Source organism: Vicia villosa, linkage group LG1, assembly GCF_029867415.1.
Source record: "Vicia villosa cultivar HV-30 ecotype Madison, WI linkage group LG1, Vvil1.0, whole genome shotgun sequence".
NCBI classification, from domain to species: Eukaryota; Viridiplantae; Streptophyta; class Magnoliopsida; order Fabales; family Fabaceae; genus Vicia; species Vicia villosa.
Window position 1 is genome coordinate 125,854,398 of NC_081180.1, and position 72,089 is coordinate 125,926,486.

Sequence of the window (72,089 nt, forward strand, 5' to 3'; positions counted from 1 at the left end):
CTTAACCAAAAAAGTATTCTCCAATCAGCCGATACGCCTTTGGCATGTGTTCTCCACTCTACATATGTTCGTGGTAAAGGACACCCACGTTTTAAGTAAACTTGTACAAAATATCTCATTTTTTAAATTCATCAAATACATATATTTTGGTTAGCTATATTATTTGGTGGACCACTTTGGAGCAGAAAAAAATCTAAAATACCATGCTTTGTTAACTCAACAAAAAATCTATCATACATACTTGCTATAAGATATCTCATTTCACAAAAACGCAGCCACTTTTCACTTGGTGTTAAAATACCAGTTCTACCAAGAATCATAGCTTTTAATGTATTGTTGTATCATTTTGGTTTCTTGTATGTCACCTCCTATAATCTTTATTATGAGAAGCTAACTCTTTGATAAGATGTTGACAGACAAATGTAAGATTATCCTTTTCCAAACATGTTAGGGCTAAAACAACGTGAAATTTGTAGCTACCATCACCCTTAACATATTAATCTTGTTAATGTATTTGTGCAAGAAAACATGCATATCCTTAATATTTTGGTTCTATGTGCTTACTTTCCAACGCTAAAGACTGCTAAAGTTGATGGTAATTACTTTCCAACTCTCTGATGATAGTAACAAAACTTTGAGACTTTTCAAGCCTCGTGTACTAGAAGACTCAAGATTCCATTGCAGTGCTTCTATGATCGATGTATCTAACAAAAAATCTTGAAAGCATCAGAGTTGTGAAAGAGATGAAGTGTGAAAGCTTGTCCCTTCGTGTTTGAGTGACTAGAGTTTTGTGAAAGTATGAAAGTAAATCCTAAGATACTAAAGCAACTAACACACACAGACACACACTCACACTTAAAACCTCTTTTCTAACTATCAAATGTATTAAAATGTGTTCAAGGCCGAGCCAAGTGATTAAGGAAATGCTAGCTTCCTTTTAAAAGCATTTTTGAACTACCTAATCAATTGGGACCTTAAGTCAATTGATTGGAAAAACTTTTTTGAACTACTAAATCAATAGAGACCTTAATCCAGACGATTGAAAGAATCCTGAACGATTATACAATTGATTATGACAGTGACTTAATGACTGCCAACGACTCTCAATCCAATCTTTCCAAAATGGGCCAGAACAAATGATTATTTTTCCTATCCAATTGTATGAGCTTATGATACAATTGATTAGACCATTAAAAATGCCCATGGATGTTTTCCTTTTTTGGATTTTACTTCTCCTATATAAAGGAGAGCCTTCTCTTCCTTATTTCACACCATTTTCTGAAACTCTCTATTTTCTATGAAATTTATCTCTCTCTCTCTAAAAATAGTTTCTCCCACTGAAAATTTCTTTAGTTCCTTTTAGTGAAAAGCTACTAGTGAGGAATTATATTGGTCTCGTGTTGTTGTTATAACTCTCAAGAGTGTGATACTCTTTAGAAATCAAGTTCATGAGAAAACCAATCATAAAAATCTTTGTTTTGGTTTTTATAACTTTTTTAGAAAAAATAGATAAGCCTGGGAAGTCTCTAATTGGTTCATTAGCTTAGTCTGGGTAAAAGCTTTCATTTTGGTTAGGAATAAGCCTTTATAAAATCTCAAAATCAACTTGTATCAAGGTTCGTGGGCATAACATGTAAAAGCTTAAAGATTAAATTCAAAATCTCAAGAAGATCTCTTAGGGACAGGAGTAGGCCAACGTTCAGTGGAACCTGGATAAACCATTGGTGTCATCTCGCTAAAACCTTATCTTTTACTTTTGATTTACTTTACTATTTTTACATTTCTGCTGGTAATTGTTCTCAGATCTCAAAAGATACTAGCATAATTAATTTACTAAGTAACAAAACGGTAAAATTAATCTCGAATCTTGAATACCACAAGTCAACCCCCACCCCCTTTCTTGTGTTTAGATTCACTTGTCCAACAAGTAACATCATATCCTAACTTCTGTTAAAGACTAATTGTCCCAGGAAGAAAAATGACTTCCAGTTATTCATTAAACAAACTCACATTCTTTAATGGAGAAGGATATAATTTATGAAAAAAGAAAATGAAAATTTTCATTGAAGTGATGGATCATGGTATTTGGAAGGCTGTGAAGAAAGGTCCATTTGTTCATACACAAAATAAAGGGTGTTGTAGTGAGCAAACCGGAAAAGTATTGGACTAAAGATGATAAAGAAAATGAGCATCAAAGTTTGAAGGCAAAAGTTGTCATCACTATCACTCTTGGTCTTGATTAATTTTTACGAGTTTCTCACTGCGAAACTGCAAAAGAAATGTGAGACATCTTCCATATTATCCATGAAGGCACCACTAAGGTAACGAGGGAAAGGTTTGTTACATTAAACCATGAGTATGAAACACAAGAAATGGGGGTTTGAATTGAGTTTCAAGGTTTGAAAACAATTTCTTCCCAAATCAAAAAGGCAAGAACATAATAACAAAAATAAATGACACAATTATTTTTATCCTGATTCATTGTTAACGAAGTTACTCCAGTCCACCCATCAAGGTGGTCTCGCCTCATCAACAAGGACTTAATACACTATAACCAAATTGATTAAAGAACCACAATAAAGACTACTTGTCAATATTGCAAACCACAACAAAGACTAATTGTGACTTGTTGCAAACCACAAAGACTAACGGTCAATGTCTTCTTGAGAATTCTGACTAAAGCCCTAGTCTCTCAAGGAACTATCAACTTCACTCGTTGAATACAAGGGTTTTATGTTTTCAGAGTTGCTTCTTGAAATCAGATTACACAAATTTGAAATACAATTAAATAACACAAAAGTGTTAAGCACGTATCGAACAAAAGCTCACTTGCTGCAAGTTACTGAACAAAAGTTCTATTGCTTACAAAACTATACAAAAAATGATCAGAGTGATTTTAGAAGCGTTTCATCAAAGAAATGATCTCGTCCTTTGAATTCTTCTTCTAAGTTTTCTTTTTATAGCTAAAGAAGAGAAGTCTGTTGAAGGGTATAATTGAAATATGCAATTCTAGTTATATAGTTCCAACAGTCAGTGAAGGAGTGGTAGACAGTATGATATAATAGTACTAACCTAACGCCACCCTATTCGAGTAGTGGAAGAATATAAACCACATACTGTTTCCTCACGTGAATCCAAATTTGATCTTTTATCTTCTAATCTTCAAAGGCTTCATATAGTACATGTTGAAGTATGTTTAGAAGGACCAAAACATTGAGTCATCAAAATCTAAGTCTTTAGAGTCTTCGGAACTTGTTCACTCAGAACCTTGTCTTCAGAGTCTTCAAGACTTTGTCTTCAAATCTTCAGAGCTTAAGTCTTCAGAACTTGTTCAAACAGAACATTGTCTTTAGAGTCTTCAGCTCTTGGTCTTCAGAAGATTTGTCTTCAGAATCTTCAGAAGTTGCTCATATAAAAACTTGTCTTTAGAATCTTTGGAATTTGGAAAACAGAATCTCAGAGCTAGAGGAGGTCCCAAAAGCTCTTTAATGAAAGTCTCGATCGGAAGCTCTATTACTAATGTTCATCAGAACCGTTGTTATAGAAGCATTCTCGAACTTCATTGAATTTGTAAAGACGGTGATTTTTTCCAGAGTTGAAGTGTGTTGTGTTCAGAATCCGATGACGTCACACGCCTTTTCTTTAGAGTTAGAACCTGTTAGACATAAAATATTATAGTACTAAATTGTTCTTTAAGATATCATGTAATGTTATCATCAAAACCTAAGGGCATATGCAGAACCAAATTTTGTTCTTACACGTGCCCTGTCACAAAATAGGATTTGTGAGTTCCATGTTAGCCTCTAACTACTATAAATAAGCTCACTTGGCATATTGTTTCATACCAAAAACCAAAGTGAACATCATTTGTCTTGTTAGAAATGTTCGCTTTACCGGCAATACACAATCAAGAGAATTTAAGATCACCGAGTACACCCCTCTTGAAGATCTGCAATACACCCTGCAGGACCTTCTACCATATGGTGACAATCACAAAATTGTGAAGATCGAGTACCGCTCACCATCCTTTGACAAAGAAGGGGAGCTTGAATTCAACAACCATGAGCTAAAGATTGTCGCTAATTTGCGGGCTATATGGACAACCTTCTTCCGTTTAGAATCAAAAGTTCTAATTGAGTTGGATGTGCTGTTTCAATATCAGTCGATGATATTATCAACATGTTACAACGTCCACCTGAATATTAAAGTGCAACGTTTGATCTATGTTAAAATCTCTTATGTATTGTTGATTTTATGATATCAAAAGTATTTTGATTTTTGTCAAATTGGTGTTTTTCATTTATGTTTTTTTGCCTTCTGCTGCGCAAAATTCCAGAAATAGTTATCCGACAATATTTCGGATATGCATCTCTAAAAAAATTGTTGTTTTAGTAAATGTTTGGTGCGCTCAAAAATACATCTCCCAAATCTATGAACATTTTAGTATTTCCACAGTGCACTAGAAAGACATGAGATGTATTACGAAATTCCAAGAAAAATAACTCAAATAGAGGGTGACTGATTCTTTAAGAAAATGAAAATAATAGCGCTTGCAATTAATAATAGCCAATTTTTTTATTAAAAAAGAAACAGAGCAGAGACAAATATGAAGGAAAATACATCTATAGAACATAATTTCTATGTTTAGGTATTCAACATACGGATCAAATGTACAATTATTTTGTTTCCATCCCTAAATTTACTACCTACTTCCTGGAAAACACGCATTTGATGACCCCTACTAATACTCCCTGGAGCCAATTAGAAAACCTTCTTTATCATGCAGACACAAAATTGACGAGTCCTGGTCATGACGACTGAAAATATGTTCGAGCTAGATGTAATTCAAAAAGAATTAGTCACAAATTTCAATATAGTAAAATCTATTTGAGCAGGTTTGAATAGTGCCACTAAATTTGGTTATCAATGTGAGTTTAGAACAAACAAATCTCTTACAATGGTACTCATCAAAGTAGGCACCCCATTAAGAATCATTGCCCTGAAGTGTTAACGCAATCACGAGAAAACCTGCAAGTGCTAATAATAATTAAGTCTGCGAACCTTGCTTAAACATCAATTGAAGAAAAATTAAGGATAACAAGGAGAGGGTATTTATATGCATTCTATCCTAATTCTTCCAAAGGGTGATGCCAATTATCATCATTCAAGCATTGGCAAAACTTGCAGAAATACTTTCCTATAAATTGAGAGAAAGTTATAATGATAAAATTTGGGTATCATAATCTCACTATTTCTCAGCAGCCAAGCAACAGGGAAATGGCTTAAAGCCTTCTCAATTTTGAGAGCAATATAGGCATCAATAAAAGAAAGACTGCCAAGTAGCATTTTACTAACGTCTTCCTTCGTCATTCTAGTTGGTAAACAAGAGGGAAAAAAATGCCAGAACATATGCCACCAAAGCATTATATTCGTACCTAAGCAAAGTTCAAGATGCTATATCACCATCGACGAAAGCACAATTTGCAATCACCTCCCTTGAATTACTCTGTAATTTAGGGCAAGGTCTTCTGGTTTCTTCCATATATAAGCTCGCACTGTGGCTAAGCTCATTTCTGGAGGCAATACCTGGAAATAATTTTACAAAAAAATATATACATCAAGATCTGTTCATCTCATCATACAAGTGAACATATCCTAGAAGATGCTTAAAGTTTCTGCAAAGTATTATTCCTGTTGAATAAGAGAACTTTTTCTACCTGATCATTTTAACGTATCATGGTGTAAGGTATTTAAACTGGTTTTCACGATAATTAGACCAAAATATTTTCAAAGCTGTTAACAAAGACTTCTTTGAGTAAATTATGCGCCGAGGATAAAAGAAACTGATTAAAGTTGTAGCTTTAAAACATAAAAGTACATCGGACGGAATTGTCTTTAAATTTTTACTAGCAGGAAGCAACAAAATGAGTAACCAAAAATGTCGATAAGGAAAGTGAACGGATTCTAAAAGGCATAAAGAAAAATTGAAGAGAAGGCCAACTAAACAAATAAAGCATGAAATGCTCAATTTTGGCATCTAAAAAACTAAATATATGACTACCTTGATAAGAATATATAACTTGCCTGATTGTTGCACAATATTTCAATAGAAGGTCTAAGTTTTTGCCAAGGTTTAATCCCAGATCGGAAAGAACCATCCCCAACTGTTTGATGCTGTAAATTCGATCCAGCAACTCCAGGGGGAAAACTACCTTGAACATTGACACTATCCAAAGGTTTGTCAAGCACCACCTTTTCTATCACATAATTAATAACCTAGACAAAAAAGAGTTAATCATTAATAAATGCATATTGAGCAGGAGAAAAATTTCTTATAAAAATTTATCCAAAAACAAAGCAATGAATCCTTGTGGAAACTAAACTGTATTATTCCTTTTTCTGTCACTTTTTTTATTTCTTCCAAAACATGTATATCATTTCCACCTATTTGCAATCACTCTTTTTATGCTTATTTAATATACTGTTTCATTTTCTTTCAGTGACCAACATGCAATCCACCATGCAAGTTGAAGCTTCCCAGCATATGCAATTGAGAACTCTGCCTCCTTTCCCATATTTCATTTTCTATCTGGGATGGACAAATTAAACAAAGTTGTTGAGATCCACGCCAACTTAGAGATATGGATAAGGGAGTTCTAGTAAGGTTTGGAGTCATCACCTTACAAATTGGTTTTGTGAGGTTGAGTTAGACTCAGCCTATAGATTCTATGATGGTATCAAAACACCGACACCTCTAAAAAAAGGTGTCCATGTCTGTGTCGGACACCTGCACCGACACATGTGATTACGCATAATTGATTCATCTTTTCAAATTATTACCGGTGTCACCGTGTCAGTGTCGGGATCGTGTTCAGGGTGTCCGTGCTTCATAGATCAAAACCTAACCTAAATATGTTTATGTATGTCCAAGGAACTTACTTTCCGACCCTCAAAGTTACATCGGAAGTTTGCTTCTGCAAAAAACACTGTTTATATGCTGTCCGGACGAATGCTTCATAACAAGAGCATTGTTTTTCCATCCGAAAGTAACTTCCGAACAAATGTGTGTTTTTTTAGAAATTTGGGGTTGGGAAAGGAGTTCACTTTGTTCTCGCTTTCGATGTCTAGTCCTAGTTGTGTATGTGGTGTTATTGGTCCACCTGTATTTGTCCTCCATGCTCCAAATGTCCACATGAGAGTACTAGACGTGACGTGAGGAGGTGTGTTGAGATCTCAGATCTCACACCTACCAAATATATGGCCACGATAGTCATTACGAGGCTTGGATAATACTCATCTTATAAACCGATAATGTAAGGTTGAGTTAAGCTCAACCCAAAAGTCAACTTCAATGAAGATGAAATGCATTGTCCTAAATTTGATGTTAAAAGCAATTGATAGATTCAAGGATATGGGTACAGCACATCGTTTTCTTGCTTCAGCACATTATCTTTTCATATTGAAATGAAGAAAAACTTCAAAGGAAAACAGAAAAAGCACACAAAACTATTATTTCCCATTTGTCAATAAGAAATATTAAAACTTACCTTGTGAATTTTTAATATACGTGGAGCACTTAGCTTCCCTTGAGTGAGGATCTGGACATTAGAGCTTTCACAGGGATATAAATAGAAACTGCATCTGCAAAGGTTATGATAAAAATATGATTATTAAAGAGAACGGTATAAAACTGGCCCATGAATAATAATCATAGGGGTTTCCAGAATTATAAAATTACAATTGTGATCAGAAACTGAAACCATAAATACTCTTCCAATTTTTCTAAATGCAGAAAAGTAATGCATCATTTTAGGAGAGCGAAAAATGCTTAAAGATGCTGTAAGAACTGCATAAAACCAAGCGACAACTTGACTAGTAGGAAGCACAAAAGTACAACTCAATAAAATCAGAAGTTGATTTCCATCATAGTTACTATAATAAAGTACAGCCATATTTTTTGGAGGTGTATAGAGTACAACCATTATATATAACTATCCAGAGTCAACCTAGGTCTTACACAGAAGACAAGGAAAATATGACCTTAAAAACACCAGAACATGCCAAAGATGTTGCTTTGAGCCTTAATAATAATGAAAATAATAGATTAAGGAAATAGTTAGATCATGCTATGACAATAAATGCAAATTACCATGACCCACAAGCAATCTTTCACTCTTGCTACTACAAGAATGGGTTACATGCAACAATTTAGAGAATAAATAATTAAACAGGAAGAAAAAAATTACTTGGTATTTTCTCTAGGAGGTAATATATTATTCAATACACAGTCCAGACACCACCAGGGGATGTCTTTATCATCTTCAGCTCCATCTAAATCTGTAATCTTTTTTCTCCATGGACCTCCAAGTGTTCCCTCAGTAATAATGGAAGGAGGGGAAACAATTGAGAATTCAAAAGGTGGATAAACCACAGCCTCATTCACAGAACTTCCATCAACCTCAACTCTTGAATGTGAAAGACTTTTAGTACCATTTTCATTTTCAGATAATAATTCCCCATTGGCAGAAACAGGAGTTCCCATCCTTTGCTTTCGTTTTCTCAACCAATGAGCCAAGAGCCCTTTCAGTGTTTCTCGGGCCAAGTTAATCTGTAGGGTAAAAGGAAGAGTCATTAGCTGCTTCCATATTTCATGTGTGTGTGTGTGTCTTTCTGCGTGCATGCTTGCATGAATGTATGAATGTATAAATAAGCATTGATTTTGGTGTGTAAGAATTATGAGAATGCTGCCTCCTACGTATTGAAAATGTAGAAGCATATAATAAATACTATGATATTAGTGATAATAGTAACATGGTGAGCATTATTCAGATTGAACAAGAACAAATTAAAATTGAAAACTCATTATGCTTCACTGATGGTAAAAGATCCCCAAAATGAATGGCGTAAACAATTAAATAAACTGGAAATCATTAGTTCATTTGTTACAGCCGAAATGATAACTAGTGTCGTCAATGGCGGAAAGCTAATCCTCCATATAAACCACTCATTGGGGCCTATGGCACAGCCAGGATGGGCATTGGTTGACAAATTTCCTATGGCGGTTGTCCAAAAATCTGTTATGCCTGTTAAGAAATGTGGTTGGGCCTAACTCATCCCTACAAAACCGGCTAGTAGGGTGAGGATTGCCCCCACTTATAAAGCACATGTTCAGGCCATATATTGTCCGATGTGGGACTCTTAACACACCCCCTCACGCCCAGGACTAGACAACTGGAGCGTGGAAATAAATGATGGGTGGCCCGATAGCGGAAACCATAATAGGTGGCCCGCCGGATCTTAAACGAGGCTCTTGATACCATGTTAAGAAATCTGGTTGGGCCTAACTCATCCCTACAAAACCGGCTAGTAGGGTGGAAATTACCCCCACTTATAAGCACATGTTCAGGTCATATATTGTACGATGTGGGACTCTTAACAATGCCATGGCTGGCATATAACAACACTGATGATAATAACATACCAACAACTTGAAATTAGGGAAAATACCAATAGATAAGAAATTCAAGAAAAAGGAAAACAAATTGCTTATGAAAATATGTTCACTTACCTTATCATCTTCGGGTTTGTCTACAATGTTAAGCTCTTGTGAATACAACTCTGCAGAAAAGCACTGGGGAGTGTCCAAATGTACAGACAAACATCCAAGTCTGGTATCCACTGTGAACCATGCTGGAATACTAACCTGAAATAGTAGGGAAAGAAAATATAAACCATCCAGAACAAAAACAATAATATATTTATAACAAGTGTCATTTCAAAAAGCAAAAGAATTGCTGATGACAAATACATGCAATCATACCATCTCAAATAGCTCTTCCTTTTTCTCGTCAAATGGTACCTATATAGTTCACATGTAAAGCATGAGCTATTTTGAATTACAAATGAGACCTGCCAGCTACAGTTGAACTTTGAAAACATTAATTGGTACAACTAAGGTTTTTCCCTATCAGACAACACATCCATTTAGATTAGTAAATGAAAGTAAAACAAACTCTCACCCTTCCATAATCTTCAATTGCAACACCTTTAGTGATTTCCCATAACTTCACTGAACCAGAAGTATCCTATAAAGGATCCGTTTATCAGCTCAGAAGATAACTATACAATGGAACATGTGACAGTATTAACATACTATGCATAATAACACAAAACACAGCACCGTGAATACCTTTGTCAGTACATGCCTCTTATTATTTAAAACTTCATGTTGTACTATTGCAGGGATGCCGGGAATAGTCAATGTAGGCTGTTTATATTCAGGAACCTATTTATATTTGAATGTCAATAAAAAGAAAAATTATTAGTGGCCCTGTGCCGAAACAGGTAATCTGTTGCAAAGAAAAAGATTCAGGAAGATTATGGCGTAAATATTGTATAAATAATAAGCTGGCAGTCCTTATAATAAAGGGTTTAAATCAGGGAGGTTTGTTTGAGTTGTTATCATGTTTAGATATATTCCAAAATTAGACTATTATTTTTGAGAAATAAATATAAACACAACATACAGGGGTAGATCCTTCTAGAGACACCCTCGCTCTTGAAAATGACAAATTTCCAGCTAAAAAGGAATTGCCTCTTTGGAAAATCTTTTGAGGGTTGCATACTTCAGCAGGCCATCTGTGAACTGACGAGTCCGTTGATGCAACCCATATGCTATCATCATGCAAAGCCATTTGAAGAATTGGTTGTTCCCCAGTGCTAAGCAAAATGCTCTCTCTAGTATGCAAATCTGTCAAGTATAACTGGACAAATCAAATAATAGGTCAGAAGATGACCTTCTCAAGTTGAACAGAACGAGACGTCGCAAAAATTCAAGTCACAATAATTAAAATATTCATTTTATTTTTATAAAAAATTGCACTCACAGAAGAGTCTCTACCACCACTATAAACATGACTAAATGTTGAATTGCTAGCAAGAGCCCAAACAGAATCTGTATGAACGGCATAAGAATGCACACACCGTTGCTGACCGAGATCCCAAAGCCTACAAAGAAACATGTGACATTTGTTAATAAACAATATAAATTACTATTACACATACACACACATCATCTTATTGTCAACAAAAAAATGTACACCACCTTAACATAGAGTCTGAAGATCCTGATAAACAAAACCTACAATGATAAATGTTAGAATCATCTCAGCTGCTGTAGGAAGAAAAGTATTAATTCGAGCTAACATAATTATGCAGTTAAAATAACTATATGCAACAGAAAAGAAAATCAGAGAGCATTCTGTTCAGTATACTGTTGCCAATCAAATAGCAGCCCATTGTAAGATTGTCAATTAAAATATTAATTGTTAGTAATCATCATTTTCATCCTCCAAGTCTAAAGATACAAGCATCGTCAATTCCATAATTCATTCCTCGCAAATTCAGTATATTAACTAATTCATTTTGTTCCGGAAAAAAGTTCAGTATACTATTACCCATTAAATAGCTACTTGTTGGAACATGGCCTAAGAAATATTAGGTCTTAGTAATCGTCATTTTTATCCTCTATGTCCATATAATATTAGGTCTCTAAAACCATCATTAATTCAGTGATTCAGTCCTCACAAGATTTTTGTCATAAAATATCCCTCAATAGTGACATTATTTTGGTCCTTTGGTTACCATAAATTTACTTAGAAGGCTCTCTCATAGGTAAGGAAAGGCATGGAGATAATGGACTAGCCTTCAAATAGAAGGTAACAAAAGGACTAAAATGGTTACATTTTCAATTATTGAGACTAAATTGACGAAAAAATATTGAGTACTAAAATGATGATGCTTATATTGTGTACCTTTGGCGGATGAAAATAGGGGTTTAAACGTGCTATATATGTTTTTTTTTCTAATTTGTTGCAAAAAATAAGTAAGAAAATGACAAAAGAAGAAAGAGATAGGGAGAAATTCATAAATATGTTCCTAACTCTAATGTTTGTAAACAGTAACTTGTCCAAAGTAGAAGAAATTCGGTATTTGTGGGGAGGGGCCATAGGAGAGTTTAAGAAATATATATGTAAAGTTTATAGACTAAAAAATGTAAGATTACTGGACAGACCTGCCAGTAGAATCCAGAAGCAAAGCCCTAATGTTATCTGTATGCCCTTTTAGCTTCATAGTCTTTGATCCAGATCTTGGATCCCAAACACGTACAACCTAGAGAAATGAAAAAAATTAAAAGCAAAGAAATAAATCATACTAATGGTGAAACAACAACCCATTATCCAGCTTGCACAAACCAATATAAACCAAATGCCCCTTAAAATTCTAAGTTAATAACAGAAGCCACAAACAGTTAGAACATAGACATGAACATGAATGTAACGAAGTACCTTTTCTGTACCACCGGAAACAAGAACTGTTCCACCTTCATTCATTGCCAATGCATAAACAGATTCCTTATGGCCTTTGGCAGCAACCGGAATGTATCCTTCAGTTTGAGTTTGCATGGATATACTATTGCTAGAGCCGATGGTACGTAATCTTGTCATTGGCAATAAGTTGCCAGAACCATTGACACAATTTGAAGCATCGTCATCCATAGAATCATTGCATTTTGCAGCTGAAGCGAGTGCAGCTTCAATATCCCATATAAAAACCTCCCCACCAAGGCCGCCAGAGGCAACAATATTGCTCTATTAATTCACGACACTATTGAAGGATCAGAAAATGGATTTGATAAGATTCAAACTTTAAATCGAATCAAACAATTTATCAAATTCAATGATGAACACAGAAAATATGAAAATGAAACTTTTCTTGACGCACTTTAAGAAGCATGGAAAGTTCCATAATATTACATTTTTTTCAGATGCGGCAAGGCAAGTAACATAATCTGAGTGTTGGCAGAGCGTCCTAGTACATGTTCCTGTGGACAAGGCATTCCATGTCTGGCACAAACATACAGCAGCCAAAATAGGAGTAACAAGCATATCAGTGCTGCTATCACAGTCAAAGAACATGGATTGATTACAACAAATTACCATAAACACTCTCAACAAACCTTAAGGGTTGTATCTGAAGAACAAGAAACAAGCGTACTATCACCCACAAGAACTGCATCATTTACCTGTTAAGAAAACACACTTAAAAAATTTAATAGTACGTTAAGCTAATTCATTGCATGTGCCAAAAATTGTGATGTTTTAGTTGGTATAAAAAGCTCAGTATTACAATACCTAATTAATGCTGCATGCAAGCTCAAGGGTCTTGGAATTAAACTAAAAATATATAAGTTGAACAATGACTAGGATCGTAAAAAGTTGATGAATAAACAATTGATTGGCTAGATCTCAAGAAACTACTTACTGGAATTACTAGTAAAATAAAATTAGACCAAAAAAGAAGGAAATTATTCAAGTAAAAGAAGTATCAAACTATCAAGGCCCAAAATGGAACATGATGCAACAACAGTCAAGAGAAGTACAGGAATTCAGTGACTATGAAAGTTGGCATTTAAGTATTAAAATAAATTATAAATCCCGGTAGTGGTTTTAAATTTTGACTTCTTATAACCCAAAAAAAAAAAACACAGCAGACAAATAAAAATGTACTCTACAAAATAAATTGCGGAAAAAGAGGAAAACAAAATTTAGGGAATCCGTGTATTATTGGAAATAGTTAAATTTATTGTAGGTTTCTCATTAAAAAGCATTCAAGTCTTTAGGTTTATGTATGTTTAGATTCATGCATTTAGGGAGTTGAATTTGTATCTATTTCTCCTTGTAAATATAACATGTAACTAATTATGTAGTGTGTATAAATATCACGGTTGCTAAGAGTGTTTTTGCTCACACAAGCACATTCAAAAAAAAATGTATTCCTATTTTTCACATAGCATTAGATCTCCTAATCTTGGGGACAACTTCCGCAAATAACTTTTGAGAACTTATGTATGGACAACTTTTGTTTTCAGTAACCTCAAATCTTGACTGGCACTACATGCTGTCAAGTTCTTCAAGTTAACCACTATCCATACACTTTCCAGAAGTCGTTTGTATAGTTTCCTGCCGCCGTCGGTACAACTCTGCACATTTTTCAGTAATCGTTTGTATAGTACCAATCGTTGTCCCTACATTTTTTGGATTGAATTCTTCATCGAATCTTTTTTTTTGGTTGGTCTCTCTGGTTACTTCATGGTCAATAGAGTGTGGAAAAATCATCAGGTTGTAGTGTGGCGTATTCCGGTAAGCTTTCACTCTCATTTGGATTTCATGTCTTAGAAACACCTTCTAGCCTATTTTGGATATTAGATTCAAGGGAGCCACAAACCACATGACAGCCTCTTCGAAACCGTTCTCCACATATTTCCCTTGGCCCAATAATAAAAAAAAGTTGATAGTGTAAATAGTACTCTTGTAATTGTAGTTGGCATTGAAGATATCTAAATAAATCATTTTAGAATCTTAAAAAGGGTCCTCCATGTCCAAAACTATCCATGAACCTTGTCTCCATACAAAAACTTACATGCGATTTATCCTGTAGTATGACTTTTTAAGAAGAACCAGGTCAGTGTACAAAAGTCCACTTATCACTCATTTATGTCAAAGTCAGTACTCTAAAAAAAAATCTTTTTTTTTCATTGTGGATTGGGTCATCCTTCTTTTGGAGTCATTAAAGTTTTTTTTATGTCTTTATTCAATAAGGTAGATATTGAAAGTATTCATTGTGATGTGTGTGAGTTTGCTAAACATAAGCGTTTACATTTTCCATTAAACAACAAAAGAAGTCTTTCCCCCTTCTATCTTATTCATTCAAATGTTTGGGGTCCCTCTACCAATCCAAATGTAACCGGTGTTAGGTGTTTGTGACTTTTATATATACATGGGTTACTTTGGTGTTTTTATTCCAAAAAACAAGTCTGATATCAGTAATGTTTTTCCAAAAAAATTCTATATGATTAAAAATCAATTTAGAGTAAACATCAAAAGGCTTAGGTCTAGTAATGGATAAGAGTACTTCAATCATGTTCTTATTTCTTTCTCTTATAAAGAGGGAATTGTTCACGAGTCTTTTTGTGTTGAAACACCACAACAAAATGGAATCGCCGAAAGAAAAATTGGGCATCTATTAGACCAAACCTGAGCATTGTTTTTCATCAAAATGTTCCCAAAAATTTATGGGGAGAGCCTGTTCTACTAGCACATATCTTTTTAATCGATTACTCTCTAGAGTAATAGGGTTCAAGATTCCTATGGTTGTTCTTTCTTCCTTCTATCCAAATTTGTCAGCAAGTAGTAATATTAAACCTCGAATCTTTGAGTGTGTCTCATTTTTCCATGTGCATAGTTAATAAAGGAAAAAAACTCGATCCTAGAGCCCTAAGAAGTGTTTTTTTTGGGTATTCCTCTACTAAAAAAGGACACAAGTGTTTCCATCCACCATCTAAAAAACATTTTGGGTTACGGGATATTATCTTTCATGAGGAGGAATTGTACTTCACTAAACCATATCTTCAGGGGGAGAATTTTAGGGAAGATAAGCTTGAAAGTCTTAATATTTGTGGTCTTGAGTCGAATACACTCAATTTGTCTAGTATTAAGTCAAATACATCTGGTCATTCTGGTCGTGAATCAAATACACTCAATTTTTCTTGTCTCGAGTCAAATACATCTAATCTTTAAGTTTCGAGTTAAATGCACTCAATCCTAATCTTTCCAGTTTCGAGTCAGATAGACCCAATCTTTCTAGTTTCAAGTTAAACACACTTGTACCAGACCTGTTTGAGACTGAAGAATTAGGAGCTGGGTCAAATCAATCTAATTCGCACGTAGCTGAACTTGGACTTGGAGTGGATGTAAGATATGGAAAAAATTTGGTTTACATGAGAAAGTCAAAGGCCATTTCTGACTCGATACAAGTTCAAGAGCTTAACTCTACTCCTTCAAATGAGGTAATTAATTCTTAACTCAACTCCTTCAAATGAGGTAATTAATTCTTTTGAATTACAAGATAAAATGATAACCCAAACAACAATGATGATCTAGATATTTCAATTGTCATTAGAAAAAGAACCAAAAAATGCACCGAACAGCCTTTATATCCCCTCTCAAACTATCTTTCTTTTCGAAAACCCATACCTACCCGTAAAGCCTTTTTACAAACTTATACGCTACTTCCGCACCTACTAATGTTTCTAGGGCATTGTCAAATGAAAAATGGAAGCAAGCCATGAATATCAAAATGGATGCATTGAAGAAGAATAGAATCTGGGAGTTAGTGACTTTACCAAAAGGAAATACGCTAGTTGGATGCAAATGGGTGTACACCAAAAAATATAAGGCTGGTGAATCAATTGAAAGATATAAAGTCAGGCTGGTCGCCAAAAGGTTTACACAAACCTATGGAATTTGACAATCTGAAGACATTTGCTCTGGTTGCGAATATGAATACAGTCAGATTAATTTTGTCACTTGCTTTCAATTATGGTTGGGATTTACATTGATTTTATGTGAAGAATGTCTTCTTACATGGGGAACTTGAGGAGGAGATTTATATGTAGGTACCACCTGAGTATGATTAAAATGTACCTCACAATATAGTTTGCAAATTGAAAAAGGTGTTATACGGCCTAAAACAATCACCTCGAGCATGGTTTGAAAGATTCACTAAGATTATGACATCTTTGGGGTACAAGCAAAGTTAAGAGGATCATACCTTGTTCATCAAACACTCGCCATAAGGGGGAATAATAGTTTTGTTAGTATATGTGGATTACATTATAATGAGTGGAAATGATTGGAAGGAGCAACAGATCTTGAGTCATTGTTTGGCTAAGGAGTTTAAAATAAAACTCTAGGAAAGTTGAAGTACTTTCTAGAAATCGAGGTGGCACATTCCTGGAAAGACATTTTTATATTTCAACAAAAATACATACAGATTTACTCTAGGCGACAGGGAGAACAACGTGTAAACCTGCGAGCATTCCTATATATCCAAATCTTAAATTGGGTAATTCAGAAGATGTCGCACTAGATAATCTAGTTGGGAGATTAATTTACTTGTCTCACACTATACCGAATATTGCATATGTTGTAAGTATGGGTAATCAGTTCATGCACTATCTAGAAGAGATCCATTTAACATAAGTATGGGTAATCAGTTCATGCACTGTCTAGAAAAGATCCATTTACAAACAGCTCATAGAATTCTGCAGCATCTCAAGGGAACTCCAAGAAGAGGAATTTTGTTCTAAAGAAATGAAAATACAGCCCTTGAGGTCTACATTAATGCAAACTATGCAGGGTCAATTGTTGATAAGAGATCCACTTCAGAATGCTGCACGTTTTTTGGAGAAAATCTTGTGACTACAAGGAGTAAGAAGCAAAACGTAGTAAAACCTTTTAGCGTTGAAAGTTAATTTCAAGTCAGGGCACAATGCCGTTGTGAATTACTTTAGCTCAAAATTATTTTAAAAGATTTGAAAATCAAATGGGAAAGACCTATAAAACTCTACTATGATAATAAGTCAGCTAACACTATAGCACATAATTGAGTTCAACACGATCGAACTAAGCATATTGAGATTGATAGACATTTGGGCTGATGTGTCCTCACAAGTGCAACTTGCAGATATTCTCACTAAAGAATTGAGTAGCTAAAACTTTGAACGAATTGTATCATCAGTAAAAAAATATGCATCTCGGTGCTAACTCTTTGATGTATTTCATGAGTTCATCCAAAATTTTAAAGTAAAAAAATAGAGAATTAGGGTTGAACCTATGCAATTTGCAAACCTATTATAATGGGGAAATTATGTGTCTCGCCACCCTCTGTCCGCACACTAGTCGATACCCCTCCATACATATCTCAGATAGCTTGAATATTGTTGGAAATTAAAATAATTAATTATGCATTTTCTATTAATTCTGCATTTTCCAAGTAGTTAATACATTGTTTACTAGGTTCTATGTATCTTGGTAAACTGTATTAGTTTAATTCCTTGTAAATTGCACATAATTATGTATTACCCTAGTAAGTTGTAACAAATGATTATAAATAAAGCTTTATGCTGAGAGCAATGGATCTCAAGCACATTCATAACATTTTCTCTCTGTTTTTTCACATGGTATCAGAGCTCCTAATCTAGGAGACTCTGCTTCTGCTAATCCTTCTTTAGAAAATCTGACTGGGCATTTTTATGCTGTCAAACCCTTAAATCTTGACTGGACAACTCTTGCTGTCAAGGTCTGTCAGTTAAACACTATTTCTTCTTTCCGGTAGCTGTCTGTCCAGCCGCTGTTTGTACATTTTATTGCACTAAAATACTATGGAGGAGGAGATTGTAAATCCATTTGCTCAGGGAGGAAGTTCTCAAGTCCAGAATAACCAATCTGGAGAATTACAGAGCATCCAGCCTTCTTATCGATTAAATGGGAAAAATTATTTGAAGTGGGCCCAACTTATCCGTACTGTGTTAAAAGGAAAAGGTAAAATCAGTCACTTAACTGGTACTGGTCCTGCAGAGGGAGATCCAACTTTTACTACATGGGATGAGGAAGACTCGATGATTATGGCATGGCTATGGAACTCAATGATTTCGGAGATTAGTGTTACTTGCATGTTTCTTAGCACTGCAAAAGATATTTGGGATGCAATAGAGCAAACTTATTCGAAGGCCAAAGATGCTGCCCAAGTTTATGATGTGAAGGTGAAAACAGTTGCTGCTAAGCAAGGAAATAAATCGGTCACAGAATATGCCAACCAATTGAAGTCTCTTTGGATGGAATTGGATCACTATAGAGTGATAAAAACTCACTGTGCAGCAGACTCAGCAGTTCTTAAGGAATTTATTGAACAAGATAGAGTCTATGACTTTCTTGTGGGATTAAATTCTGAATTTGATCAGGTAAGAATTCAGATTCTAGGAAAGCCTCAAGTTCCTTCCTTAAATGAAGTTGTTGCAATCGTAAGAAGTGAGGAGAGTAGAAGAAACTTAATGCTAGATACTCCATCTACTGAAAGTTCAGCCATGATAGTTGAAAATCCTAAAGGTGGTGGACAAGCAAAGGTGGAAAAGAAGGGCGAATTGTGGTGTACTTACTGTAATAAGCCGCGACATACTCGTGAGAAGTGTTGGAAGTTGCATGGAAAGCCTCCTAGTCGTGAAGAAGGACAAAGAGGAGGCGTTCCCGGAGGTGTATCTCGAAAAAATAATAGGGCTTATGTTGCTGAAAAAATTGAAGAAAACAAGGCAGAATCTTCAAATAATTCTGGATTAAACAGCCTTAACCAAGAAGAGATTGAAAAAATGAAGGCTTTCCTTAATAGCTTGGATAAACCAAAAGGTACTTGTACTCTGGCGTATTCAGGTATGCTTCCAATTTCATTCGGGTTTAATGCCTCAAATATACTCTCTACTTCCCTTTGGATCTTAGATTCAGGAGCCACGGACCATATGACACCTTCATCCAAGTACTTCTCGACATATCACCCTAGTCCTAGTAATAAGAAAATTTCCACTGCTGATGGTACTCTAGTAACAGTGGCTGGTATTGGAGACATCCAAATAACTCCTTCCATTGTCTTAAAAAATGTCCTTCATGTTCCAAAATTATCCACAAATCTAGTCTCTATACAAAAACTTACTAAAGATTTATCTTGTATTGTAATTTTTCACAACCACCATTGTGTATTCCAGGACAAGGATTCGGGGAGGACAATTGGACATGCTAGAGAAGGGAATGGCCTTTACTATCTTGAAGAACCAAATCAGCTTGTTACCACAAAGAGAAAATAATGCTTTTCCATTGTCGATTAGGACACCCCTCTTTTGGAGTTATCAAATTTATGTTTCCTTCTTTGTTTTCTAAAGTGAAAAATGAGACTTTTCATTGTGAAGTATGTGAAATTGCAAAACATAAGCGTGTACCTTTTCCTTTGAATAATAAAAGATGCACAATTCCTTTTCATCTTGTCCATACTGATGTTTGGGGGCCATCTGCTACTCCAAGTGTGTCTGGGGCTAGATGGTTCGTTACTTTCATTGATGATTGTACCCGAGTAACTTGGTTGTTCCTTCTTAAGAATAAATCTGAAGTAAGTACCGCTCTTCCACTTTTTTTCTCAATGATTAAAAATCAGTTTGGTACAAATATCAAAAGAATCAGATCTGATAATGGGAAAGAGTTCTTCAATCATGTCATTACTCCTTTTTGTGAAAAAGAAGGAATAATTCATGAATCCTCTTGTGTAAAAACCCCACAACAAAATGGAATTGCTGAAAGAAAAAATGGTCATCTTCTTGACCAAACTCGGGCATTGTTGTTCCAAAATAATGTTCCAAAGTATCTTTGGGGAGAAGCTGTTCTTACAGCAACATACCTAATTAATCGGCTACCTTCTAGAGTGTTGGAATTAAGGAGTCCTATGGATATTCTTTCGTCCTTTTATCCAAACATTTCAACCACTAATAATCTTGTCCCACGGGTCTTTGGGTGTGTCTCGTTTGTTCATATCCATAGTCAAGGTAGGGGAAAGCTTGATCCAAGAGCTCTCAAATGTGTCTTTGTTGGGTACTCTACTACTCAAAAAGGATATAAGTGTTACCACCCTCCATCAAAAAAATTATTTGCGTCTAGAGATGTTACCTTTCATGAAGGAGAAGCCTACTTCACTCAACCTTATCTTCAAGGGGAGCCTCTTAATGAAGATAAGGGTAATTCTCTTGAAACTCTTATTCTTCCTAATCTTGAAATGAATTCTCATGAAGCAGTGAATTCTCATGAAGCAGTGAATGAAAACAGATTTGAGAAAGAAGCACTAGCTGAAAACAGAGCTGAAACCGACATGCTGGCTGAAAACAGAGCTGAAACCGACATGCTGGCTGAAAACAGGGCTGAAACTGACATGCTGGCTGAAAACAGAGTTGAAATTGACAAGTTTGGAAAGAATTTAGTGTATACAAGAAGATTAAAGGCCATTCCCGAATCAACAAATGTCCAAGAGACCGATCCAAATCCTTTAACACAGGTAACAGATTCTGATTTTTCTGTTTTACATGATATTCCAGCCCCACATATTGAAATAGGAAGCTCAGAAATTAAAGATAACCATGACCTCCCAATTGCCATTAGAAAGGGCATTAGAGAATGTACAAAAAAGCCACTCTATCCTATCTCAAATTATATTTCATTTCAAAAATTTTCTAAGACCCATAAAACCTTTCTTGCAAACTTAAATACCATCCAAATTCCCAAAAATATTTTTGAGGCATTATCTGATAAAAATTGGAAACATGCTATGGATACAGAAATGGAGGCATTAGAGAAGAATAAGACATGGCAGTTGGTTACTTTGCCGGAAGGCAAGAAACCAGTTGGATGCAAGTGGGTGTATACAGTAAAATACAGGGCTGATGGGACAATTGAGAGGTACAAAGCAAGGCTGGTTGCTAAAGGTTTCACACAAACCTATGGCATTGATTATTCGGAAACTTTTGCCCCGGTGGCAAAGATGAATACGGTTCGAGTTGTATTATCCCTTGCTGCCAATTACGGGTGGGAATTGCAACAATTCGATGTGAAAAACGCATTCTTACATGGAGAGCTTGAGGAAGAAATTTATATGGAGGTCCCACCAGGATATACAAAAAAGGTTGCTGCCAATTCTGTTTGTAAGTTGCAAAAGGCATTATATGGATTGAAACAGTCACCTCGGGCTTGGTTTGGAAGGTTTTCTAAGGCTATGACAACATTAGGCTACAAACAAAGTAATGGAGATTATACACTGTTTATTAAACACTCTACTTCAGGGGGAGTAACAGTGTTGTTGGTATATGTTGATGACATTATTGTGACTGGAAATGATTGGAAAGAGCAACAAGTCTTGACTCAACATTTAGCAAAAGAGTTTGAAATTAAAACCCTTGGAAGGCTGAAGTATTTTTTAGGAATAGAGGTGGCTCACTCAAAAAGGGGTATTTTCATATCTCAACAAAAGTATATCATAGATCTGCTCAAGGAAACAGGTAAGCTTGCTTGCAAACCCGTGGGCAGTCCTATCGATCCAAGCCATAAGTTGGGTAATGTGGAAGAAGGTGCGGTAGTAGATAAAGAAATGTATCAAAGATTGGTTGGAAGATTAATTTACCTTTCCCACACTAGGCCAGATATCGCATTTGCTGTAAGTGTAGTTAGTCAATTTATGCACAATCCAAAGGAAGTTCATTTACTTGCAGTTCATAGAATTTTACAATATCTCAAGGGAACTCCTGGAAAAGGGATTTTGTTTAAAAGGAATGGGAGTGCTACTCTTGAGGCATATACAGATGCTGATTACGCGGGTTCAGCTACTGATCGGAGGTCAACTACAGGGTATTGTACATTTCTCGGAGGAAATCTTGTAACTTGGAGAAGTAAAAAGCAGAATGTTGTGGCTCGATCCAGTGCTGAAGCTGAGTTTCGAGCTATGGCACAAGGTATTTGTGAATTACTTTGGTTGAAGATTATTTTAGAGGATTTGAAGATTAAATGGGATGGACCCATGAAACTCTTTTGTGATAATAAGTCAGCAATTAGTATAGCTCACAATCCAGTTCAACATGACCGAACAAAACATATTGAAGTGGATAGACATTTTATCAAAGAGAAGCTTGATTGCGGTTTGATTTGCACTCCTTATGTTCCTTCACAAGGTCAACTTGCGGATGTCTTCACCAAAGGATTGAGCTGCCCTAATTTTGAAAAAATTGTGTCCAAGCTGGGAATGGAGAATACCTATTCACCAGCTTGAGGGGGAGTGTTGGAAATTAAAATAATTAATTATGCATTTTCTATTAATTCTGCATTTTCCAAGTAGTTAATACATTGTTTACTAGGTTCTATGTATCTTGGTAAACTGTATTAGTTTAATTCCTTGTAAATTGCACATAATTATGTATTACCCTAGTAAGTTGTAACAAATGATTATAAATAAAGCTTTATGCTGAGAGCAATGGATCTCAAGCACATTCATAACATTCTCTCTCTGTTTTTTCACAAATATACAACCCGACCCATATCGAGGCCCGTTTTAAAAAATTAGGGTTTTTATTTTAAAAAAACCTCAAAAAGAATATGTGCAACATCTCTGAATTCAAAATGAGTTTGATTCCTAACTCGTGTGAGTTCGTCGAGTTTGCTACATACAATCCCACCTGAATCGCAGCATGCCGGCATGTGATAGGGACATTGGATCGGACGAGTTCACGTGTTGACTCGCAATTCTGCATACACTGGTTGAAAGTTCCACTAACGGTAAAGATGGCATAGGTAGTAGTTACAAGCTTCGACAGACCTCATCTTACAAGTCGATTTATGGGGTTGAGTTACGCGCTAAACCCAAATTCTAAGAGCTCCTAAAATATATAAAAATAAAATTTGGTATCACCTAATCTTTGAACAACTACAGACTATCGTTGCAGATAAAAGACTAGAAATAGGAAAATAATATTCATGTTAATCCCACTTCGCATATAGGGTTGCTATAATATATTCTAGGCTCCCAAGAACAATATATAATTTGCACATAGCATAGTGAATAGCTTTCCCGTGCTGCTTCACATGTACCTTCAAACTTGATCATCAAATTTGGTGTTTAAGAGATAAAACTACTACATGATTAACATGAAGTTCACTAACATATCTATCTTAAGAAATTATTGGAGACTAAAGGGAGGAAGTAGTGTAACTAAAGCATCATTGCTAACCCTAGAAAGTAAAAAAAAAAAAATTGAGTTCATGAGGTAATTCTTAATAAACCATGGGTCACCAGACAATTGTAGTGTGAGTGAAAATTTTCATTAGAGAGAGAAGAATTACCCAATCCAGGTGAGATTCAAAGGTCGCAGAGCAGGTCGCTGCATCCCCAGAGAGTGTCCACCTATTTAGTTTACCATCACGGCTTCCAGTGAAAAGATAATCAGACTCATCAGATGATTCGGACTTCAGTACAGCCAAGCAATTTATGCCTGCACAATGCTGCAGAAAGGGGGAAAAACATTTGAGTAATATGGATGATAGATGAACATAGAAAATCTTCAAATTTTGAAAAAAATTCAACTAAAACCAGCAAGGCTGATGCAGAAATAGCATCTATTATATGTACTTTTGGAAGCAAAATGCCAAGTACCAAGTCAGAAGGTAACAGGTACCAAACTGTATAGAAAAAATACTGATGAAGCTTTAATTGTTTGTAAGGTTAAATAGTGATAAATATTAACAATAAGGATGCAAGGAAATATGCAGCCAAATGGTCTAATGTTGGCCACACTAAAAAATATGAATACAACTTTATTAACTAAAAGAACATCACAATCTGCCAATCAGTCAGTAATATAAAAGAAGTGTTTTTTATATCGTATAATACTGATTATTAATTTTTGAAATTTTTATGTAAAGTTCATGATAGTTTGTGTTTGTTCAAAATTTATAAAAAGATTACTTATTTAACATTTTCTCTTGTCTATCACACTCATAATAATAATAATAATCAGTATATTTCAGAAGAAGTTACTTGATAGTTTGTCATTATACTCAAATTACAGTTTTTTTCAGATTCAGATTATTTTTAAAAGCTTAAACAATGTTGAAAATCAAAAGTCATTTTTCTTTTTTAAAAAGGGTTTTTTTCATGAAACAGTCTGAAACAACCAGGTTCACAGTCTCATCTAGTTCACAAGTTTGAGGCAAATGTCAAGGAAAAAGTCTTTGGGGTAAAGAAACAGGATGTGACAAACATGAAACTTGGTCATTTTTTGGAATAAATATAATAAAGAAATAATGTGTTACCTTTGTGTCATCTGAATCATTCAAAACATATGTCAATCTCTTCTCCTTGCGTGGCCGAGTTGAATTATTTGGGTTCCCTACAGTACCTACGTGGTGCATTGCCGAAACTGTGATGGAAAAAAATGATCAATAACATAGCACATATATCCCGGAGTGATTAAGATAATGAAAAAGGTGGCATACTATAATAAATTATTTACTTCAGCTTCAACCACACAAGCCACCCCACAATAAAATATACAATTTATATTTGAAAATGGTCGGCAGGATACATTACAGATGTGATAACCTTAACGGAATAATTTGCTGCAGTGTACAAGTGTTGCAAAAGAAAATTTATAGATCCTACACCTTGGAAAGTCAAGCATAGACATTTGACTTTTATGCTCAACAATCAACCCTATAACTTATGTAAATCCATACCCTGAATTTTCAAACTAAACCCACTAACAAGATATCAAATACCAGAAGAAACACAAAATCGCCCTGCCAATCCAGGAGCATCTAGAATAACTATAATAGCTTCTGTACAAGAGAACTTTTAAGTCTCCAGGCCGTTTCAGTTTCCGAAACACCGTCAACTATACCATACATTAGGCCTAATCCATCAGCTCTGAACTTCTGAAAATCCATACCCTGAATTTTCAAAACGTGTCTCGGATAAACTTATCAAACTAAACCCACCAACAAGATATCAAATACCAGAAGAAACGCAAAATCTCCCCGCCAATCTAGGAGCTTCTAGAACAACTATAATAGCTTCTGTACAAGAGAACTCTCAAGTCTCCAGGCCGTGTCAGCTCGAAACTCAAGTAAATCCAGTACATCTAATTCTTTGCAAAAATAGCAACAACTCATAGTACAGCCAATGTCCAGTAACAGAAATTCATATTGAGATCAGAGGCAAATTGCAAATGTCATGATTTTGAGCAGACTATACAATGCAAAATAAGTAAATAACAAAATTTAGCTCAGGCGAATCAATAACTTCACTGAAAGGCAAGAAAAGTGACTAACGCAATGCAATCTCAAATAAAACCACGACATTATGTAAACAACAAACAATGCGAAAAAGCCAAATCATAGTCTGTGAATTGAGAGCTTAAATTACATCACCAGAGCTTTTTCCTAATCCATGTCCTGATCTATTCCAAATAACTTCCACCAGCCAGTATTCAGTTTGTGGACAAATATTTTCCGCCACCGCATGTCATTAACTAACATTAAGAATTCCAATTTCCATACCTCCTTTCAATTGCATTCAGCCAAATCTCCATCTCATTCACCACTCCAAACGCATATTAATATAGAATTTGCAGAAAACATATAATGTGGATTAAAACGCAAAACACACAGTTACATAATCAATCACCAAAGAGAAACCTAACCGAAGCAATCGAATTTCCCAAACCATTCCGAATGTAAAGCAACAATTAAATTCACAATAATAAATCATGTTCCGTTACGAAAATTGATAACCTAATCATAACAAGCGTTATCGCGAAACTTTTACATTTTGATTTAATGCTAACAAACAATGGAAAAGAAACTTGGAATTGTGAAATGAAGTGCGAGCGAACCTCGATCAGTGATGAATGTGAGGCTCTGTTTTTCAGTTTTGTGGAAGATTTAATCAAGTTCGGGAGCGTAAAGGAAAACGAAGAAGAGAGTGAAAATGGATGCGAATGGAAAATAGGCTTATGATTTTAGTTATGGCTGATTTTTGACTCGGTTTGGTTGTTGTGATTTTGAATCGAGGGTAAGATTGTCTTTTCCTTGAGAAGCTGAGTATAGAGGAAAACTGAATCCACAGCTGTGATAGCTGATTTGCTTCCTTATTTTACTGCTTAAGTGGTTGATTATTAATTTACCACATGTCATGAGTTTAGTCCAAGCACAATTTCAGTTCATTTCATGCACCTGAACATTTCCATTTTTATTTTAGAAGAGGCAAACTTTTATTTTAGGAGAGGCAAGTGTTCCCTCATCCTCTATCAAGAAAAATAAGAATAAATCCTTATGTTAATTGTTAAACTATCACTCTTTCATCAAAAGTTTAACTAATTTCAATTAGTTAGTTTATTATATCCAGGAGTTAGATATACCTAATAGGAGATTAAATTAACTAAAGTTAGTTATATTTTTGGATCCAATTTTTGTAATTGATTAATTGTTAGTATGTAAAATTTTGAAGAGAAATTCAGTTGAGAATTCTCTCAATCAATTATAAATTATGTGAATTTTTAATATGATATTAATTTTTTAATATGATATTAATAAAGATATTTTGTGTCAAATTTTAACTTTTGTTGTTCCGTATAACTTGGTTGAGGATATAAGAGAATCAATTAGGTGCTACGATTAAAGTATGGTGCTGCAGAAGAAGGTTGTCATTAGAGAACCTACCAACGTGGATACGAAGCGGATTAGGCCTGAAAAGTATTGGATTTGCATTAATATTGATGGGGTTGTCGCAAAGAACAACGATGTTGGATGTGGAGGTTTGGCTAGAAATAGTGAAGGTGTTTAGTTTTGTGGTTTTTCCAAGAGTATTGGTAAATGTAGTGTTCTAACTACTGAACTTTTGGGTGCTCTTGAAGGTCTTAAACTAGCTCTCAATAAAGGTTATAATCGGATTGAAATACAGGTTGATAATCAAGATGGGGCTAAGGTAATACTAGGGAAGGTCAACAAGTTAAAGGATATGCATTTAATTCGCAACATCAAGATTATCATGGTTTTCTTTTTGAAGGTTAGAGTGGCGAAAGTTTATAGGAAAGCCAATATGTGTGTTGACTGTAACGCCCCAGAGTGCTTTTAGAAATACCGACTCATCTACAAATCAACACGGGTCTTTTTCATCATGATTTGTCCTCACTCACAGGCTTTTTCGGGAAACTTCTTGGAGAGTCACTCATCCAATTACTACTTTAAGTCAAGCACGCTTAACTGTGGAGTTTTTATCTGTTAGGCTACGGAAAAGAAGATGCATCTTGCTTTTGGTAGCCTAATAGATAAGAACTTCATAGTTAAGCGTGTTTGACTTGGAGTAGTATTTAGATGGGTGACCTTCTGGGAAGTTTCCCGAAAAACATGTGAGTGAGGACATGGTATGCTAAAAATATTCGTGTTGGTCTGTGGGGTCAGTCGATAGTCCTAAAAGCAAACTGGGGTGTTACAAATTGTATCAGAGTCAGACCTCTCCGAGTATGATGTGGTTCAAGGAAGAACCAAGCGGAAGCTAGTGGACAAGTAACACTCGAGGCCGACGAGAGCGGGGAGCGGTTGTCGCTGCACGAGGCATGACAATGACATTCTCTCGAGACTGAAGAGGGCGAGGAGTGATCACCGAATTCACATCAGAATGAGAGGGATCCTGAGACTATGCAGGTATCATATTACATGGTTGGATGAAGGCTTATAAGGATTGATTGATAATACCTCTACCAACAAGATGCATCTTATTTTTTATAGCCTAACAAATAAGAACTTCATAGTTAAACCTGTTTGACTTGAAGTAGTATTTGGATGAGTGGCCTTCAGGGAAGTTTCCCGAAAATCATGGGAGTGAGGATAAAGCATGCTAAAAAGACTCATGTTGGTTTGTGAGGTCAGTTAGTAACCCTAAAAGCAATCTAGGGTATTACACTGACACCTTGGCTAAACACAGTTTGAAGTCTCATCGAGAAGAGCGTCTTGAGTTTTCAGAGTATCCAGACTTTATGCTCAATGTTTTGCATAGTGACTCTAGTGGCATTGGTTGAGTTGTGTTTGTTGTTTTGAGCATAGCCCTCCCACCGCATGTAAAAAAAAGTCTTTTTTTTTCTAAGATATTTTTCCAACCGACCCTTTTATCACTGATGAGGACACACTTGTTTGTTTTAAATAATCTTTGAGAAGTTGGATTAGGAAATTATTGTTTATGGTGTCAACAAGTGGAGCACGTGATAAAAGCTCAAAAATTTCATAATTTTATCTTTAATCCTCCAATTCTATCAAATTCTTCACTCTAGATTATGTGAATCACATTCGTCTTTCCTTGCATTTTAAGCCTATGAACAACGGGATTAAATTCTACTTGAATGATTGTAATCCATAATCACTTGTTATATCATGTCATTAGATACAAGAATTTGTGCTTGTTTTGAGAAAAAATTAAACTTACTTCCGAAAACACACAATTGTAAAGTCGCATCAAATTCAATCTGAATATGTCACACGCGCCTTAAAATTGTAAGAATTATGATTTTGAATTCCTTGTTCATATTCAAAACCTAATTGGATAATATATGTCAATGGTGAACCAAATTTTGTACTCAAACATCTGGATGTAATCCTTGAAGGTCTTCCCTAGGATTCTCGAACCACAATCAGTATCATAAATGGTAAGTTTGGATACGTGTCAATTAAGGAAGTTGAGATGCTTTTTCTTTTTCATGAATCATGCATTGATCGTTTCATAAACAAATGATTTCTTTTGTTGCTTTAAATCTCAATGTATTATCTAATGCGGTCAATATTACAATTTCTTAAACATCTCCTTGAGTAAACAATTTATTTTATTTCTTTTGTCTTGTTTTTGCCTCTCTGTTTTTTATTTTGTCAAAGGGGAAGAAGGTTTGTGAGATGATGACATTAAGTTTCCACGCACAAGTGTTGAATGCAAGGAAAACCTATGCAATGAGGATCTTAAATCTCAATATTTTCCAAACATAAAAAAGAGGAGATTAAAATTCCTCCTTTTGTAACAGTACCAATTTATCTATTTTGATGCTTGTCGTATAATTCTTTTATCGCGTTTAAGTACCTTACAATAAGTCCTTCACTCACTTATAGGTTAAAATCTCTTTTGCATGCATAAACTGGGAGTTTTGACTAGAAGTCAAAATAAGATGATTTGAATCAAAAAGTTTGTGACTTGAATTAAGAAACAATAAAAAAAATGAATTAAATCATGAGCAAGTTTGAAATTTTGGATTTTGGCACTGGAATTGTGATTCGAATCACACCTTTAGTTGACTTGAATCATGAGGTGTTTTAATTCAAATCATGGTCTCGTTTGATTCAAACCATGAATGAAATGTATATTTTTAAAAATAATTGTGGTTTCTTTATTTGAATCATAATTGAGTGTGATTCGAATCACATGACTCAAATCATTATTTGAATTACCAAGCAAAAATTATGAGTTTTCTTCTCTTGATTCAAATCATTATCTCATTAGATTCAAATCATTCATTTTGTCTTTGACTCAAATCAAATGGTCATTTTTACATTATCTTTATGTCTTATCTATAGCACATGTATAAAATCTTTCTCTTTGTAACTTCTGAAGGATAATCACACAATAACATTTGATAAACTTTAAGTTTTCATCATTCACACAAAATGATGTCTCAAAGAAACCTTGAAGAAAAACTCTTTTTGAGTGTTAATCTCTTGAGTTAGAATAGTTATTTGCGCGAGATTTTTTCATATTTTACCTCAAACAAAACATCGTTGATGAGTGTTGTTCAACTCTATAAGAGAATGTGAGTTGTTAGGTGATACATTAGGTGTTCTAATGTTTTTGTTAATATTTTTTAGATATTATAATCAGGTTGTGGATTTCTGAAGATTGAGTTCCATTGAAGAAAAAAAGAAGTCTTCCTAAGATATTTTGGAATTTCTAACGTCTATTAAGATATCAAGACTTCCGACAAAGGAATCTCGGTAGAATCAAGTGAAGATTAATGCAGACGGGATCTTGGAGTGCACTAAAGATCTTTGTGAAGGTGTGTTTTCTCAAGATCGTAGATCTTAGAGATGTTGCAGTCTTGTAAGATGTGTGTAATTAAAGGAATATAAAAAAAAATAAGTTTTTAGCTTAGTATTGTATTCTAAGTATTGCAGCCTTGTTTTGTGATTATCATCTCCACTAAAGTCGTTGTATTAAAATTTATGGTGGAAGACAACAACAATTTTTAATGGTTTGTCATTTGAGACTTAATTAAGTGCAAGCGAGGTGTTAGCTGGTAAATTCGACACCACGTTGTTATTAATGAAAAGTGTTTGAGAAGGTTGTAAGTCTTCGACACAATTTGGCATGATTAATGGTATTTGTCGAAGTCTCCTTTGTGAGGGAAGATGTTAGACATGGACTTAGAAATATTTTCTAAGTTAACTATTTAGTTCGACGAAGGGGATTACTTCGACAGAGGAGTTAAGTTGGAGCGAATGCATAACTGCTATTTGTCTTGATTTGTTGTACTTAGAGACACGTGGAGCTTCAGGACAAGAGAGAATCATGCATAGCGTAACATGGCGTGCTCTGGTCGAAAGCTTGTTAGAAACGGTTACATAGAATTAGTATATATAGGGATCTTAATGTATAGATTCGGGGTGTTTATTTTGTACAAAATCTCAATAATTTACTCAAAGTATTTGTGTGTGAGAAGCGAGTCAGCCTAAGAATGTACGTATAAAAACAACATATTTACATTCCCTTTTTACAGTTTTATATAGTTTTACATTTCCAGAAAGTTACATTCTCGTCACTTATATTCTTGCCATTTATCTTTCAATTGCCTTTACATTGTCTATTTTACAAGTTTCAATTGCTACTTTAAACAAGATCTACATAGATTAAACAAATTTCAAAACAAGAACTTAAATTCATGTCAAATTATTCTTCACCTTTTGTGGAATAATTTTGAACATAAAGCACATGTCCTAGGATAATTATTTTGAACCAAAAAGTTTGTTTTATTTTTGGAAGACTAGCGCTTGTTTACCAATTTGCACGGTAAACACGAGGACGATCCACCGAACCAATATAAACATCGGCGTGTAGTATCACTTATTTTATCTCTTTACTTTCTATATATCAATGCTAAAACTCATTTAATTAGTCACTTAACACCAAAAAAATAAATTCTCTCTTCATTCTCTCAATTATGTTCTTTTATTTTACCAAACATTTATACGACAATCAAGGACAATCAAGAAAGGTATGACCAAAAAATGTTTAACATTTATTTTTTATTTTCTTTTTATTTTTTATAATTTATGCAAATGATCATAAATCCAAAACTTTTTATTTTTGTCTTGTTTGTTCATGAGAAACATCATTTTTCATATTTCCTCTTATCAGACTTTTATGATTTAAGTTAAATTTCTCCATTGGTAAAAGTGAATTTCACATGTATTTTGATGGTTTGTAGTATTTTCAATATTTGTAATTTGATATCTTATTCTATGGATTTATATAGGGCAAATTGCACTCACCACCCTTGAGTTAGGTTAAAATGTCAATCACACCCCCTCTATTTTAAAACTCAACAGTGACTTCCCCTATTTAATTTTTACCATACACTAACCTCCCTTTATTTCAATTTTAATGATTTAATATGATAAATCTCTCTTAACACCATTTATCTCTATTAAAACATAAGAGATTTCCTTCCACTTTCCTTTACTTTCTTCAAGGTTTCACTAAACAATACAAACACCCCCTCTAATTTTGAATAAACACTCCCCTCAAATTATGATTGTTAACACCTTTAGCATATAAAAAAAAAATCCTACACATGATTTTTGAAGTTCTTAAAATTATGCTTTTCCTTTATGCTATTCCTTTCTACATTTTCCTCATCAATCATTTGAATTGGATTTTAGTTTTATCATTTGTATTTGATTTCTTTGAACTATTTTACATTTTCTCTAACATTTTTTGTTGGGATTCCATATCTATAACATTTGAAAAATGAAATCTTGGTACATTAATTTTAAGCAAGGTACTGCCTTCTGAGTAGGGATTAATATATGTGTTATCAAGTTTTTAGCAGCATGATTATGACATTGTGGGTTTGTTGTCAAGGCAACAACTTAGCTTAAAATGCTCCCTAATATTCGAATAGATGTGAATTTCATATTACAAATCAATTACATAAACAAAAGTAGAAATAAAATAAAAGCGGAAGAACACTTAGTAGCCGGAAGAAATTAAAGGAAAGTGGAAGAGAATCTCTTTTGTTTTTATAGAGGTAAACTGTGTTAAGAGAGATTTATCATATTTAATCATTTAAATTGAAGTAAAGGGAGGTTAGTGTATGGTAAAAATTAATCAGGGGAGGTTAGTGTTAAGTTTTAAAATAGAGGGGGTGTGATTGACATTTCAACATAACTCAAGGGTGGTGAGTGCAATTTGCCCATTTATTTATAATTTGATTAATTATTGTAGTATTGTACTTGGAGTTACCCCTTACACACAATTAAAATTGAATGCATTGTAATTTGTTTTTAGCTTAAACAAGTTTGTCAAAGTCAATATATGTGTCTAAAATTACAAGTTAGAAAGCTTAAAACAAAGAGTTTTTGAAGCTAAATTTGAAATCAAATATATGCATTCGAAGATCATATTTTTAATTTACATTAAAATCATATTTTTATTTAAATTCTCAATCAATTGTTGCAATAAAATAAACTTTTGCATTTAAAATTTTTAGTTGATGATTTAAATCATACTTTAGTTTGATTCAAATCAAAGAAGGAATTATGCATTTGATTTGAATCACCACTTTTCTTGAACCGAATCAATATTTGTGACCTTTCTTAACATTTCGCCTCAGTCAACTTGATTCAAATCGCCAAACATCTTGATTCGAATAAAAAAAGTCGTTATATAGTCATTGTTCAATTATGATTCAAATCATACAAATGTTTGATTCAAATCAAGCAAATTTCCACTCTGGTTTGAATCATCTTTCACTTTTATTTGAATCATTTAAATCAACTTCTCATATCATCAATTCATTACTTAAAATTCACTTTTCATTTTTCAATCATTTTCACGCATTCATCTCACTAAACCTCAACACTTGTTCAATCTTCAATCTTCGTCACTCATCAATGGAAAACTCTAAGAAATCATTTGATAAAAAAAGGGATCATCCAAGTTCATCTTATTTACCTCCTTTAATTACTACTAAAAAGAGAACCCTGGTCGGAGATAACAAGGATAATGAAAAAATATTTGTCAATACCAAAAGTTAAGGTGGTTCTCTCAAATCAATATGTCCCTTGTGTTAGTTCTACCTCTACTTCCCCAAAATTTTATGTACTTCTGCACAAGGGGAATCACCTCATTTTTTAGGATGACTTCAAGTGTTTATCTGAGACTTTCTTAAACGAAAGATATGATCAAGAATATTATGTCACAAAAGGAGTTAAAGCAACATTGAAAATGGACTTTATGCAACTGTTTAAGAATCACAAGCTGTTGAAATTTTTGGGTCTTCACAAGAAATTTAATACAAACCATGTTAAAGTTTTCTACTACATGGTCTGAAGCACCTCAGATGATCTTTTCTATAGGTTTTAGGGAAGACTTGTTTCACTCACTTTTGCATATTTTCACGAGGTTCTCGATCTAGAGAAAAAGGGCTTAGAAGTAGACCCCCATAATCAAGCCAAAGGTTTTTTTCATATTCCATTTGTGGAGTCAATCTCGAAATCTGTTTTCAAAGATCATCAAATCGCAATCATTACAACAGTCGAAGTACATTCAAAATGGGAAATTTAAGACTTCAACTTATTCTTCATTTCTTTAAAGCACAATCTTGCACACTCAAGTTTTCTATTGTTTATGAGGTATTGAACTTTCAGCTTGTTCACATCCTTCTCCAATTTACAAGCAACTTTTGCATGCTCAATGTCAGCATTTGCCTCTTCAACCAATTTCTCGTCGATAGAACCCAGGTCAGAAACATTGATCTTAACCTTCTCTTTCTCTATTGCTTCAATCTTCATCTACAACTAATGTCGAAGAGTTACAAAAATGCCATCTTTCTTCCATCTGACATATGATCGAAAGTGGCATTTTTGGGGGGGGCATCTATTAGCATGAAAATCTAGATAAGGAAAATTCAAATAATGCTACATTGAGAAAATAATAACTGTTAAAGAGCATTTATTGACAAGCTTCAACAAGACAACCACGTAGATTAGAGTGTTTCAACTGGGCTGATGATCATGGGTTGGAAGAATCACAAGGGCGAATCCAATTGACCTTTCGACACAATGTTAAAGTTGAAGCGTTCGAAAGACATTAAGGGCATAGCATATTCTGGAACCCAAAAACTTGAAAGAAGTTGCCTCAAGACTAAGGGGTTTTCACAACACACCTTAAAAAGAAGGCAATTATCTGCTTGAAGCAATTACTAATGTGAGATAGTGGTTTTCAGCAATTTGCAAGTTCTGACAATGTGGGAGTACTTTAGAAGATTGAAATTGCATGTTCTTGATACTTGTCCCTTTCCTAGGAATAAACTGTCGGAGACACTCATCTTCATATTAACATAAATAGCAGACTCATGCATTATAATTAAGGTCGTAAAATTCATATACTTCTATATAGAACCGGAGTACCCGAGTTAAGGAGCGAAACTGTTTGTGAGGAACATGTATGAGTTTACGTCCCTTTCCTTCATGTGTGAGGAACATGTATTCATTACTTTTATCCAAGCCTTTTCTTATCAAAGTTTGTGTCTATTTTGTCTATATATAAACATCTACATTCAATTCGCAAACACTTTTCCTTGTACATATAATTTGCACATATTGTTTCTGAGATTTTTCGAGTTAATCTCACAAATGAACTAAACTCGTAAAAGGAAAATAGAAGCCTATTAGAGAATACACACTCGTGAGAATGGATGACACATAATCATAATGGATGCATATCCTCTTATCTCCATATGGGGAAACACTCCCCAATTGAACAAAGGACCCACATCAATCAAAATATAGTTTAAGCTACCCTCACAGATAAAAGTAGAGTTGGTCCCTCAATTGAAATATATTTATTTGATATCCTAGACATAGTTGATGCAATCTCCATAATCAGAAGCACTACGAAGAAGAGCCAAATACAGACAATATATGATAAGTAAGCAAGTTCACACACAAACACTCCTAGTATAAAATACCAACAACTGAAGAAATTTATTGAAAAAGCAACAGAGGTATAAAAGCTCCACTATCCAGAAAATCTTAGAAAAATGAGCATAAGTAAGAGAAAAACATTAACTTCAACATAAAGAAAGCAAATTGATCGATCATATGCATGTCAAGTGTCAACGAACAAGATCGTTTGAACTTGGCCAAAGCTGGGACATGGAAAATCACAAGAAGATCAAAAGGGAATATTTTTTGCAAGTCGCTAATGGCAGAAAAAGGTCAAGATAACGCTTCAAAAGCCTTTTATTAGCTACTCCTCCATTAACGACCGTACGATCCACTACGCACCACCAACGATTGGTATTTTAAAAAAATGTTCGAAGTACTCAAGTGCTCTAAGAAAGAGGAAACATCATAGTCAATTAACATAAGGACCCATGTCCCTCGTTCCCAACAAACTGTTACATATATCGAGAATGACATTAATTTCACATGTTCTCGGTGATAATGACGTCCCATCAAATGCTCTGACCTTCACGGACCCAATGATCAGATTGAAACACACATGACAAATCCTCGTCTTGCAAAGCAAAAACAAGGACTTGAGGGACAACTGTTGTGTGTCGTTTGCAAGGCCCTTGACAGAGAAGCCCAAATGGCATAATGAAAGTAGTCAAGCGTGCATAACAAGTATACCATTTTCTCCTTGGAGATAGGCTATTTTGCCTACGAGTGTTTGACCGACCGTCCATATCCATTTGACGGTTGACTGCTATCCACGTCTCACTACACATTTTCAGTTAACAGCTATTTTATTGGGTGTAATAGGGACATGCAACTTTACATTCCACATTTTACTCTCTTACTAACTTGAATTTTAATGTATTAATTTTGAAATCCGGGATCATCACAACAAACTCTACATCTTCATTTAACAATCAATTCCAATTCTACTACATAACACTAATTAAGCCTAAATAATCTATATGCCGTTTGTGGGAGGTCTTTGATTTTATTTATTTTTGGATAATGAGTGATATATTTGTTTACAATTATTAAATTTTAGATGTTAAAATGGTAAATACAACGATGGATAAACATATAAAATGCTGTATCTATTGTCCAAATTGCGAGACAGAGGCCCCCATTTATTGGCAGAAAGGAAGTAGCGACCAACCACGTTCTCCCTTGCGTCTAGTCAAAGTATTTACTCAAAAGAAAGAAAGAAAAACACTGACACACACTGTAACCAACCAAAACCAACACTTCTCAGTCCTCACGCTCCTTCCCCAATAACCTTTTTTCTTTATTAGTATTACGACTATAATATTGTAATTATCATTATCCGTAATCACAATCAGGCTCCACCAACTAACACTGTCCAATCATATTTTATTTCCAAATCACACCACCTAACCTAAGTGTTCAATCATTCTAACTAACCTCACACTTTATTTTTATTTTTTTAAAATATATCACTATTCCTTAATTTTCACGAGCTGTTTCAAAGTCAGTGCTTCCTTTTTTTTCAACCTTGATCCATACTCCGTCACTTTTTCCACATTCTTCTTTTTTTCTTCTGGTTTTTCATTCACGTTACATAAATCACGGTTAATGTTTTTTTTTCTCTTCTTCTCTACATAATAGCTTCATCATAACGCATGCTTCATTATTGCTGTTCTAGCTTCTTGTCGTTTTGCAAAAGCCTCTAGAAATATGTTGCTTTCTAATGGAGAAGACCAGATTCTGTTGCCTTCAGAAAATGAAACCCAGGTTTCAAAAGCTGATTCAGTTGATGGATCGTTACTGGTTTCAAAGGTTTACACTGATGTGGCTGTTGTTCCTGAGCACCAAAACAACGAGATTCAACACTTGATATCCAATTTACAAAGTATATAGATGAATAAACAATCTTTTTATTTTATTTTTTCCTTTTTGGGTTTTTGTTGAATTAAATATGTGAAATAAATGTTGCTGATTTTGGTTTGTTTTATGCAGGAGAGGTTGATGAACTGAGGCTGAAGCAGAGAGTAGTGGATGAAAAGAGGAGACAAGCATTGAGTAAGATATTGGATATTAAAGGTAGTGTTAATTGGGGATTCTATTATATGTTGATTTGTTATTTTCATTCAAGGGTTGAAGAATTTCATTTTGTTATTCAGGGAGTATTAGAGTGTTTTGTAGAATTCGACCGAGTCTTTCAATAGAGAAGAGAAGAAATTATGAACCTGTATCAGCTGAATCAGAGAGAATTCGAGTTAAGTTTGGGGGGACTAGAAAAGAATTTGAGTTTGATAGGGTTTTTCATCAAGAAACAACTCAAGGTTAGTTTCGAATTCCATTTTGTTGTGTTACCCGATTTTAATTATTAGATTTTTGAACCAAATTTTACTGTGTTTACTATTGTATGAATATCTGCAGAAAGTGTTTTCGTTGAGGTGGAGCCAATTCTAAGATCTGCAATGGACGGGCACAATGTGTGCGTTTTCGCATATGGTCAAACCGGCACAGGCAAGACATTCACTATGGTCAGTGATGTCAAAATTGTACCTATACTGTGTTCATCTGCTAATTAATGTCATCCAATGTATGTTGTGGTTTCTGATGTATATGATTCATTTTAGGATGGTACAAATGAGAAGTCAGGGATTATTCCTCGTGCTATTGAAGAGCTCTTTCGTCAAGCATCAATGGATGCCTCGTCTTCTTTTACTTTTTCTATGAGTATGTTGGAAGTTTACATGGGCCATGTCAGGGATCTGCTGACTCCAAGACAGTCTTGTAGAGCACACGAACCTCTCACTAAGTGGTAACCTTTTTACTTTTTTTCCCCTAAAACTTGTAGGTGAATTTATTTTGACTAAAAATGAATTGAATGTAATGTATATTGACTTATGCCTAAATTTTTTTATGTAAAACTGGGCTGATGATAAATTTGAGGCTAAAAATCATTTGTAGAGGCAAAAAATCCAGATTCTAGCTTCAAGTTAGAATCAATTCTACTGGAGAACATTTAAACATGCCAAAATCAAATCTTCAAAAGTGAATCCGAACATACACTATGTATCATCGACTTTCATTAGGTAATTTGTTTGATACTGCGGCTCATCAACTACTTTTACAGCAATCTCAACATCCAAACAGATCCAAAAGGATTGGTGGAAATTGAGGGTCTCTCAGAAGTGCAAATTTCCGATTGTGCTAAAGCAAGATGGTGGTACAACAAGGGAAAACGATTCAGGTCAACCTCGTGGACTAATGTAAATGAGGCATCAAGCAGGTCACACTGGTGAGTCACAGTTCTAATTAGATACTCCAAAATATTTTCATGATTTTTCTCTGCTTGATAGTTACTTTATCTGTTTAGCTTTATATATCTAGCTTGACAAGGATAACCATATTTAGACGCGGGGATTTTTCGGATGCCAAAAGCGAAACAAGTAAGTTGTGGATGGTTGATCTTGGAGGCAGCGAACGGTTGCTAAAAACCGGGGCCAGAGGACTAACACTTGACGAAGGTCGGGCTATTAATCTTTCTCTTTCAGCTCTAGCTGATGTCCTTGCAGCTTTGAAGAGAAAGAGGTGTCATGTGCCTTACAGGCAAGTATTCTGCTGTTGTTGAGTTGTCACGTTTAGTTATGCCTTCAAGGTGATATATGCTTAAGAAGGCTAGAACCGTCAAGATATCACATAATTTTATGTTTCTTTATTTGCAGAAATAGCAAGCTGACCCAGCTACTGAGAGATTCTCTCGGTATGATTACTGCTTTCTTCTCTAAATTGCAAATACAGTGAATTCTGCATACAAAATAATGAGTAATTGAGAGACTAGAGTAAGAACAGTGAGACATCTGAATGAACCAAGCATGTGCAGATGTAATATGGACAGTTCATGTTTTATTTTTTGTAGACTTTTCTTTTTTCTGGTTTTTTCCTTGTAATTTAAAATTTCTAATCTTTATAATTAAATACTTAAGGTGATGGCTCCAAGGTCTTGATGCTCGTGCACATTAGCCCTTCCGAAGAAGATGTCTGTGAGACGATTTGTTCTTTAAACTTCGCAAAGAGAGCAAGAGCAATAGAGTCCAATAAAGAAGTACCAATGGTAAACTTACTAAACCTTGTCTTAAACCAATTTCCTCAGTGTAAGATGTTTGAAACATTGCTTACTGCGTCTGCATACATATGTATACTGTAGGAATTGAAAAAGCAAAAGGAGAAAAAGATTATGGAGCTCGAGGAAGACATTATGGAAGCTGAAAAAGAACGTCAGAGTTTAAGGGGTCAAATTCAGAAAGTTGAGTTAAAGTTAAGCGAGAATAAAAAGCTCTTTTCAACCACATGTAGTCTTAAGGAAAGTGATAACTTAGAAAATTCTACTAGTCTCAAAGATGATTTCAAAGAGGTCACTGAAACACCTAAAGCATCTAAGAAGTCTATTCAAAGAAGCTCCAATTCAGTGCCTCGATTCATGAACTCAACTGTTGCTAGTCGGCATAGGCAAATTGCAGCTGAACAAGAAATCGGTAGTAGAACAAAAAGCTTAAGATCAATAGTCACCAGAAATTCAATCCAGTTCCCATGTTCACAATCATTAAATTATTCAGATCTTCGCATCAAAACAATACTGCGAAGTTCAACTGGAAAGTCTCGGTATACTGGAACAAATAATGTTCCAAATACTATCATTCATTCAGAAAGGCCTAAGTGCAGTGAATTGGAATCAAAAGTCATAAGTCCTCGAAGTACAACGGTTACAGCATCAGATTCAAATTTGAGAGTAACATTGTGTCGTCATAGAAGAAGGATGTCAAATCTGATATAAGGGTTACAACACATCTTAATTGCTAATGTTATCAAGTAGTTGAGTGTTAACAAATTGTAGACAAGGTGTGTTTTCTAGGTTGTTTGGTGGTTGGTATCTGTTAATTACTTGTTTAACAAGGGGTTTTTTGTTTTGTTTTAGAGCTTGTTGAGTCCTAATAGTAATTTGCTAATGTGATGTAACATAATGGGCAGCAACAAACTTTTTGTGAAGCTTGTCCATGATCTTTAAAAGAAGTTGTGAATACAACAGTTTTTCTGCTTTGACTAGCTATGTATTATGGGTTTTGTAATGTAAAAGTGTGTTACTAAAACTCTATGTAAGTGGCATTATTATGATGTAAGCCTTCTTTTCTTTTGATTAACTTGAAAAATTGGGTAGTTTGGATCCATGACTCCAGTGTATGATTTTAAGTTAATTAGGCCAATTCTCAATCCACCTTTCATATATTCCATAAACTTCTCAAATTGTCAATAATGTCTTTTATATATATATATATATATATATATATATATATATATATATATATATATATATATATATATATATATATATATATATATATATATATATATATATATATATATATATACAAATTAGGTTAATTCTCAATCCTTTTCTCTTATCTTTGTCCTAAAATAAATGTCATAGTTGACACTTTCACACAAATTAAAAATATATGATAAAAAAAGATAAAATATCGATTTTATCAAATTATGGTTATTGATTGTTGATGTATTTTAATTATAATTAATGTAAGGCGGAAGAATTATTAACTTAGAATATTAACTAGGATATAATAGGAAGATAAAAGCTAAAAATGCATTGAAAACTAAAATTAACACTTATTGATAAATAATTTTTACAAATTTTACATTTATTTTGAGACGGAGGGAGTATCATATTATGTTTTTCACATATTTCTCATCTACATAGTTTATAGGATTTTGGAAACCTTATGTCTGTTGTCATGGCATTTTGTCAACCGAAACAATTTGAATCTTGTTTATCAGAAATGATGAAAAGATATCGTCTTCTTCTTGGTAAATATAAAATTTTGAAAAAGACTTTTGTAGTTACTTCTGAGGACTCTCCTGAGTATGAGCAAAACAATTATGATTTAAACAAAAAATTATTTGCTTTAGAAAAATCAAATCTTGCTCTTAAAAGTAATTTCTCAAAGTTAGAAGAAGAGATTACTTCTATAGCATCGGTTACTGATGAAGTAATCAGATACGATAGAGCTTTTCAACATTTCTTAGCTAAAAGCATAGATACAAGCAAGATGACTTCAATGATCAATGACATTAGCAGAAATTGAAGTAGGGGTCTGGGATATTCGGGACCATAAAAAATAATTGATGAGACTCTGATTGTCATACCAAAATCTCTTTCCGAACATTTCGTGCTTGACGATACTGAACTAGAATGTTCTGAACAAGAGGGTTCTGATTCTATTACATCATAACCACAGACACATAAGGAAACTTCTAAGCCTAAATATCATGCACAAATTTCACTTGATTATCGTGTTGCACAACAATCCAAAGGTGTCAGAACCTTTGGAACTACTAACAAGAAAGGACCCAGAAAGTGGATACCTAAGGATGAGATAATATATGTTGCAGATATCCTTAATGGCTCCACGGAGACACCAGTCATGGTACCTAGACAATGGATGCTCGCGACACATGGCCAGCGAAAGGCGTATGTTCCAAGATTTGGAACTTAATTCTGGAGGCGTTGTTGGTTTCGGAGGCAATCAAAAAGGAAAGATCATTGGCTCTGGAACCGTTGGTAATGGTAAACTTCCTTCTATTAATAATGTTCTTTTAGTTGAGGGTCTGATGCATAACTTATTGTCAATCAGTCAACTAAGTGACAATGGTTATGACGTCATCTTTAATCAAACGTCTTGTTAAGCTGTAAGTCAGAAGGATGACTCCGTTCTGTTTAATGGTAAGAGGTAGGGGTATTCGCGGTACGGTTTAGGCGATTTTGACAAAAAAATTATCCAAACCACAAGAGAAAAAATCGCTCGGTTTGGTTTAATTCGGTTGACTTTTAGAAAAAAATCAAACCAAACCAAACCATACCAATGCATTTTGGTTTGGTTCGGTTTCTTACAAATATTTTATTGAGCCATACATACACATATAGATGATAACATAACTTTGTATTGAGACATTCATACACTATCAAATAACTACAAAACTCGTCATATTTTGACAACAATTTTCCATTTAATATGTAAAAATTAAATTAGACAAAAGTGAAATAATAAACATAAAATAATAGCATAAAACAATATAAAAATTATTATAATGAAACAAAAAAATAGACGAGACGAGAGATTAGTGAAGATGAAAAAGAAAAAACAAAAGCGTTAAGAGATTAGATAAAAAGATGTTCGATAAAAATGAAACTGAAATAGGGAACATTTGCAAAAAAATGAAAAGGTGAAAAAGAAAGAATATAAGAGAGTAGAGATTAGAGAAGAAGAGATAAGATGTATGTGACAAAGAAGGCGCGATAATGCTATTAGAGATTTGAGAAGATTGGGACTGAAATCATATGTGTAAGGATGAGAAAATTATTTGTAATCATAAGGGTAAGGTATAATTGGTTTAAGTTTGGGTTGGATGTGAGTTAATTAAAATTTAGGTTGTAACATAATGCGGTTTGATTCAGTTTGGTTCGGTTTACAAAATATAAACCGCAAATCAAACTGTGTGATTTTGTCAAAAGATGGCCCAAACAAATCCAAACCAAATGCGGTTTTTATGGTTTCGATTTGGTTTGGTATGCAATTTTCTCATGAGTTGGTTTGGTTTTGAACACCCCTAGTAAGAGGAAGAACAACATTTACAAAATCAGGTTATCAGGTTTGAAAAACCAGGATGTAAAATGTCTTCTGTCTGTCAATGTAGAGCAATGGGTTTGGCATAGACGTCTGAACCATGTTAGTATGACAAAGATATCTCAACTAAATAAGCTTGGAATAGTCAGAGGCTTGCCCAATCTGAAGTATTCTTCAGATTCTCTTTGTGAAGCATGTCAGAAAGGTAAGTTTTTAAGAACTTCTTTTAAAGCTAAAAATTTTGTTTCTACCTCTAGGCCATTAGAAGTTCTTCACATCGAATTGTTTGGACCAGTGAAAATGCTTCTATCAATGGAAAGAAATATGGACTAGTCATCATTGATGATTACAGCAGATGAACATGGATAAAATTCTTTAAAACACAAGGATAAGTTACCTTCTGTGTTTGCTACCTTCTATTCTCAAGTGCAAAATGAAAAGAATTGCAAAATAGTCAGAGTTAGAAGTGACCATGGTGAAGAATTTGAAAATAAAGAGTTTGAAACTCTTTGACCTGAATGGTATTGTAATACGGTGAACTGACTTTTTGAAATGTGCGGATAGCAAGAGTCGCCATCGACTTTTGTTTTATCCAATTGGAAAGGCAAAAAGAACAGGAAAGACCTTTAAAAGATTTTGAGTTCGGGGGGTAAGTTATACAAAGGGAAGGTTTAAGGCACCCTTTGTATCCATGGTTTTCCATGGGCTCTTAATTGCTTAGCTCACTTGTTTGTTTGTTTGAAAGAGTAGTGTGTGAATAGAAAAAGATTCGTTAAGGACTTTAGCTTGTAAATAAGCGTAGCCTTGTTTTGAATTGATTTGTAAAAGAGGTGTGAAAAGTAATTTGAAAGTTTGTTGTGAGCAAGCAGTTAAGAGCTACCTACCCTAAGATTATGGTCTTTCTTGTTCTGTAAGTCTTTCGGGCGAAAGGGTCTATCCATACCATGAGAGGGCAGGAAGTCTTTCAATTGGATGTGCGGGTCATCTAAGGGTCATCGAGAATAATCGTTCGCCACAAGATTGTCCCTACCATAAAGAGGGCAGGTAGTCTAAGGGAAGGATATAATAGTCATTTAGGCAACAGTAAGGATACCTTAGCATTCGAAGGGACTATCATCATTTATCGAGGCAACATCGAGGGACGAGATCATTTTATTTGTAGGCAACTCGAAGGGACTATGATCTTTTACCGAAGGTACTATGATGATTTGAATTCGTAGGCAGCAAGCTAAGGTATCCCTACATCCGAGGGGGACTTGACTATTTGATCGAGAAGGCAACATAAGATGAGTTACCCTAGAGGTGGGTGTGTGTAGCAATCACGTGGTTTGAATTCAGTTATGTTATCTTGATTTAGGTGAGCTATCGTTCAGTTAATTAGTCTTGTCACTCCCTAATTTACTAACCACGCAATAAATATTGTGCAGGAATTAAAGTGCGGAAAATAAAATCCTAAGCTATTACAGTTTTAGGGATGGGGGATTTACAATAAACACCTGTAGGGGGTTTGCGGAAAATAAAAGACTGAAATTAAGAAAAAAACCTAATTAGTTATTACATTCAAAAATATTTAAATAAACTTGAATCGTCATCAAATCTTCGATAACCTGAAAATCGAGGATGAAAGTAATATGATTAGTGTATGAAGAAACTATTTATCATAATCTCGAGTTAAATCCTAATTAAAATAATTGATTTAAAATTATGTGCAAAAATGATTGATTTTGATGTTTTAAATTAATTATTTAATTGATAAAGAAAAACACATACAAAACAATTTAATTTTTAAATGTTAAAAACAATTTTCGATTAAAAACGAGTTTTTGATTAAAAATTAATAATTAAGATAAAACATTACTTAGTTAATCTATTTTTTAGAAAAATAATTAACCAATAATTAGTAAAGGAAAAAGTTTTTTTTAGAAAAAAAAGAAATTAAGTAATTACATTTAGAAATTAATTAGAAAAAGACTTATCTTTGGATCCTGTGGGGTGGAGTCCTTGAAGGTCCATGGTGTACGCAGGCCCTGGTCCTTCTGATTCAAGTTTACTGGAGATCTGTTGGCCAGCATGTGATGGTGCACCGTGTGTACATGAAGATGTTTGTACTGGATCCAAGAGCAAATAATTGTTAAAATAAAACGCCCAGGGGAAGACTCGAACTCAGGTTTGTTGGGTGATGGACCCAATCTCTTGCCTTCTGCCCCAATCACATTAGTTGTTAGTGAATTGATTAGAAAACAATAAATAAGTGAAATAATGAAGTGAATGGAATTTTCAAAAGTTAAAGCGTGGGGTCCAGATGTCACATATGAACCAATGGTAGACGGGAAGAGAAAACAAATTTGTTGACCATCCAATGAAAAGGCTGCGCGTAAGGTCCAACATTCAACGCTTCCACGTCATCATCTTCTACTCCATGACCTGCGGATTTATCCACGATTTTTCCTACAGGATTTCCTGCGGAATTTTCCTTCAAATTCTGAAAAATTAAAAACTAAATAAAACACGTTATGCATACGAGATAATCGCCCAGATCGATTAAATGGAACCCCACAAATTCAAATATGGCGCCGCTTTGGATTGATACGTGTTGCAACTATGAAAACAAAGAACAACTTCTTCCTTGCCCTAACAATGGTGAGGTTTGATTCTTGCGTTCAAGCTTGGATTCAATGGTTCAAACCTTGTCTAATTGATGTCAAAAACTCAACCATACCATTAGTTCGTGTTAAAACTCAATAACAAGCAATAAACAAAATTAAAGAAAATGCATGAAGTTGTTAATCATGATATATGAGTTCTACACGTGATCAAAGCTTACCAATTACTCAGGCCTACCTTATAATGTCTCAGAAGTGGAATAGAGAGTTTGTATGCCTTTGGATTTGTCTAGAACAAGGAATGCAAGTTTGCCCTATTTCTTGGATTTTTGCCTTTGAGAACCCTTTGTTTCTTCTCCTCTTTTTCGTGCCCTCTCTTGTGTATGGCTTGAGGTATTTATAAAGCTCAGAATTAGGGCAAAAGTTTGCTTAAAAAATAAGTTGATTGGTAAGAGAAAGATTGCAAAAGATTTGATTGAAAATTTGTGTGATATCTTGCTATTTTTGGCCAATTTCATTCCTCTCTTTCCAATCCCTATCACCACGAAATTTGATCATATTATTGGCATATGGAGTGATTGGAATTGATTGAAAAATAAAACCCAAGCAAATCTTTTCATATTTTTCATTTATTTGATTTAAATTGAATTTTTAATGAATAAAAAATTCAATAAAAATAAAATAGAAATCAAATGGACGTGGCATTGGACTTGATTTGGTTAAAGAGGCATTCACATGATTTTATTTGGATTTATTTGGATTTTATTTGATTTAAAAATGAATTTATATGAATAAATTCAAACATAAATAAAATAAAACCATAAAATATAATACAAATGGTCCTTGGGCCCATTTTGATCTAAAAATCACGTGTGTAATCCATAATTCATGGCCCACTACTTAAAAACACAAAATTCTTCACTTTGCATTAGGTGTAATTTCTCAAAATCGTCCAACTTGCGCAAGCCATAACTCATTCAAATTTTCTCATATGGAAGTGTTCTAGGACTTTTTGGAAAGCCCAAGATGTCCTCTATAAGCCACTTTGGAAGCTTTTTTGCATTTGGAGATTTTATCTTGATGATATGGGCTTTGATAAAAAACTGCTTTTTGCGAGCTTCTAGAAGGACCTGTAATGTTTTGACTTATATCTCTTATGCGGAAGCATTTCTTGACCTTGAGCTCAACATCAAAGTTGTAGAGAATGAAATTTCCTTGAGAATAGGCTTTGGTTGGGGAATTTCTGATAAAGTATGAGAGAGATATGATCAGTCAAAGTTGGGTTGACTTTCTCCTCGAAACCCTAATTTAGAAACTTGGACTTTTGATGATTTTAGAGCTTTTCTTGATGAATCATGATCAACTCTTGATCAAATGATGAATATTACTTCAAATGAAGGATGTTAACCAAAAATCAGGAGTTTTGACTGTATTTTAACCATAGTTGACTTTTAGGTCAAATAGATTGATTGTTGACCATCTGAGCAGTTGACTGAGCAATCTTATGAATCAGAGCTTGAAACTTGGCATGAGGATACTTTGAAGCATATGAGAGGCCATGGGATCCATTTGAGGTCTTAGAACTTGATTTGATCTTGAGAGAAACAAAACCCTAGTTGCGGGTTGATTGCTTAGGAGATAAGTAAGTGTACCCAATTCTTGCATATGCTTGATTAACTGAAGATCATATGAGTCAAGATATATTGAAATATGATGGGCAAATTTTGGGGTATGACAAGCATATCCCATGATTTCTCATGTCCTAGAACTACACAACAAAATGGAGTTGTAGAGAGAAAGAATATGACTTTGCAAGAAATGACTTGCACCATGATCCAAGAGACTGATATAACTAAGCACTTTTTGGCAAAAGCAGTAAATACAGCTTGTTACATTCAAAATAGGACCTTTACAAGACCTATTCGGGGGTAAGACTCTTTATGAACTTTGGAAGAACAAAAAGCCCAACATTTCTTATTTCCATCCATTTGGATGTGTTTGTTTTATGTTGAACACTAAAGAGAATTTAAGTAAATTTGATTCCAAAGCACATAAGTGTCTGATGTTAAGATACTCTGAACGTTCAAAAGGCTACAGAGTCTATAACACAAAATTATGAATTGTGGAAGAATCAATTAATGTCATATTCAATGATAAGCTTGACTTTGAAAAGTCAAAGCTAGTTGAAAAGTTTGCAGATTTGGAGACAACATTTTCATAACCTAAGGAGAAGGTAAAAGAAGTCAAAGAATCAGAAGTTCCCACTAATAATATTGTTGATCGGGACTTTATAAGTCTATTAGGATACTAACTGCAAGTATACAGTCCAGTTGTTTTAGGTTTATAAGATATCGAACCCACAGAGACTGATGATCAATATAGTACGATCTTATGTTACTTATGCTAGCTAAAGCTATCGATTTCTTTGTTGTAGGGAACATAAACTAAATATGATTTTAATAATAATATGCTAAGAGTACTGGTATGCAAAAGTCAGACGTCCAGGTTCAATAAATCATCGACATAAATTAAGTATTGAAACACTTTTTAGAATATATCATTTGAATTAAAAATCCTCTTCTCACTCTCTCGTGTTTATTGATTTTGATTATAAGATCAACCCTAAAGTTTGCTCTTGCTAAATCATTTAATAACTGAAATTACTTTTTGAAAATCAAATAAAATATAATCAACTTTAAAGCGCTCTCGTTGTATTTAGAGTTGATATTTTGATATCTACTATCCGGTAAAAGACCTCAAACTCTCGTTGTGTTGGTTTTAAACCTTAATTTGTAATTCACTTTCGTAACAAAACAATTTAGTATTAATTCTAGAAATAAAAATCATAATTATGTTTAATTAGTGTTTTTAAGCCGAATAATTATCGAACCTTTTGGTTCAGTGACATTACATACCAACGCGTGGGAATTAGCTAGACATGCTTTTGAATACAAACATGCATAAGCAATAACGAAGTATAAACTCAGACATGGTAATTGAACAAAATAATATTGAAAGCATATAAATTAAAAACCTGGAAATTAAATGTATATTAAAATAATTATTCGAGCACCAAAGTATTCTTCAATACAGGAACAAGATTCTTTGATTACACTTGAAATCCAAAAAATATTAACTAATCTAAGATGCAATAATCCCTCAATGAAAGGAATTATTGCTTTGAATGGTAAATTGAAAAACAGGAAATAAAGGGTGCAAGGAAATTGAAACTAGCTGTAGCAATTCAACTAACAGAGAACTCAGTAAACAAAATAATGACGAAAGGGAGAGAGCTTCAAAAGTTTCAACTACCTCTCTTTTATAGCCAACTGGTAATGACCTTGGCTTCCTAGAATCTAGGAAGCACGGATTCTTTCGTGTGAGACTTGGTCCTGATCGTGTGAGGATTTGGGCTTTCTTTCAGTGCGTGGGTTGCCTCTATTTTTAACAAAACTAAACTGTGTGCCGTGCGTAACCATTGTGTGCCGAGGGGAACACCTTTTCTTTCCATGCCGCACACAACAGATGGTGTGTCGTTTGTAATAGTCTTCTGTCATGACTTCTTTGGCAGACACTTCTGCTTCATAGCAGAAGTGTATTGTTTTTGGATGTTTTTTCTTCATTTCATTCTGTAGCTTCATTTTGGCTTGAATAAATATAAATACCTGAAAATACAATAAAATACCAACGTGAAGCACTATATTCGATAAAAATGGAGGAATAATTCATGTAAATTAGGCCTAAAATGTGATACGATTTCGTGTTATCAACTGTTGGAATTCCTTCTGATCCCCTACAACAAAGGAAAAGCAGTATTGCAACTTCGCATCCTGAAGATTTAATTATGGGAGATAAAGACGCTTCTGTTAGAATCAAATCAAATTTCAAACCTTTTGAAGAAACACTTCTAGGTTTAGTGTATCTGATTGAGCCAACATCTATTGATTAAGCTCTTATGGACAATGACTAGATTTTAGAAATGGAAGAAGAACTGAATCAATTATCAAAGAATGGTGTACAAGATCTTGTTCAGAAACCTAAAGGTGTCCACAACATTGGAACGAGATGGGTGTTCAGAAACAAGCTCAACGAGAAGGGTGAAGTTGTCAGAAACAAGGCACGACTGGTCGCATAAGGTTATAGTCAACAAGAAGGAATATACTATATAAAAACCTTTGCACCGGTCACCAGGTTAGAAGCAATTCGTTTATTGATTTTTTTTTCTGTCAATCATAACACCATCCTTTATCAGATGGATGTTAATAGTGCATTTTTGAATGGTTACATTTTTGAAGAAGTGTATGTTAAAAACCTTCTGGATTTGAAAACTCTGAGAAATCAGATGCTGTTTTTAAACTCAAGAAATCTCTTTATGATCTAAGTCAAGCTCCCAGACTTAGTATGACAGATTAAGTAGTTTTCTTTTAGAAAATAAATTCACCAGAGGAAAGGATGATACTACACTCTTCTGTAAAACACTAAAAAAATGATATTCTGATAGTTAAAATTTACATTCACAATATTATTTTTGGTTATGCTAATCCATCTCTTTGCGAGGAATTTTCTAAGTTAATGTAGACTGAGTTTGATGGGAGAACTGAAGTTCTTTTTGGTAATTCAAATTGATCAACAATCAGAAGCTACTTATATTCATCAGAGTAAGTATACTAAAGAACTTCTGAAGAAATTCAACATAATGGATAGCAAACCAGCAAAGACTCCAATGCATCCAACATGCATTCTAGAGAAAGATGAGGTAAGTGGAAAGGTATATCAGAAGCTGTATCGTGGTATGATAGACTCTCTTATGTATCTAATTGCTTCTAGACTTAATATTTTATTCAGCGTTCATTTGTGTGCTAGATTCCAATCTGATCCTAGAGAATCTCACTTAACTGCTATTAAGAGAATTCTAAGGTATCTGAAAGGAACAACTAACCTTGGCTTGATGTATGAGAAAAAAAATTAGAGTATACTCTTTTTGGTTTTTGTGATGTAGATTATGTTGGAGACAGACTAGAGAGAAAGAGTACTTCTAGAAATTGTTAGTTTCTTGGCAAGAATCTGATTTCATGGTCAAGCAAGAGGTAATCTATAATTTCTCTTTCAACAGCTGAGGCATAATACATCTCAGCATCACTATGCAGCACTCAAATGCTATTGATGAAGAATGAGATGGAAGAATATCATATTTATGAGAGTAATTTTCCTATCTTTTGTGATAACACAACAATTATTTGATTAAGTAAAAATCCTATTTTACATTCTAGGGCTAAACATATAAAAATAAAACATCATTTTATTAGAGACTATGTTCATAAAGGTATTTTATCTTTAAAATTCATAGATACAAACCATCAATGGGCCGATATCTTTACAAAACCCTTAGCGGAAGATAAATTTTTGTTTATTCTAAAGCATATGAAAATGGACAATTGTCTAGAGTAAGATTTCATCAGAATCAAATGTGTTTAGTCATACTCTGAAGAAATGAGATTCTGAATTAAACAAAAAGTATTTTCTTTTTATTCGAAACCTCAGTCATCAAAAGATGTTTCGGTCAGAAACGTCTCTGATCATATGGAAATCGTTTAATTTTCCAGACTCTCAGAATATTAAAATGTGTCACTTAATTAGATGCACGATTAACGCGTGTAACCCTTGGTTATGCCTAATCATTAGACTCTATTTTTTTTGGCTTTATACCACCGGTTTAGTCCGGTTCGGGGGCGAGTTCTGGCATCAAGTGGTTCCATCCCCCTCCCGATCGCAGTTGCGGGGGATCGAACTGTGGTTCTCCCTACCAAGTCCAGCGCCAATCACTACTGAACCAACTAACGATTGGTCATTAGACTCTATTTAAGTTATACTTAAGTAGTGCATTTGTCTTGGAATTGATTAATTCAGATTTATTTCTATCATTTATTACTCATAATCATTATGTTTATTCTCTCTCTCTCTCTCTCTCTCTCTCTCTCTCTTATAAAACACATTATACACTAACACACACATATCCTCACTTATCACTTCCACACTATGTGCTAGCAACCCTAAAACCTCTTCTCTCTCAATTGTTCTTCGCGTTCATCCCTCTCTTCAACAACCTTCATCAAAGCTCACCACCTTCGTCAAAACAATGATGAATGCTTAACAACAAGAGGCTGTTAAGTTTTCTCATGAAATTGAACAAGCTTCGAATCCATCTGGGTCTTTGTCTTCAATCGTTCCTCCAACATCTTTAACACCCATGGTTACTGTTTCATCTTCTCCTCCAGTCTCTGTTGAAACTCATAATACAAGGAGACCTTCTCAAGTTCACCGTATCACTCAACCAAAAGACTTAAATGTTCTTCGTGAGTTTATGGTTAATTTTGACAATCTTGCTGCAAATGGTTTTGATCTTAGAGAGGAACTGAATGTTCAAGGTTGGGAACATTACTTCATGAGGCTTCATGGTCCAATTTATAAAGATTTGGTGAAATATTTATGGAAACAGGCTGATTGTGATAATCTGCATATAGTTTCTCAAGTGTTAGGTCAAATGACTATTATCACTGAGAAATCCATTGCAGATCTTCTTGGGATGATGTTTTTGGGAGGAAAGAGAGTTTATGGTATGGATGGAAAGTCCAAGTTTGTGAAGAAGAATATCAACAGTTCTATCTTCAAAAATTACTCATCTGAGAAGACTGGTTATAAGGGCGTAGATCTTCATGATAACCTCATAATTTGGCACAAAATCATTCTAGGCTGTATCAACTCTAGACCATCTTCAAGCTCTTTTGATTATTTAAATGCTAGTCAAAAGTACATGTTGTACTATGTGAAGATTCTCCAGAAGATGTGTCTTCCTTCGGTTTTGTTCTATCATTTGAGGGACTCCATCATAAAGACCAGAACCACAAATATCCCAAACAAGAAGATTCTAAACTACATTCCTTTATGACGTCTTCTGACAGATATCTTTGTAGAAAGTGGTTTGGTGAAGTTTTTGGTTGAAGAAGCTCACCATACAAAGGATCTTGCTCCAAGCATTGGAGAAAATTTTAATGCATGAAATATGAGGTATATGGGGCTGATGAAGAAAATTTTAATCCTCTGACGGTTCCTTCTACCACCATCATTAGCAGAAGAATTCTGGTGGATAACTTCCCATTGTTTACCACGAGAGATAGTCCAGAAAGCATTGTTGCATATGTGTAGATGATGATAGAAGAAGGGAATGGCATGTCCAACTTCCGATAAGATGATTGGACTCCTCAGATGGTTCCCATTGATCCTACAAGAGGAAAGAGGAAGAAGAGTTCAAAAGCTTCTGAACCAGAAAATAAGAAAAAGAAGAAGAAGGAGAAGCTTCAAGCTTCTAAGAATCCGTCCTTAGCCACTTACCGTGAACCATCAAGTAAGTCTGCTACTTTACTTCTTTCAAAATTTGTTTCTAATATTGTTAATGCATTATCATCCACTTCTACTTCCATCCAACAAACCTCTGTTATCCAATCTCTTTCTGTTCCACCATCTACTATCCCCTTATCTGTATTTGACCCTGCTTTTACCACAATCCCAACAATAAAAACAACTACACATGTTTCTATTTCGAAGCCTATTCCCTCTATCACCACTCCCATTCCATTAGAACCTATTCAAACCTTCACCTCATCTACAATCACGTCCGCATCTGAAACCACTCAACCTCCACCATAATCTGAAACCTTTCATTCACCAAACTCACTAACCCTACTTCATTTGCCTTCACCAACCAAGAAAATATTTTCCTTGATTCCCCCACTCACCATTCTAATCCAAAATCCCCATCTGACCATGAAATGTCTGAAAAGACTATTTCTGAAACCTTTGAAATGTCCATCTCTGAGCCCTTTGAAAGAACAACCTTTGAACCATTCACCATTTATGATATTTTTAATCTCTCTGAACAATCAGCTGAACCTCAACCCTCTAAAACACAACTCGCCTTAACAGTTTATGAAAAACCTATCCCCAAAACCTTGGATAAATGCATTACTATGTTTAGAAACAAGGCTAGGAAGAAGGTTACGAAGTTGCGAGAAGAGGCAAGTACAAGTACTAAGCCTCAAGATCTGGATGATTCTTGGAATAATTTTCAGAAGTGGATGTCTTCTGAATTTGAGAGGCTTATGATTTTTTCAGATGCATCTAGAGCTACTTTTGTTCAGATGGTGACTGAAAGAGAAGAAGAAAAGGAAAGAATCAGAATCTTCAATCTCCTTGCTGCAAAATAAAGAAAGGCTAATGCTAGAGCTCTTAAGGAAGCAGAAGAAGCCAGGCTCAAAACTGAGGAAGAAGTTAGAGCTGCTGAAACAACAAGATTGACTCAAGAGGATGAAGAAGCAAAAAGAGCAAGACAAGAGGATTTAATTGTCTCATCTTCTGATCTTGCCATCCTGCGTCTGGAGCAAGCATTTGGTGTAATCAGAGAAGAACAACAATTCTTCAAAGAGAGCATGAATCAACATAAGGCTGTTAATGATTTTGTTCAGAACATGCTACAGTTGATTTTGGAAAAGCTTTCTGCTCCAACGTCATCCTCTTCTAGACCCTATATTCTTAGGATTTCGTTTTCCTTTTGCTCTGAACCTTAGTTTTTTGTTTGTTTCTGTTGTTTTTCTTATTTATATATGTTGTTATCTTTTAAATTTCAAATGAAGTCTTCGCTTTATGTTTTTACTTCTTATGTCTTTATGTTTTTCACACATAATTACCTCTTTGATTATGACAAAAAGGGGAGTAATAACTGAAGTAATATTTTGATTCCAATAATCAAGTTCTCTGGAAAAAACTTCTCTGAAATAAGGGGAGCTGCTTACATTCTAAACAAAATAAAATTATGTTTCTGTTAGAATTGTTTTCTTTTTTCAGGAATCATGAACTCTGATTGGAATCAGTATTTGAAATTATTAAACAAGATTTTAGTTCAACTTTCAGAATCAAACTCTGAGAAGGATAAGTTCATAATCAGGCTTTGTGAAGACTAGAATCAGACTTCTATTGGTCTTGAGAATCCAAGATCTCAATTGGCATGATTGGCATCAAGAATCAAGACTCTAAAATCTTAATATCCGATCTATTGCAACCAGGGGGAGTTACCCAAAACAATTCATTACCAGGATATATGATCTTCACCATGTCTTAGACTCAGGGGAAGTTTTCATGTAAAGGATAAGTATTCCTTACCCTTCTTATTTCTAAAACTTTTTCTGACTATGTACAAAATCGTGTCATTAAAATACATAGTTTTGTCATCATAAAAAAGGGGGAGATTCTTAGAACAAGAATTGGTTATGCAATAATACCTCTGAGTTTTGATGATAACAACAAGCATGTTTGTATGAACAATTTTGGTACTCTAGTGTTTGTTATTCTGGGTATTTAACAAAAAGGTTCTGAATCTGATGAAAGGCGTTGCCAAGACATCAGATAAAACCATGTTCTGCTTTTGCGCTACACAAGTTCTTATGAATAGTCGCAAACCACTTAAGAAGGCTCTGAAGTTGTGACTCTGATACGCAATCAAAGAAACCAAGTTCTGAAGATATGAAGACAAAATTTCCGAGGAATAGTCCAGATGCTGAATACTTATGTTTCTTAAGATAAAGGGTACTGAAGACCAAGTGCTGAAGATTCTGAAGACGTTGTTCTTAAGACTCTAAAGACTTGAAGTTCTGATGACCCAAGGCTTATTTTCTTTCTTCTAACTCATGCTCGTCAGAAGCCTCTGAAGTCCAAAAGATAAGAAGATAACATTACGTGGTACATGGTACACAATGAATGTTTCGCTCCACTACCATGAAAGGACGGACGCGTCCTATGATCTTGTCTCCCACAATGACCAAGCTGCTAACTTTCTGGAATTTCCAAAAATACCATCCAACGGAAATATCATTTTATTGGCTAAATAGGCTTGAAGACCAAAGGAAAATGCTGCTAATTCACGTTCTTACAAGATTGTTCATACGTTTTCCTTAGTCTATTCTTCTTGAAATGTTGTTTACTATCAGCTTGTGTAAAAGAAAATCTATTGTAAACAAACCTTTTTCAAATTGTTGTTTGATTGTTCCTTAAGAGACCAGTTGATCAGAATCCTTGAGAAGTTTAAGATTAGTGTGTCTTAGAGTCTGTGAGAGTCACTTGCAGTTAGCTTATGCATTGTAATAATCTTGAGATTATTGGATTAAGGCCTTGTTTGATAAGGCAAAATCACCTTGGCGGGTGGACTAGATTAGCTTGATAATTTTCAAGTGAACTAGTATAAACATACATTGTTCCTTCCTTATTGCATCTTTTACATTATTATCAATAGTGAAGAAAATCTGTTGTTATTAGAAGGGGATTTTTAAAGTATAGCTTCGGGAACCATGATGAATGGGGAGGGATTGGTTGACTTTAGTTTATGGTACTTTTGTAACTTTATTTCTAGGGGTGGACAAATTTAAACCGTTTGATTCAAACTGACCGGACCATTGTCTTTTTATGCAAATGGATCGAATCGGGTCGGGTGTCAGATTAATTCGGTTACTTAATTTGGATAGTATAGGATTGTTTCGGTCGGGTTCGGATAATTATTTTGGATCTCACTCAGTATAGGATTATTTATTTTTATTACTATATGGTTGACTCAGTATAAAAACGAGGTTCATAATGTTATAAGATTTTTATCATTTTAAAATTTAATCGTGTCATTGTGTAATCACAAGACTACATATGCAACATAAATTTTTGTGTATTATTTAATTTGTGGTTTAAAGTATGACAATTGTAAAATTTACATCAAATGAAATTTGAAATATTATCACACAACAATAATTTTTTTCAATAATAAAGAATATTTTTCATTAGATTATTCTCAAATTTTGATAGTTTTTTAAAAAAAATCTTAAAAGTTAAATGTATGTGAATTTTATAAGAGATAAGTCATTTTTATAAATTTATTTAATAAATGTTAAACCGACTAAACCGACTCGATTTATCCGCCAAATCGAGTTAACCGAATCTTCCAAAAACCAAAATTTTATCGGTCAAAATTGGACCTTAAAAATGAAACAGTGGTTTATACCGGATTTAAATTTGTGACCCAAAACCGATCTGAAGTGTGAACCAACCGATTGTTCAACCCTATTTATTTCTAACTTTTCGATATCAAACATTCTCTATCAGAAAATAATATATTTTAATGGTTTAATAAAGGCTAAAGTTACAAAGGTTGCTAATAATAAAGGTAGTGAATCTATTCCCATAATGAATGCCATATGGAAGGTTGAACCTAGGGCTGGACAACGGGCCGGGTTGGGCGGGTTCGGGCCCAAAAACGGCAACCGTCCCAACCCGCGGTTGAAGTTATGAGGCCCATTTCCGCCCAATTTAATAATCGGTTTTGACGGGTTGAGTTTAGACGGGTCACGGGTGATTGCGGACGGTCCGTTCGGGTTACTGACATATCGTATTTATAGCCCAATAAATTTTCAGGATATTTATAAAACTCAATTTTTTTTTCATGATATTAATTTACTTAATAGACTAATACAAATGATAGTACATAAATAATTTAATAACATTATGACTGAAAACACAATAACCAGTAGGATTGAAATTCACATTCCATATTTACAATTGTTTCCATTACAAAAAGATATTGACTTCCAGTATTCAATCCTCTAAATCACATTAATTTACAAAAGTGTATTAGAGATGGTTAATCTAAGTTCTATTCCAACATAACATGTTATTATTCATTTAAACATAGTTAGAAATTTCAGTTCCTCAATCAAAAAATTTCTATCAATAAAATTTAACATTCTGATTTCTGAAAGTTAATTTAAAAACCTTCAAACACAGAACTCTTGCTAGTTCATTGTTTCAACTCCTATAAAAAACAACAAACAAGTTAGCAACACAATAAATACTAAACACAAGGGAACAAATTATAGTTTAGAGAAAGACACTTACATAAAACTATTATTTTTTGAAATAAAAAAGTTCTTCATCTCCTTCTATAAAAGCAAGTTAGAACCAAAAACTCAACCACTCAAATCTATAAAACTTCAAGCCAAACCAAAAACATAAATAAAACAATAAATCTAAATCAGCCATTTAAAACAACAAACTAAATCAAAAGCTTAAAAAAACAAACTCTAAATAAATAAATAAATAAATAAATAAATAAATAAAAGCTTTAAATCAACCTTCACCCTTACCATAATATTTTGTTTATTAATCTGAAACAATTTGAACAAAAAAATTAGAAAAATAAAACCTAAATAAATGTGGTTGAAACCCAAAATCAAAGTACCTTGAATCATTAAAACACAAAAACTGAAATTAAAATTCTAACCTTGCAAGCAACTAGAAAAAGGAAGGAAGAAGAAGTGGTGGATGATGTCAATGGATGTGATAGAGGTGGTAAAGGACTGTAGGTGATGAAGAAATAGGTGATGAAGAAGTGAAGGTGAAAGGGTTTTTGAGTTGAGGTGAATATAGAAGAAAGAAGGAAGGAAGAATGAGTGGAAGAGGCGGCTGCTTCTGTTGTGAGAGAGAGAGAGATTATGTTAGGGCATTAGTAAAGTAGAGTTTAAAACGACAGAGTTTTGGCTACACGGGTGAGTTGGGTACCTGCGGTTTAAACTCTTCCAACCGGAACCGCCCATGACAACCCAGCTTAAACCGAATTTCTAACCCGTTAAACCGTTAACCCATTATAAACCGCCCAAATTTCTTTTTTATTTTCGGTTTATGCGGTTTGGACTAGGCCTCGGTTCCTTGTCCAACCCTAGTTGAACCAAGACCAACCGTCTTATGCTCAAAGTACACTATGATTCAGGAGAGAAATATTAGACTTTAGACTTAAGGTTCTCGTGTCCAACCTCATGCACTGACTCCCGTACCAGTAGGATTTTTTGAGTGCCGCCAGACTTATCTTTGTTGCCACTTTATAATATGATCATTTTGCTCGCTGTATATAGAATAAAAAGGTAAATATTAAATTAAATTTTAATGTATCAATTATATAATTAAAAATAATGTATGTATTTATTACATATACAACTTTTTTTGCAATATAGCCACAAGTGTGCCAGCCATGACCGGAAGATAATCACACATGTGTAACCTGATGAGGCATGGTCTGAAATATGTTGCACAACTTCTGCTAAGAGTTAGCACTTTGCGATATCGTTCTTTCATCTACCTATTGGTAAAATGACCTCGTCCGACGAAGTGTCATGTCACTACGCCAAATAAGCTATTTAATAGCGTTTTTTGTTTGTTTTTGATAGCACTTAAAAGTGCTATTAACCGCGCCGCTATTGTAAATATTTTTTATTTAATAGCACTTTAAAAGCGCTATTAAAGTACTGTTTTTTAATAGCGTTTTTGCTTAAGCGCTATTGAAGTGGACATTTTGCACATTTTTTTATTTGCTTTTGATAGCACTTTCAAACTAAGCGCTATTATAGGGCGCATGTTTGATAGCACTTTGATACAAAGTGCTAATATATGTCACATGTTTAATAGAATTAAACTTTCAATATGACACATATTTGATAGCACTTTCTCTTAAAAGTGCTATTATAGGATCTTACATTAATAGCACTCTTTACAAAATGCTATTGTAATACATTTTATAATTTTTTTTTACACAAAATCATTCTTTTTGTGTGCAAATATAAAAAAACTACATTCAGTTCAATACCAAATAACACTTTAAGTTACTCATTGCATACATACTATGATCCATCAATACCAAATATTTTAAATCAAATCCACTTGTTTACGAATATCACAACAAGGTCTAAAAGTGCTATTATAGATGTATTTTTTCGTTTATAATAGCACTTTCTTTAAAAGTGCTATTAAATTAAGCGATACAAAATATCAATTTTAGCGTAGTGTGTCTACTCCATATGCATCTCAGAGCCTGACTATTTGATCATTTTCTATTGCATATATCTAATGAAATAGACTTGTTGGTTGAAGAGTTGAAAGTTGACTCTGAGGTTATCGAAAATGAGATTTTCAGACTCAAGGATGTCATGCAAGGTTTAAATGACTGAAAAAAGATACTCTCTGCAGCGATAAACAACACGTGAGCTGGAAAAAGATATTCTATGGTAATCATGCTAAACCAAGAGCTATATGTTCCCTTAGTGGATGGGTCTTAATCATGCTAAACCAAGAGCTATATGTTCCCTTAGTGGATGGGTTTGATGGGAAGACTTAATACCAAAGATATATCGATGAAGATTGTCATTAATATTGATAGAAAGTGTGTGTTCTATCATGAAGATGAAAGTCTAGAACACCTATACTTTGACTACAACATAGCTAAAGGCATTTGGAGAAGAATTCTACAGTGGTGTTTATCATATACAAGAGCTCATATATTACCTCGTTTCTACAATAGGTGTTAATCATATAAACATTCAACAAAAATAATTAACTAATTGATACACATATTGTGTTTGATTTACAAAGTATGACAATTGATTTTCTAAAAGAAGTTAAGAATTTTATTAATATAGTTTTATGTGTATAACATCAAATAAATATTAATTATATCCCATATGTCTTAGATATACGTGTTTTTTACACACAAAATTATAATAATAAAAAAAAGAGTGAAGACCCATTTTGGTCCCTCACAAAAACTTCAGAACCCAAATTAATCCTCCACAAAAAAATGGACCCGATTTAATCCCTTACAAAATATAACCGGGTCATATTAATCTTTCTGTAAATATTTTTTTCAAACCGGTTTTTTCTTCTACTTTTAAACCGTGACTAGACCGTCAAGTCGTATTTTATTTTCTATTTTTCATTTTTTAAATGTCGTATTTTATTTTTTATTTTTCAGTTTTTAAATACTAAATTGTTTTTTATTTTTAATTTCAATTTTATTTTTAAACAATTCAGATTTTAAAATATAAAAAAAGATAATATTTGTTCTAAGAAGGAATCAAACTCAAGACATTTAGGTCACATCTTATGACTTTACCACTATGTCAACATACATTGATAACAAATAATTGACATGATTTATAGTAATATTAAACAATTCTGAATTTAAAACAAAAAACATAAATTTTGGTACCTACGGGGTCTCAAACCCAAGTCCCTTCAAATTAAATAGTAGTCACTTTATTGTATATATGAAAGTAATATAAGAGGGGTTGCATGAATTAGATTAATTGATATTAGTGAATTTTTCTCGATAATGAATGTTAACAATGTTCTGATTTTTTTGAAACTATTATAACAATTTCGAAAAAATTAGAACAACATTGCTAACATTCATAATCGAGAAAAATTCACTAATACCGATTAATCTAACTGATTCACCCGCTCTTAGATCACTATTCATATTTACAGTGAAGTGACTATCATTAAATTTGAAGGGACTTGAGTTTGAGATCTCATGGGTACAAATTTTATATTTTATATTTTAAATTTAGAATTGTTTAATATTACTATAAATCATGCGAATTATTTGTCACCAGTGTACGTTGGCATAGTGGTAAAGGCATAGGATGTGATCTAAATGTCTTGAGTTCGATTCTTTTTCAGAACAAATCTTTAATTTTTTTTTGTATTTTAAAATTTGAATTGTTTAAAAATAAAATCGAAATTAAAAATAAAAAATCAATTTAGTATTTAAAAAATAAAAAATAAAAAATAAAATACGACTTGGCGGTCCAGTCACGGTTTAAAAGTAGAAGAAAAAACCGGTTTGAAAAAAATATTTACAGAAAGACTAATATGACCCGGTTATATTTTGTAAGGGATTAAATCGAGTCCTTTTTTTTGTGGAGGACTAATTTAGGTTCTATAGTTTTTGTGAGGGACCAAAATGAGTCTTCACTCTAAAAAAAAAATATAAAGACAAAAAAATGAAACCCATGACAACTAACTACATTGAAAGTATACCACCTTCTTTTCGTACTACCACTTGAATGTATAAAATATTTCTACAATTTTTACATTTAAAATTATACTTTAAGAACAAATAAGAATAAACGTAATAAAAGTAAAATAAAATATATGAACTAAATAGAACAAATAAGAGTAAAACACCAACAAGGACATTATTACTCTTCATGAATTAATAACTACTCTCTCTGTCCCAAATTATAAGAGAAATTTATTTTTTTTATTCATTTGAATAATTAATGTATTTGGTCTATATATATATATATATATATATATATATATATATATATATATATATATATATATATATATATATATATATATAGACTAAATATATTAATTATTTAATGAATCTAAAAATGAATTTCTCTTATAATTTGGGACGGAGGGAGTATTAGTTAAGATAAGGTGAGATTGAAATTATAAATTTTCTTTAGAATGGAATGATATATTAAAAGGTGATTAAATCATAAAATTGCATTTTAAAAATAATCTCTTATTTATTTTATGTCTTTTTATTTAGAATAAATTTTATTCCTTCCATAAGTACAAAGGCAATAATTAAAATCATAGTCATTCACACAAATTCCAACATCAGTCTTAGGATATTGCTAACACCCCTTCAATTGCAACAAAAATTACCCCATTCATCATGCATTCTCCATGCATCCAACATCATCATCATACATATTTTGTTTACATTTAACCATTATCATGCATACAATTAGTAACTTTCTACATCCTATTTTCATGCATAAAAATTATATGTTGTTGGACGGGTGTTAACTCAAACACCAGTTCTTTGTCATTCTTATTTTCCTTGCATTAAACATAAACGCTATCATCTCAAATTTTACCATTAACTCAATTTTTCATGTATAAATACCTCAATGCATATGTAAATGAACTCAATACAATCTTTCATAAATAAATTTAATTCCTTCTTGAAATATTTGAATTATTGTGTAAATATCATTTTTTCTTTCTATTTTCTATTTTCTTTATTTTTAATTCTATTTATGATTTTTTAGTTTTAACTTCATCAATTCTAAAAATAAAATTAAATTAAATATAAGAATTTTACTTTATTTCACATGGTAGTTTTTGTTTCCTAAATCATGTCTGTTTATAGGCACACAACAAAATATTTTATAAATTTTAATTTCAACCATTAAATTTATTTATCAAAAAAGAATTTCGCATCAACTGCTTTTTCTTTTTTTTCTTCTCCATTTTATTGTTTTTTTACGTACACACAAAACTTTCATGTTATTCTAAAAAAACATCACCCTTAAATCTTTAAGGTTGGGTAATTAATTTTTAAGCAATATTATCGTAAGTAATTTTAAAAATAAGTTTTTACTTTTTTCTTTATATTAATTAGTATAATATTTATTTATTCCTTTACCATTATGCATTAAAACCAATTTATTCATTTATTTTAATAAAAAATAGTATAATTTCCATTTTAAATGTGAACATTTTGTTAATTATAATTTATTACATATTTTTGTACCCAAAAAAATTATTACATATTTAATACTTTTAAGATTATTAAAGAATAAATATACAAAATTATTTTAAATATGTAATAAAAAATATTTTCATAACATCTATACAATAACTAATTATACAAAAATTTCTCTCTTTTATTTTTTTCTTCTATTTTGTCGAATATTTCTTTTATACTAAAATTCAATTCTTTAATTTATATCCAAAAAATTATTTTAGAACTATCACCCTAAATAAAATTAAAAATAAATTTACATTTTGTTATTTTATAATTATTCATTAATTAGTATCATAATCATTTATTATTTTCATAAATATGCAATTTAAATTGATTTATTTTATTTATTATTTTCACAAATATAATTTATTTTCCATTTAAAATATGATCATTTTCTTAATTAAAAATAATTATATATTTAATACTTTTATGATAATTAAAAACATATTTATTAATTATTTAATTATTTAGTTATTTGGTATATATAAATAATATTTATAAATATGGAGAAAAAATATGTTTTTATATAGTTTCTATATAATTTGTATATTTAATAAAATTAATGTTTAAAATTATTATTCATACAATTTAATACATAATTCATGGTTGATTTCTTGTGAAATTAAAAAAATATTTATGTACTAATAATTAAAATGTAATGAATATATATTTAAAAACTCTTAAACATGTATAATAATTGTCAATTATATATAAGTTATAGTAACTTAAATAAAAAATTATGATATTTATATTATAAGTAATTTATGCCACTAAAAATACTCATTTTCACATAAACTTTAGCAACCACAAAATTAAATAAAATCAAATAGTCACACCTTACCATTTTTAACATTAATGAGAATTTCAGAACTAACTCAAAATTTTCAAAATAGAACCAAAAAAATTAATAAGAGTTTTTAACATAAAAATATTAATTTAAAACACTAAATACAAGTCATAAAAAACTTCACTATGGTTAATTTAAAATTGTTATTTTATATATATATATATATATATATATATATATATATATATATATATATATATATATATATATATATATATATATATATATATATATATATATATATATATATATTATTTAAATAAAATAATTGTGTTTAAACGTAACAATTGCCTTTTTCATATTATTTTTGAAATGATTATACTCCTATGCCATTACAAATGTTTTCTATATTTTCTCAATTATCTATAACCTTTATACACTAATTATCTATTATCCCTATAAATTAAAAAATTAATATATTTTATAAAATTATAAATATAATATTTAAAATTTGATACACAATGCAATATTTTAGTTTAATAAATGATTATAATAATACATATTAAGAAAATAAATTATCAATTTTGTTGATACATTTTTATCAATATAAATTGACATTCTAATTTTTTTTGTAAGATGTATCCATGGTCAGAACCACATTTTTTTCATTATCACTCTTTGTTAGTAGGTAAAAAGTGGTATGACAAACTCTTTAGTATACTCTTCCTACATATCACATAAGTGCAATCAAAAATACATAAATAATACATCTTTTTGAATGTTTATCCGAACCAAAAAATTTCACTTAAATCCGATCAAAATATAATAGAAATACAAACTGATTGGAAAATGCAAATGTGTAGGAAAGTGAATTAGAATCTCTTTGTAATACTCTATTAGATTTGTGTATATTCTTCTTTCTTCAACTTGTTTTTCATAAACACTTCATTATAACATATGAATATAACATTATCTGTTCTAAAGCAAAGAGATTGCATCGAAGATGTCCAACAATTTTGGGATCAGTTGGTAAGATTTATAATAAAAGATGGGTATAAGCTGATTCAAGAAGATGCTTATAAGGTTCCTTGTCGTAAAGTCTTTCACTGCAAACTTGACATAGTAGATTAACCACCAATCATATAATTTTTTGTTCAAAAGAGAAGAGCATAAACCCGTTACGGTTGTTTTGACTTCAAGATTATTGAGTGTGTAACGGTTGTTTTGACCTCAAGATTATTGGGTGTGTAAAGTACTGGAATGCATAAAGATCAAGTGAATCATGTCCCAAATAATGGGAAGAAGAGTTAAGTGGTTAATTCAATGTAGTAAAAAAAAGTTTGAGAACTTCTAATTTGACATTAGTCGCAACTGAGACACACTTGAAAGTTGACAAAAGCTATACTAATAGTGTATATAATCTAAGATTCTGTTTTTGATATAGTTTGTCCTTTTTAGGATTGTATTCAAGTTTTAAATTAATACAACTTTTTGTTTTTTCTATCTTGCATGTTACCAGTACTGTCCTGACTTTTTAGAGACCCAAGACACACAAAAAATGGACCTTTAATAAAAATTTATTCGCTTCTAAAATGAAGAAGAATATCACAGACACAATTAAAAATATGAAGTCTTGATTGTTTCTAACAACAATTTTTTTTAATACGGATAAGAGTTTTTAGCAAAAGTTTAGTAATAAATGCGTTAATTGTATGATAAACTTTTAAATATTTAATTATAACATATAAATAGTCTCTTTATACTAAAATAAATTAAAATAAAATTATAAAGGTCACAATAAATAACTATTAAGAGTAAAATTTGATTTAAAATGTGATTATAAATTTTAATTAATTATATAAAAATTATTTTATAATTAAAATTTTAAAAATACTATGAGAGAGTTATGAAATAATGAAATGTTCTTGTAAAATAAAAATAATTGAAAACTTGTAAGTCACAGAGCTTTGAACCGCTGCTGGGTTACAAGAACCAATTTGTTAATTAACTTCGCTAACAATAATATAATTTATTATTACAGTATTACAATATAATTTCTTTTATATATATATATATCTCAAAATTTTGTGGCCCTTATTTTCTTGAGGCCCTGATTGAACGGGACCAGGACCGGTCCTGCATATTATTACTTTCAAATACTAAAAAAAAATTTTCTTGATTGCTTTACTAGAAATAATCTATGAAGAATTTTCTTGATTATTTTACTAGTAATCTATGAAAACTATAAATAAGATAGAAATTTTATTAGAGATAAAATAAGATAAGAAATCAAAATATGTAAAAAATAAGAAGAAGAAAGCATTAAGTAGTACTGGCTTTTCAGTGAAGCCTTCAGTTAATTCGTCCCACGAATTTTCTGCTCTGGTTGGTCTTAGAAGCAAGTCTGCGAGGATTCAGTACGGATATCAAAACGAGAATTCTAACATTTGTAGAAATAATATGAAACAGTGGGAGAATTTAGAAGGAGATATTGGTAGTGAATTATGGTTGGCTATTAAGGCTTTGGATGTGGTGGAAGAGGAAGAAAAAAGAGTTTGTTTAGTAAAATAGAGAAGTTGGTGAATGAGAACAAGGGGAGGAAGGTAGGAGAGAAGGAGAATTCAACTTGTTCAAAATGATCATAGGTTCTTTGAACATTAGGGGGTGGGAATGCTTTTAAAAGGAGAATAATTAATTCTATGATTAAAAAAGGTGGAGCGGATGTGTTCTTGATTCAAGAAACAAAGATGTCTATTATGGAAGATTTTTGTGCAAAAAGTTTGTGGAGAAATACTGATATTGGGTACTCGTTTTCTAATTCTTGTGGATTGTCTGGTGGTGGAGGTATTACATAGTTTCAAAGGAGAGGGTTATTTGGGGATAAAAGTTTTATAGAAGGATCAATATTATTATGTGGTGAATGTCTATTTGTCCTGTATTCTTAGGAAGAAGAAAGAGTTGTGGGTTAAGTTGTTGGAGTTGAAGGAGGCGTATCCGGACGGGGAGTGGATTACTAGAGGAGATTTTAATCCTATTAAGCACCAAAGAGAAAGGAAAGGGAGAAGGTTGAACGGAAATAATAATGAAATGAATTTATTTGTGGACTTTATAGTGGAAAGTGGATATTCCTTGTAAAGGAAAAAAGTTTTTTTGGTATAGTGGTAACGGAAAGTCTATGAGTCGTATTGATGAGTTTCTTATGTTGGATACAATAGTGAACAGATGGAATGTGATTGGTCAAATGGTAGGACCTAGAGACATTTCGGATCATTGTCCGATTTGGCTTGTTTTGGATAACAACAATTGGGGACCTAAACCTTTTAAGTTCAATAATAAATGGTTCTCTTTCAAACTTTTTTTCGTTTATGAAGAAGGAGTGGAAAGAGATTCAGGTGGAAGGTAGAGGAGACTTTGTTTTGAAAAAAAAACTTAGACTTCTTAAATAAAGACTAAAGTGGTGGAATAAGGCTGTCTTCGGTAAGATAGTCTTGGAAGTGGAGGAAAATGCGAGGGCTATTAACTATGGGGATGAGTGTTTAGAATTAGAGTTAGATGATTTTCAATCTGAAAGCTTAAAGAATTAGAAGAAGGTGACAAGGAGATTTTGGTTGAATTTGAGGATAAAATAAAACATGCTCGCTCAAAAATCGAAAGTTAAATGACTTAACAACGGAGATTGTAATAGTAGCTTCTTCCATAAGGTGATGAAGGAGAGAAGAAGATATAATCATATTGGTCCTATTACTTCTTCGGGTTCTCTTATTGAGTCGGTTGTGGATGTTAAGGAGGAGGTGTGAAGTTACTTTTCTAACAAGTTTGTTGAATCGGAGCGAGAGATGTTGGTTTTGGAAGGGATTACTTTCAATAGTATTAGTTAGTACGGAGGAGAGACTGGTTCTTAAAAATCCCTTTCAAGAGGAGGAGATAAAAAAGTCTATTTGGGGATGCGGGAGTTCTAAGAGCCCAGGACCCGACGGATACACCTTTTTGTTCATTAAAAATTGTTGTTCTTTCCTTAAAGAGGATTTTATCTGTTTCTTCAATTGCTTTCACTCCAGAGATGTGTTATCTAAAGTGATGACTTCTTCTTTCTTGACTTTGGTTCCTAAATCTCCAAATCCAGTGTCTTTGGATGATTATAGATTGATTTGTTTAGTAGGTTGTATGTACAAAACGATTGCAAATCTTTTGGCGGGAAGATTAAAATGGGTGTTGAATTCTATTGTTTCTCTGTGCCAAGGTGCATTTGTGTCTGGGAGATAATTACTCGATGGAGTTTTGGTTGCTAATGAAGTGGTAGATTATGCTAAGAAGGAGGGGAGGAATTGCCTTTTATGTAAAGTGGACTTCGAAAAAGCATACGACAAAGTGAATTGAAATTTCTTAAGATTCATGTTGGAGAAAACGGGGTTTGGCACGGTTTAGAGGAGATGGATGGACCTTTTGATTTCCCAAATAAAAACGTTCGTGTTAGTCAATGGTAGTCTAACAAAAGAATTTGTCGTGGAGAAAGGGTTGAGGCAAGGAGATCCCCTATTTCTTTTCTTTTTGTTTTGGTAGCAGAGGGCTTAGCAGGGTTAGTGAAGAAATCTATAGAAATTGGGGAATATTGTAGTTTTTCCGTTAATGGGAGGTGCTAAGTCGATATTCTTCAATTCACGAATGACACTCTTTTGGTTGGGGAAGGTTCTTGGAAGCATGTGTGAGCTATAAAGTCGATGTTGAGAGCCTCTTTGAGTTAGTATCAGGGCTCAGAATTAATTATCACAAAAGCAAATTGATTGGTATTAATACTTGTAGCAACTTCGTGGAAGCCGTGTCTTATGTTCTTTCTTGTAAGGTGGAATCTAATAACTTCACTTTTCTTGGGATTCCGATTGGAGACAATCTGAGGAAGCATTCGACATGTGTCCCTCTTTTGAATAAAATGAAGAATCGATTATTGGGTTGTAAAAATCGGTTTCTTAATCTTGGGGGGAGTACTACTCTCTTGAAGTCTATCCTTTGTGTTATTATTATCATTACTATGTCCTTCTACAAAATATCGTCGAAGGTTTCTAAAGAGTTTACGAGTATTCAAGGCAACTTCTTATGGGGGTTTGGAGGGAAAGAGAAATATTCATTGGGTGAGTTGGAAGAAGATGTGTCTTCCTCGTGAGAAAGGGGGGCTTGGCATAAAAAACATTTTGTATTTTAACTTAGCCCTTCTTAACAAATGGAGGTGGAGAATTTTGAAAGGCTTCGATAATCTTTGGTATGACTTGTTGAAAGCTCGTTACAGTGATATTTCTATGAAGATGTATAATGGTGGTGTTAGTGGTAAAGTCTCTTTTTCTCATTCATTTTGGTGGAAGGAAATTCTCAAGATCGGTTCCCTTTCTCTTAAGGATCCTATTGTGGCTTCTAGTAGTTTTGTGATTGGGAATGACTTTAATACTCCTTTTTGGGAAGCTCGTTGGTTGAAGGAGACTAATTTGAGGGAGGAGTTTCCGGATCTATACATGGTTTCTAGTTTGAAAGAAGTTTCGGTGGCCGGTATGGGGGGTTGAAAAAATGGAGAGTGGTGTTGGGATGATTTTGGTTTTAATGCTTTAACATTGTCCTCGGTTAATTGTAACACCCCAATTCTACCTGGTAATTATAATGAAAATCAGTTATAAAATTTTAACAAACAAGCGGGATGTCACACTTCACATTAAATTATACATCATAAAACAACCTGCTCATTTTATTTCAATTGATATATAACACTTCATATTCGGATGAACCGATAACGTCATTCTTTTGTCTTTGAAACCAAACAACTTTATATCAATTATGCAGCGGAATCACACTATCTAAATTCGATTCACATGTCATCTTGTTCAAATAAAAAAACTTGAAAGCATCACAGTACTTCTTAAAATGCTACTTAAAATTCAGCAATGTAAAACAAAGACAACGACTAAACATCTATCGTTCATCCCCCCCGAGTGCTACGTATCAGAGCGACAACACCGACTCGAACTCACGGCAACTAAGTCTTCACTCACTACTATCACCTGCACGTTACCAGTATAAAGGCAACGGCGAAACAAAAAAAAGAGTGAGATATCTAACAATATAAATAAAGTTATGATAGACAATATATTAGAGTTAGAAATCATAAAAGTTACCACATCGCAGTATATTCATTACAATTCACTTCACATCATTATTTCATCCAAAACGGTTCAATTCACTATACACGTCACACAATACTTCACATGAATTCATAATTCAATTCACAACAATTCACATAAATTCATAATCATGCACAAAAAAATGAGACTCTAACAAATGCGAATGCATGTGGTACCAAGGGCTTCAGCCCCCATCGCCAATTGCCAGTTATTAGAGGCATCAAAACATGCATAAGCCTTCGTCACTGTTTGCAAATCCAGACCATCATAAAACTGCAACCATATGCGACTCAATGAATGCAACACCACAAACATAATCACAACAAAATCGTCACGAGGCATACGCCTATATCGCAATTATTACCAATAATTAGAGGTAATCAATTCGCCACAATATTCCTGCACTTCACAATATTCACGAAAATCATTGCATTGCAACATCGCAATACATCACAACAACAAATCAACGACAACAAGTCAATACAACTAATCCAACGACAATTCACATATTTCCAACAAGAATTCAACACAACAATCCAACCAAAACAATCGACACGCGTTCCATAATCATTCGGACATTTTCAACTCAACCCAGTTAATTAGCTTATCGGTTCAAAGTTACTTATACTCTACGCGATACTATTTTTATCAGTTTCCTATCATTGAAACTAGCCCTCTACTATCAATTGTTTTCAACATGCCCTGCTACTAAAATAATACTCCTGCTATATAAATTTTCTGTTTTTTACATTGCTTATGTTATTTATACTCCCTCTGTGATTCACAATGCTTATGCTAGTTATACTACTTTTGTTAAACACCTTTACTGAATTAATAGTGATTATGCTGATTACTCGAATATTAAAAATTCAGACCATACTAGAGTCACTCTCAAGTTGTATTAATCACGTGTTCGTTAAGTATTACCTCCATAACAGACTAAACAAATAACTAAGCAGACTAATTAAAAGAAAACACTAAAATTAGTGTGCCCCCGCCACAATATTAAGGGACGTTCGTCCCCTCTTGGCACCACATGGGGCGCCCACCCCTTGCACCTGGGCCCCCACCACATGTTAATTTCCTTTTTTTTTTCTATTACCTGGGGCACCCACCCCACCAACGGTGGCCCCCGTCCCTTAATTCTTCGTCTTCCTAATTCCTTGTTCTTTATTCTTTCATCTCCAGATAAATTTTCACAGAATCACTTCATATTTTCCAGAGACGATTTATTTCAAAAACTGATTCATATTCCCAGCAAATTCAAAATTCAGACACATCATCATTCATCCAATCATTGATTCAATTAATCCAAGCACAATTATGAATCAACAGGATCATTCAACATTCATCACAAAACACAGTTCATCACATGATTATTTTCAAAAACATCACATAACACCAAAAACATACCAATAAAGAGATAAACTCTATGACCCAAACCCCACACACGATTTATCATATCCCCGTTTATAGAGCTAGAGCCCCACCCCTTACCTTGGATTGGAGACCGCTCTAAAATCTTTCTCCGATCGAAATCCAACAGTGCCATAGCTTCCATCCATGTATCTTTTCTCACTTTCCTCTTCACAACCATTCTCGTACCACCACCAAAACCCTTGTGACTCTATGCTTCTCTTTTCTGATAGCACTTCAAAAACCTACG

The 72,089-nt window shown here is 33.4% G+C and overlaps 2 protein-coding genes across 4 annotated transcripts; one reads left to right on the forward strand and one right to left on the reverse strand.

The window, feature by feature from the left end:
* Positions 1 to 4,519: 4,519 nt before the first annotated feature.
* LOC131644126 (uncharacterized) lies at positions 4,520 to 26,577 on the reverse strand. 3 transcript variants are annotated; one of them, XM_058914535.1, is made up of 20 exons: positions 26,363 to 26,577; positions 24,783 to 24,889; positions 23,814 to 23,972; positions 13,019 to 13,084; positions 12,816 to 12,905; positions 12,348 to 12,650; positions 12,074 to 12,171; positions 11,105 to 11,140; positions 10,887 to 11,007; positions 10,527 to 10,763; positions 10,190 to 10,285; positions 10,020 to 10,085; positions 9,821 to 9,859; positions 9,569 to 9,703; positions 8,247 to 8,608; positions 7,548 to 7,641; positions 6,085 to 6,276; positions 5,436 to 5,586; positions 4,957 to 5,028; positions 4,521 to 4,834 (listed from the first exon to the last, which is right to left on the reverse strand). In XM_058914535.1, exons 2-18 carry the CDS (start codon positions 24,879 to 24,881, stop codon positions 5,488 to 5,490), a joined length of 2,292 nt encoding a protein of 763 aa, XP_058770518.1. In that variant the 5' UTR covers positions 24,882 to 24,889; positions 26,363 to 26,577; the 3' UTR covers positions 4,521 to 4,834; positions 4,957 to 5,028; positions 5,436 to 5,487. The 3 variants fall into 3 exon arrangements, with proteins under 3 accessions (XP_058770520.1, XP_058770519.1, XP_058770518.1); XM_058914537.1 differs by having other exon boundaries at positions 4,520 to 5,028; positions 26,363 to 26,389; XM_058914536.1 differs by lacking the exon at positions 26,363 to 26,577 and adding an exon at positions 25,894 to 26,327 and having other exon boundaries at positions 4,520 to 5,028.
* A 10,605-nt stretch (positions 26,578 to 37,182) lies between these two features.
* On the forward strand, positions 37,183 to 40,808 carry LOC131644127 (kinesin-like protein KIN-14U). Its single transcript, XM_058914539.1, has 10 exons — positions 37,183 to 37,611; positions 37,719 to 37,802; positions 37,883 to 38,044; positions 38,142 to 38,248; positions 38,345 to 38,529; positions 38,845 to 39,009; positions 39,102 to 39,320; positions 39,437 to 39,474; positions 39,698 to 39,825; positions 39,919 to 40,808. Exons 1-10 carry the CDS (start codon positions 37,437 to 37,439, stop codon positions 40,543 to 40,545), a joined length of 1,890 nt encoding a protein of 629 aa, XP_058770522.1. The 5' UTR covers positions 37,183 to 37,436; the 3' UTR covers positions 40,546 to 40,808.
* Positions 40,809 to 72,089: the final 31,281 nt, after the last annotated feature.

Excerpts from the sequence above, each read along its gene's own strand:
- LOC131644126 (XM_058914537.1), bottom strand. The coding sequence starts at position 24,881 with ATGCACCACGTAGGTACTGTAGGGAACCCAAATAATTCAACTCGGCCA. Across the intron at positions 13,085-23,813 it reads TTGAATCTCACCTGGATTGG|GTAAATGATGCAGTTCTTGT; the intron begins GTAATTCTTCTC and ends TTTTCTTAACAG. Across the intron at positions 10,086-10,189 it reads AGAGGCATGTACTGACAAAG|GATACTTCTGGTTCAGTGAA; the intron begins GTATTCACGGTG and ends GATCCTTTATAG.
- LOC131644127 (XM_058914539.1), top strand. The coding sequence starts at position 37,437 with ATGTTGCTTTCTAATGGAGAAGACCAGATTCTGTTGCCTTCAGAAAAT. Across the intron at positions 37,612-37,718 it reads CTTGATATCCAATTTACAAA|GAGAGGTTGATGAACTGAGG; the intron begins GTATATAGATGA and ends TGTTTTATGCAG. Across the intron at positions 37,803-37,882 it reads TAAGATATTGGATATTAAAG|GGAGTATTAGAGTGTTTTGT; the intron begins GTAGTGTTAATT and ends TTTGTTATTCAG.